We start from the raw sequence: 60948 nt of genomic DNA, 5'->3' as shown, positions 1-60948 counted from the left end.
AGGAAGGGTGGTCCTCTCTGGCCACAGGGGCTTGAGGGGTAGCCAGGGTTTATTTTTCTGTCTCCATTTGCTTAAGCTGGGTTGTCAGGGACAGAGGATCTAAGAGCCTTAACCCTTATCTAGGAGTGAAGTTAAAAGGAGCCAGGTAGGAAGAGACTCAGGGAAGAAACAGTAACAAACTGTAATTGAGCCATGCATACTATTTGCAGAACTGAGACAGGCAGGTCTAGGCCCACCCAAGAGTAAAGGTCTCACCCCTCAACCACTAAGCCCAGGCTGCAGTTAAGTACTAGGGACAACAAAGGAAAAAACAGGAACAGGAATGAGGTCAAAGGTTGAAAACCAGGAAACCAGAAGGGGATGCTGAGCAGAGAAACCCAGACTGCACCCACCATTCCTCAATGGTGTCTTAAGGACTCAGTGGACACTGTCCAGAGGAACTCCACCCGGAAATGTGATTGAACAAGGGAACGGAAATAGGCCCCACAGTTGCAGAGTACCTCCCCTACCCGTCCAGCTTCCTCCTCCTGGAGTGAGGGATGGCCATCTTGGCCAGTACCAGGAGAAGGTGGATAAGGAGGTCCCAGAACTTTGTGGGGCCATACATGGGGAGAGTAAGAATTAGGAGGTTGGGGAAAATTGCAGCCAGAACCTCAGTAAAAAATTCTGGAGGAGCCAGAAGAGGGGCTGCAGCCTGATGCACTTTCTATAGATGTGCACTAGGGTCTCCCTCTTGCTGCAAAAGGGACAGTTTTCAGAGAGTTCATTTACCACACCAACTACATGCCCTTGCTCATGACTCCAAGGAGGAGCTATCAACTAATAACCCCAGCAGGCTGTGGAATCAGAATAGAATACATATTGGCCCACCAGGGTGCCTCAGCCTCTGCAGGTTGCAACAAGTCCCACCACTTGGTGTTGGGATGGGACAAAACCATGAAGAAATGGATTGTATGAAGCATGAGCATGTACAGATGTTTTCAGGGCATGGTGTGGAGGCCTACCAACTGGATGTCATTCAGCCAGCTCAGGTGGCATGTGCGAGCTTGGCCAGGGAGGCTCACAGGGCAGAAGCCTGATGTTGCGTTCCAGAGGGCCAGAGATGAGAGGTGGGAAGTGAGCACCCCTTGCAGGACCTGCACAAGGAAAATGAGAGAAGTAGGAGGCAAGGAGCACACGACAGGGGATGTGCACGGTGGCAGCCCCATGAACTGACCAAGCATTGTGGGGCCAAGAGGTCTCTGAGTCTGGTGATAACAGCCAGTGTCATCACTGAGTGCACCAACGGGGATTCACTACCTTCACATGAAGATGGGGGTTGTGTAGCCGGGGTTCTTGAGGAGGTTCTCCCCCTCAGACACCACTACAGACCTGGTTGCTGAAATGAGCTTCCAGATTTTGAGGAGGTCCTGGTAAAGCTCAGCAGCTTGGAGAAAAAAGAGCTGCCTGTTGTATCGGAGCCCTTAGAGGCAGTGGAGGAAGTCCATGCTGGACTACATGTACTGTAATGGAGTTTCTGCAGGGCCTGAAGGTGGAAGGTGTGGCCCTGGCTGCAGATGCAGATCAGGCCTTGTCCACCCTCCCCCATGGGAAGGATCAGTACACCTGCAGAGACCCAGTGCAGCCCCAGCCAGAAAAATTCCAGGATCTTCTTCTGGAGGCTGGCCAGGTTCCTGGGGGTGAGGTCAAGGTGTTGAACTGGTGCCAGAGCATGGATGGGACAAGCTGGTTGATCATCAGCACCCCTCCCTGAAGGGAAATCAAACAGTGCATAGCTGCTGTTTATAATGGGCCCAGGTTCCCCTACCATCCACAGGTAAACTGGTGTAAAACCCAAGATGGGGACAGTCCTTATTTTGGAGCCCAAACAAAGAGCCAAATTGAAAGGACCCAGAGTTGAGGCTGAAGACTCTAGCAAGGGCAAACAGAATGTTAGTTACTGGACTCTTTAATACCCCTTAATGCCAAGCCACTGAAGACCCACCAAGGTTTACAGGCAGCCTGCCGTGGGCACTTGGGACAAGAAAAGAACTGCAGTACCACAGCCAGTCACTAGCAGGTGTTCAAGAAGTGAGTGACCCCCATTACAGTAGGACAAGAAGTAATGGGCTTAATCTGCAGAAAGGGAGATTTAGGTTAGATATTAGGAAAAACTTTCGCACTATAAAAGTAGTTAAGCTCTGGAAGAGGTTTCCAAGGGAGGTGCATTTTTGCAGGTTTTTAAGAACAGGTTGGACAAACATCTGTCGGGGATGGTCTAGGTTTATTTTGTCCTGCTTCAGCATAGGGGGCTGGACTTGATGACTTCTCAAGGTCCCTTCCAGCCCTATATGAGTCTGTGTTAATTAAGGGGTGAGCTATAATGAAGACTACTTTGCGAACATAACTATAGTGGTCATTACCAGCACAAATGGTCTAGTACATGTTAGTAAATTAATTGGTACATTCTACAGTAGTGTTACTAATTGGTAACAAAATATTTCATTAGGGAGAAAAAGTTTATTTTATTACTGCTTTTTATATATAGCATAAAACACAGGTGGACAGATAGATGAATAACCATCTAATGACTTACATTTTAACTGTTATTGATAGATCTCAGTTGTGGCTTAGACTGTTCAGATCAATCTCTCCAAATACATATTCAATGCTCTTCAGTGCATGTTCCTTATTAGATGAGCCATGAACTGCATTATGCAAAATATCTTGTGCAAATTGAGCTCTAAGAGAATCAGGAGAAGATTTTTTTGCCACGTCTGGATCTGTTGGACCCATTAATTGCCTCCAGTCCTCCACAGCATTTTCTTTAGTTAGGATCATTATCACTGATGGACCCCTGGAACATCAAGATATACAAATATCATATGTATTACTAGAGCTTTGCAACTATAGAACATACATTAACACTAAACTCTTTACTGAATAGTTAGCAAAATTTAACTCCTGGGGAAAAAGTGTTCCTTATTTATTTCAGGAAGAGAGTATGTCTGGCTTTAGAGATGGATGAAAATTAGTTCTGAGAGTGAGGGGATAGATACCGTCAAAAGTCTCCAAAGTATAATGTGACAGGTTTAACAAAACAGTCACATTACCCTCATATACCCCTCTGGGTCGGCATTTGAAAGCCACCTGGAGAAATGTATGGTGAAAGACTGGGCATGCAGAAAGAGTGAAGATAGAGATGTGGTTTTCTATTGGAAGAGGCACATATTTAAAATGAAATTTGGATTCTTAATACCCTTTGAACAGAAAAAGTCTCATTTATTGTTTATCCAAGTGGAAAACAATGGCCTTAAACAATTCATTCCTTAACAACTTCAGCGTTTAGACGGTTAACCTATTTTCCCACTCCTCGTCGTTTGCAAAAAAAAAAAAAGGTGGGGAGACATAAGTAGTTGCCCAGGATTTTCTATTTTTGAGGAACAAATCCAAAAAGGTGGTCATAATTCAGTTCAGTGTAGTTCACAGGTTCTGTAAGCGAAACCCACTGCCTAATAAAGGAAAGACACTGTATTCTAAAAAGGTCATAAATATTTAAGTTCTTTTTATAAAAATTCTAAAAATACCCTACACTTTACACAGAAAATGACAAAGTGCAGAATTCCAAGAGTCTTCCAATGTTCAACAAAAACGTTTTGCCTGCTCTATAAATTCAGAGTTATAACTGCTACATTTACATAGCACAATACTGTAAAATCAGACACTTACTCAGACATATAATTCACTAACTGGTCAAAAAAGGGTTTTCCTTCATGAGCCTTATAAAACTGTGTTGCCATTTCATGGGTGAAATTTGTTTCTTTCATCTGTGATACAATAAAGCCAGCATTTGTAACCTTCTGCATAATGTCATCTAGGAGAAAAAAAATACATTGGTCTTAATTTTTAACATTATTTTAAACACATGTAGAAATGATAACCTTGAAAAATCCCCAAAATTGCTAGATTTGTTTTCTGTCAAATTTATGTAATTATGTCTATTAACATGCTATTTATAATACAGAACAATCAGAAGTGAGACCTTGAACATAAAAAGTGACATAAAACGTATGAATTACTATTAACGATTAAAAAAAATCATCCTATTATCTCTTATTGGATAGTTGGAATGAGAGCTGGCCTGGTAAGATCAAACTGCATAGTTCCAAGAAGGGAAAAGTGAGATTCACAGAAACGAATGGGGACATATAAAAATCAATATAACCACTAGAGCTGTTACTATAAAACAGAGAATGTTTCTAATAATGGGGGGGTCTAGATAAAGAGGTAAAAACAATGGCAGTAGCAAGTTTAGGAAGATAACTCCATTTTTGCATTCTATGACTAAAAGAGGTTTTATCTTTTCTTCGATACAGCTTCCTCTTTCTTTCTATATATCTCATAGTAAAACATTAATTCATCAGCACCTCTGTGGCCTGTGAGAGGAAGGAACCATAGGCAATTTCGCTAATGAAATGTCAGTAGTGGGGTGGCAGCAAGAATTACTTCATGCCTATAAGGTTTTTAAATGTTGAAAATGCATTTAGGAAAGACAAAGAATTGATCTGATATCACTTATTGCAAATTTTATATTGCTAATATTTTATAGGAATGAGATCCATAGTTATTTTGGAATGAGATCCACAGGATTGGTATGCATGTTCTAGAATGTTTACCTTTATGTTCCTTAAGAGCAGTGGGTTTGATAACTGCCAAAGTGTGTTCCACAGGAAAGAAGAATTCTAGTTCCTTCTCAGCTTCACCAGGTGAAGCACTGCCATGCAGCTGATTGAGAGATACACTGTCTACTGCATACTCTGAACGTAAACTAACAATTATTAAAACAACAAGGTAGTTCAGTGACATGACATTTTCATGCATAAGTATCAGAATCCCTATGAATCTCCTAAATTAATGTTAATTCTGAGGGTCGAGATGGTGGACGCTGGAGACACAAAGGATACTTACAAACCTTTTGAAATGAATAGATATATTCTAAACTAATCATTTTGGCTTTCAGTGGGATTTGTGAGCCTAAGTCACTTAAGTGCTTTTGAAAATTCCATTCTTGCCTGCTGCCACCAGTGAATGTTCAACTACTTCAGAATGTTCCTGTGTCCTGTTTATCTATGTGATACTAATGCTATGTCTAGATTATGAACTAGGGATTTGATTTTCTGCTCATGTACACATACTTGGGCTAGTTCTCATCAAGCTAGCATAAATATAAATAGCAGCATAGCACGGGTAGCATAGCAGAGCCATGCCAAGTACAAACCCTCCTGAAACTGGTTTGTATTTGGCACAGCTCAGCCATGCCTCTGCTGCTACTACCCATGTTACTACAGCTACGCTGCTATTTATACTCGTGCTAGCTTGAGGAGAACTAGTGTGAATATGTGAACACAAACAGGGAATCACACCCCTAACTTGTAGCACAGATGTTAACCTAAGACACTGGACTTGGAAGGTTAATTGCAGTTTTACCTACTTTTAGCTATAAATAATCCTTAGTGCAATTTTTAAACTATTCACTAATTCCCAATATGAATACGAATAATAGGTCTTACTAAATCATAAACAGTACCACTGCTATAGATGACAGACCCTGTGAGTGAATGTCTTAATACCACAACAGTTACTGAAAACAATGTTACAAACACTATCTTAAGTACCTAACATAATTATTGATGAGATATTTACAAGAAATTATTGGATCAGAAAAGGAAATTGAGCCATAAATAAAACACTATACTTACACAAAGGCACCCAAATTTCATTTAGCTAAGACATAGGACACTTTTCAAAGAGGAGAATAAGTAAAACAGAAAACAATTTCAAGCAGATATATCATCCAGAGTAATATATAATCAATTAACAGTTGAAAATAGAAAATAATTAGCTGTCAGCTGTGTCAATCACAGAAATAAATCAAACTGATCATTATGACTCAAGGAGATCCCTCTCTTCTTTTCAAAGTCTTGCAAACAATGTTCTTTTTTAATTTGAACTTTCAGCTATGTTTACTAGCCATGTGTTGTTTTTTATAAATCCAGTTGACGCTGTATGTGCTACACTATTATAATCAAGAAAATCATAAAAACTTTCAGAAACATATATCACTTTTCAGATGACAGCATTATAGTTACATTGGTTACAATGTGGTCTAAATGTATATGTAGATTATGGACGTATACTGCAGATTACGAATCATGTATAGCTATTACAAATACTACCTGGCTGGACTTTTCTCCTTAGCCTCTTCAAGAGTCTTTGGGCCTAGTAAATCTCTCCAGTGTTGTACAGCATTTTCTCGTATTAAAGCAAGTGCAAGGGTTGGACCACTGTTAAATGAGATGACTAGTATTAAAAAAGCAATTGAAAAATACCCCTAAAATATCTCAAAATAATTAGATTAAATTCAGTGTAGCCAGGGAAAAGATGCCTTGATATTGGAGAGATTTAAAATCCAATATACATTTAAAAAGCTGAAGTTCCGGTGAATTTTTTATATTTTTGGGCAGGGGTGGGGGGTATTGGGTGAAGGTAATTTAAATGAAGAAACTACTGAACAGTGCCATTAGATGCAGGGGATGTCATCGACTTATATATCTGGGGTGAAATCTTGGCCTCATTGAAGTCAATTGGAGTTTTGCCACTAACTTCTATGGAGCCAGGATTTTCCCCCAGATCACCAGACCAGGATCATAGAGAATGTTGTGAAGATGTTGGGGAGAAGAGTCTTGGACAAACTCTTTAGAAATTGTATTTGTTTCTGCCTGAAATGACGGTTGTCACTTTGCTTGAGGGAAAATTTTCACTGCAGTGACAGCCACACTCACTTACCACACTCTGTTGACAACAGCGGAGGATGAGTGATATTTGTCAGATGTTTTGGGGGGGGACGACATAAAAGTGAGTAGAGGAGGGTTAATGTGCTGAATTACAACAATCATTATTATTGTTTTTATATACTGTTCATAAAAACACTTTTGATTTTTCAAATACTGTTTTTGCCATGACTTACTTTCTTGGGATCTAATTATTCCCCAGAGCTATAGTGAAATTCAGAAACCTAACTATTCTTAAAATCTGGAGATAGTCAGCTACAGTGGGTGGGGCCATTCCTTGAGTGAATTCTATCACTAGGTAGCTAGCTTCTGGATAGTATGTCTGATGTACCTGTGAATGTTCTTATTATTCATAAAACTCATTTCACTCATACTGAACTCCTGGACTCAATTGTATCTTGTGGCAATGAGTTATACAGGTTAATTATGCATTGTGAAAAATATTGCTTCCATTTGTAAGTTCAAACTTGTTGCCTTTCAATTAATGTACCTTGTCATGTGTTCTAGAAGGGTTGGGAAAAAATCTTCATTTTCATGTTCCTTGTAAAACTGACGTGCTTGTTCTTCTGTCAGAACTATTTCTCTCTGCATTGCTATTGTAAAGCCATCATCCTTAATCCTTTTCAGAATAGAATCTACATAAAAAACATTGAAATTGTGCTACATTGTCATAATTTAGTTCATTTTATATTTGTTATATTTCCATATTATAGTTTTTCCAGTCATTTCATTATAAAGTTTTCCAAAAGAGTTAACTTGTTCATTTTGGAATGAGAAAACTATAATTCGTAACGACTGCTATAGGGGTCCAATAATCATTGCTTGGATGCTCAGCGAGAAGTTTTTTGCCTTTTTAAAATCAAGGAAGGAAGGAATGTCAGAGAAGTCACATTTAATTTGATTTAGCTCTCTGTCTTTGAAAGTTCTGAAGATGTCACTGACTAATATGTAGGAAAGGTAGACTGCTTATGCATATGTAGCATGCAATTACACTTTCTTAAAAACCCTTCTACAGACATTCCTTCTCGAGAGCAAAACCTAACCAACAAGCAGCATGACCCAATTCATCATGAGGTCATCAAAGTCATGAATTTGAAGAATGTGGATTTAGGTACCTAACTTTAGACATTAAAGTTTGATAGCTGCTGCTAACTAGCTGTTTTTTTTTAAAAGCAAATAATATTTTGAAATCATGGATTTCGCAATTATAACTGATTTTCATTTATTGTTGTTGTTTGTTTTTCACTGAACCTCTTTTTTTTACCTGCAGCTGTTTTGGTGAATGGCAGAGATGGTGGGGCACAGCGCAGCTCAAAGTACGCCTGATAACACTGTCCTAGATCAGAATGATTGTTCACTGCTACAGTATAAAAGTCATCCTTATCGGAGAAACACTCATATTGGGCTTCAAATTCTCAAATACCACTGGCTGATAATATGTCCATAAGTAAGTTACAAATATCACTTATAGAAACTTTATCCAGTCAAATAAGCGTTAGTCACTTGGAGTTTCAATGAGTTTGTTGATGGAAATACAAATGTTAATACTATAGCAGTGATCATTCCAGCTGACCTCCACTCAATCAGAAAATCACAAAAATACACAGAATACATTGGGAAAAATTGGGTTTGGGCTGTGGATCTGCCAAGTCAATAAACTTGAGGAACTATAATTCAGTGTCAAGTACCCATTTTTTCTACTCAAGAAATGTCAATACAGATTCTCATTCTGAAATATTAATGAGCATTACAGCCCCCACAACGGACGGCCCAGAAGTTCTAATAGAAGGCATAATTATGACTGTGTTCTGTGACTATTCTCGCAAGTAAGCACTATTTGACATGAGCACAGGTGGCAGAATCAGGCCCTATATAAGGACGGCAAAACTGCTCTCCCAGTTGCATGAGAACTAGATGTCAAATCAAGAAAGTAATGCCATGTAAATGTCAGAAGAGTGCTCAAAGTAGTACTCTTTCAAATCTCAGAGTAGCAGCCGTGCTAGTCTGTATCCGCAAAAAGGACAGGAGTACATTGAATCTATCTCCCCTTGTAAGTATTCTCACACTTCTTATCAAACTGTCTGTACTGGGCTATCTTGATTATCACTTCAAAAAAATTTTTCCTCTTACTTAATTAGCCTCTCAGAGTTGGTAAGACAACTCCCACCTGTTCATGCTCTCTGTATGTGTGTATATATATCTCCTCTATATATGTTCCACTCTATATGCATCCGAAGAAGTGGGCTGTAGCCCACGAAAGCTTATGCTCTAATAAATTTGTTAGTCTCTACGGTGCCACAAGTACTCCTGTTCTTTCAAATCTATGTAACAGACATTATTCAAGCTAGCCATAGAAGCTGCCTTGGACCTGGCAGAGAATGCTCAACCACTCAAAGACAATGATACTAGCTAAACTGTTTTAGCAGAAAGCATTACTCATTTAAATATATTTTAAATGCAATTAGTCTCTCTTACTGATTTTTCTAGAAACCACAATTATATCCCAGAAAGGGGATCTCTAGAGGCAATTTTTGAAGAATTGATCTAGGAAATAAAATGATATTCACACAAAAGTATGTAAAGACAGACTAGAATGAACAAATTGTATTTTTCTGATATACAGTTCTGTCAACTTAATGCTGAGCACAGAAAATAATTTGAAGACAGCATGGTCTAGTGTGTAGAACACTGGACTGGAGGCCTGGATTCTGTTCCTGGCTCTACTACTGGCCTGCTGGGTGACCTGGGACAAAATCAGTTCAGCTCTCTCAGTTTCTTCATCTGTCAAATGGGGATAATTATATTGACCTACTTTGCAAAGCACTTTGACATTTATTGGAGAAAAGTGCTATACAAAAACTAGGTATTATTTATTAAAAGATACCAGGATTTTTGAAATCTAAAATATAAGGCCTTCTTTGTGTACTGCAGGTGAAAAATGTAGTTACGATCACTTACTTCGTCTTTCCTTTAATAGAGAAGGTCTAATTAAGGCCAATGTTTTTTCAGCATTTTGGCTGGTCTTCTTTTTACCAAAATCTGGGAAAAAGAAGGCAAGTTGCCTGCTAGCATCTTCTACACTGTCTTCCACATCACATAAATTTAACATATTCTCGGATTCCAAAACTTCTTGCAAGCTAATAAGAGACAAATAATACATCTAAATTAATGTATCCTTTATATTCATTTACTATTTTACACAAATGTATCAATTAATGACTTGCTGAAAAAATGTATTTTAATACTTTAGTAAAATATATAAGAATATAATGCCAGTTACTTTTATTATGATTCTGCATTCCAACAAAAAACAGCAGTTCTAAGGAATGAAGATATTGTCCAGTCCTAACAGAGTATTAGTTAATTGCTGTATCATACATAAGTACTTTGAAAGAGAAATCTCAGTCATGCAATGTTTCTACTTGTCTACCTTTGAATAGCCTCTGTGCATTTCACTGAACAAAATTAACACTGACAATGACAGTTTCTAAAGAAGGATTGATGAGGGGATCATGCTTTATACACCTAAAGCATCATCTCTGAAAACAGAGCACTAGAGAAATTCTTTGAAAAAGAAATACTTTTTATCGTGGCATGTTTATAATTGTGAGGATCACCTATATGTGATCACTCTAATATTATCATGTCAGACAAAATTTATCCAGGGAAGGCTACTGCAGCTGTAAATCAAAAAGACAAAAGAATAATGACTGGCTCTTTCTAACAATATCTTTACATTCATGTCAGTACAGGGTCATATAAATAGACTGAATTGGGTCAGTGCAGGTACATACAATTAGACTGTGATAAGACTGTGCAGGTGCATCACCCTTTAGTGTGCCTAGCCCACTCTGCAGGGCAATTTGGGGGGGAAGGAGGCAATCTATGGCCCATTGTTGTCCTCTTCCTCAGGAATGCGTTATTGGGACAGTTCCTGCACTTTCACAAGTGCTGGGACTGCAGTTGTGATGGGCGGTTGTGTGGCCCACACATGGTTAAGGAGACTTGCTTACTTTCTGCATCTGCACAGCTGTGCAAAGAAGAGCATGTGACAATATGGCTCTTAATATTTTTTTATTATTTCTCATGTAAATTCATAAAACATAAGTGTCATTTGAATTTTTCCAGTTACCTGTTTGGCTTTTCAGGCTGAGGCTTTGCAGGTATACACTCATCTGATCTACCTAGTTCTTTCCATTGAGGAACAGTATCAGTTACTTCCTTTGGTTTAGAAACTATCAGAATATGGGATGGTCCACCAGTCATGAATGTAACAAAATCTTCAAAATCAGGCTAAAAAACACAATTTCTCACCTATATACTACAAAGAGAACTGTTTGATCTTATACCAGAAATCAAACTATACATGTGCTGTATAACTTGCTCCCATCCCACTATTGTATTTACAATCACCATATAAAATTCTATATGAAATATATTATAAGATCTTGTGATAAGTCCATTTTAGTTCAAGTGAGAAAACAGTATTATAAAATATGCCCCAGCCTTTACAGTAAATATAAGATCTTGAGATAACTGAAATGATAGTGCTGCATACAACTTGTGTGCCACATGTTCTCCCAACCTAATATACCAATAACTCAGAGATAAGATCAAATGTGATGTTTACAGTATATTGGACTTAGGCACATGATGTAAAGCAACGAAATATACTACATTTCCTGACATGATTTTTAAAGTTCTGTAAATTAGGCAAGTAGTCTATGACTGCATTCCTGATTTTCAGAATATTCTCAGGCACTTACTTCCTTGTCTGTTCTTTTCTCCCCTTTAGTCTTGGCCTTCATCCACACAGAGATACATTCATGGGAAGCAACCTCCTTCTTCATAACTTGGAGTCACTTTTCCACCAGTGCTGGAATTCTCTTCATTCCCTCTAAGCCCCTCATTTACTTCATTGCAAATCTTTCTTTAAACCCTTTCTCTTTGTTTTAACATATGATTGAGTCTTTCCCCTGCCAACATCTCCCACCACTTAACTTACATAATATATTTCTCCTTTCACTAACAGGATAGTAAACAAGAATATTTATTTGTATTTTACTGTTTTTAATGTGTAGTTTTTCTTTTTTCATATTCTGATTAATTTCTATACATTATTTAACCTTTCAGATTTTATGAACATATTGTAAGGACACTCAATTCTACAGTTATTCTTCTCTTGGTGTAAAGCATTTTGGAATATGGTAGTTTGCATGATAGACATATAAAAATAAATTAAATGAAAGTGAATAGAAAAATATATTTGGTACTGTACAATACATAAAGTGTGTCTCTACACTGAAAAGTGATTGCAAAAAAATCTCAGTGATTTCAAGAGTAAATTTGCTCCATCAACAAATAATTAGAAGTTTTATCTAACTGCCAGTCCTACAAATATAGCCTGGTATCTGAAAGTCAAGCTGTGTTCTTTCTGATTCACTCAAAATCCCCATTATAAAGGGCTAAAATGTGCTCTCAACTACACCGCAGCAACTCTATTGTCTTCAAATTCTGTCTTCAGTTGCACTTATGTAATCTCATCATTTTCAATAGGATTTCACAGTTGTAAATGAGGGCACTATTTGGCCTGTAGAATAGACAGAATTCTACATTCTGAAACAGTTAAAGTACACACAGTGTAAATAAGTGCTAATTTTACACACTCATTTTTCGGAGTAAAATCACACTTTGAGAATAACAAGGAAATAACTGATTTCCCACAGTTCACAGCCCCCTCTGAACTAATATATAAACACTCTAAAAACCAACAACGATATATATCTGTTGCTGTTCAGAGTATTTACCTTATGTTTTTCTGACTATTCTACTGTTGGCTAATGAGTTGGTTGTTAGGGAAAATGCCCCTCTATTGCTTCAGTATGTACCAAGGATTGTATGTTATTCCATTGTTATTTAAACGCAATGTTGGAACACCAAACAACCATAGGCATTGTACAGGAGCTGGACTGGAAAACCAATCAAAGAAGATTTTATTTTATTTTATTTTCTCTCTGTGTCATAAATAATTTTAATTAACTGGAATCAATTACATTTTATACATGTTTTACAAGCCATATAGATGATATTATTATCAATATAGCCACCTATATTTGTGTAACCTTTTTACCTGTTCTATATTACGACTGTAGAAATCTCTAACTTGCTCTTCAGTTAATGTCTTCTCCTCTTCTGCCGCAATGCCAAAGCCAGCTTCTGTAATCTTCAATTACAGAGCAGCCACCAGGTTCAGCAGCATTTGAGGGAGACATATAGCAAATCAGCAATATTAGTTTGTTTACATATTTTTGCCATGATTCTAAAAACTGACTGATTTTTGTGCAGAATTTTAAATGAGGTAATATGAAATATCACAAATATAGTAACTTCTTCATTCTGCCCAACTAAATTTCCAGCTTTTCAAAGTACTGCACTGCGTTCAAGTGTGACACCCATTAAAATAAAGAAGCCTTTGGTTACACATTATGTACCTCAATATACAGATTTTATTGAAAATCTCTACTATTTGTAAAACATGTTTTACCATTATTGATTCCAGTAGTGCAAATAAAACAAAGCTATGGGAAGGCAGCACATAATCATTCCTAATGACTGACAGTAAAATCTTTATTATGCAGCAGTCAGTCATGTACCTGTAAAGTATTTGTACATACCTAGGAGAGATTGGATATTAACTTTTTATTATAGTGTACTCGCTTTTTGGTTTTAGTATGCAGAAATAACATGAGTATCTATTTTTTTTTTTTAATTCCCACTAGCATGGTAGAAATATGTATACGTGGAGTAGGCATGCATTGATATGATCTATATCACTATGTGTACTCACTGCACGGCATACACTATATGTGTGTATGTCCACAATTCAGCATTTCTGGAACTGAAATGAGCATTCCTCCAGTACTATGTTCTGGAGGCAGAAATGATGTCTCCTTAACCAAATGTTGTGTCTGCCTATGCATCTAAATTGTTACCAGTGTATATCCTGTGACTTTACTTTCCCATAAGCATGAGTTTATGCATGTCTGCAGACATTCACACACGTATGTAAAGGACTGGCTAATCTGAGCTGGTTTGTTTGTATGTCTAGAATTTTGAAAGATACTGCTGTGGCAAAGAAAATATTTTCCACACTTGTAAAATTATTTTCTGTGACTCATCTGCACTGTCCCAGAATTGATGGTTAACTCTCACTCCTACCATCAAATGCAGAAAGAATAAGAAACTGTTGGGAGGTTATGCAAGCAATTTATCACGCTTCAGCTGGAATACTTGTGTGACAATCAATGATCTGCATAATATACTTCAGTACATACCTCTTCTAGTAACATAAAATATGTTAAAGAGCATCAACTTGAAAATCATATTGCTCCAGCCACAACCATTTTACGTTTGTCAGTTTTACAGGATAAATATTAGCAGATCTGGCTGTACAGTTTTGTCCTAAATTAATATCCAATTATACTCCCATTTCCCTGTCTTGGAACTTAACCAAACACGATGGTTGGGGTTTTTTAAAAATGTTGTCTACCTTTTGTTTAATTTCTTCTACTCTTCCATCTGCAATGGCATCAGGTTTTATAATTGCAACAGTGTATATGACTCCTTCTATAGGAAAAGGAAGAATACATATGCATATTTATAAATATATTTACTGAAATATATACACAGGCTAATTTACTTTCTGTACTTACAACCTGAGCTCTCCATAGTCTTTCTTTTAATAGATTACTAATTTTGGATTCTGCTCACCAAGACATAGGGTCCTGGAAACCAATAGCAGAAGAGGTTCAAATGTGGATTATAAACCTCTGTACATGAATCACAACACTGACATGCAATTCCTTTTCCCAACTGCTCAAACATTAATGCTACAACTTTGAAAGCAGAGATAAGGGAGGGTGAGTGTATATATATATGAAGTAGATCCATTAAGAGAAAGGAAAGCTACTTATTTATAAGTGGAGTTCTCCTTGTATATACAGATCTGCCTCAGCAGACTCACATACCTCAGTATTGCAAATCCTGGAATCATTTACAACTATAAATGCTGGGGCAGCACTAACACTTGCTTGTGGAATTCAACATTCAAAACAAGATTATAAAGGGCTGAGTTTCATTCTGTTATCTGTAAGGGAAAAGACTCTGAAAAAAGCCAGGAAAGAGGGCAGGTAAGTGAGAATCTGCAGAGGAAAGATACTTGCATAACACCATTTAGAGGTAAATAGACTTAAAAAAAGTAAGTCTTAATTTTATGCTTGAGGTTAACAGCTGACCCACAGTTGGCACTTGGGAAAGTCTCTGACCACTGGACATTTGATCTTCAGCATTGCTATATCGTGACATAGTCAATATGGTTCTGCATCATACTTTCAGGTGACTTCCACGCATATAAACAGCAAGAGAATTCTAAAGAGTAATAACATGACTGGTATGTTCACAGTGGTCAGACTTCTTATTAAAAGGTTATCCCCATGATCAAATATTATAAAAGATGATGATGGCAGAGCCCTCACTGAGGGCGATGATATTAAATGTAGGTGGAGAGATTAATGTGTCCATATGTAGTCTCAGCAGAGAATACAGGATGACAGAAAAGGGTATAAAGCTGGAGCCAGAGCCATCAATCCTGCAAGAGGAAGTGGTGCATACTATTATGAAAATGAAGACTGTGAAAGCACCAGAGATAGATAACATGCTTGAAGAATTGTTAAAACAATTGGCAAATGTGGTACTGATCTTATGTGGAAAACTTATAATGATGTATGGATGACTAGAAATTGGCCGGAGGACTGAATGTAGGGAATCTTTCTGTCCTTACCAAATAAGGAAGACATAATACAGTGTAAAGTATCAGAGGGGTAGCCATGTTAGTCTGAATCTGTAAAAAGCAACAGAGGGTCCTGTGGCACCTTTAAGACTGACAGAAGTATTGGGAGCATAAGCTTTCGTGGGTAAGAACCTCACTTCTTGCATCTGAAGAAGTGAGGTTCTTACCCACAAAAGCTTATGCTCCCAATACTTCTGTTAGTCTTAAAGGTGCCACAGGACCCTCTGTTATAATAGAGTGTACTAACTATCATATCATCTCCCTGACATAGCACACAAGCAAAGTTCTACTCTACATAATCTAGGATCGCATGAAAGGAAGGACAGAAGCAGAACTATTACCCCAACAAGCTGGTTTCAAAGAGGCACAAGTAACCAAATCATGAACATCCATCACATCATTGAAAAATGCATAGAGTACAATCACTCATAGATCACGTGCTTCACTGACGACTCAAAAGCTTTTGATATGGTCTGACATGACTATCTTTTGGAAGATATTAGCAGACAAGAGGATTCCGAAGCATCTTATTGAGCTAATTGCAGGTCTCTACCACCACCAATAGACCACCGTGCAAACAGTAGTAGGCAACAGTGAGTGGTTTTCCACTGGGCAGGGTGTTATTTTATCCCCAAGCCTCTTTAACATATGCACAGAATTTATTATGAGACAAGCCTTGGAAGGTTTTAGCAAAGTGGAGGGGCTAGGATTTGCATTCGTGGACCTCTCTTAATCAACCTCAGATCTCGTGATGACACAACACTCTTTGCTACATCCACCAATGCAGTGGAAAAAACGTTTGGGTCTGCAAAAACAACTAATGAGGAATACAGATTATTCCTGCATACAATGGAAACAAAACGCATGAACGTTAAACACAGCTAATAAAACCAGGATGCAAGAGGGCATCACAATTAACAGACAAGTTGTAGAGGCAGCAGATGAATTTAATTATTTAGGATCATATATATCCAACCAAGGAGGCTGTTCCAGCGAAACTGGAAGAAAAACTAGGGATGGCTTTGAGAAAAACTGTGGCATCTTGAAATGTACAAAGATGCAACTGGTGAAAAGCTTTTTTTTTTTCCATAGTGGTTTATGGATGTGAATGGTGGGAAGATAATATCGCTGACAAGAAGAGAAGAGGAGGTTACTCACCCTGTGCAGTAACTGACGTTCTTCGAGATGAGTGTCCCTGTGGGTGCTCCACTCTAGGTGTTGGTGCGTCCCTGCGCCTTCACTCGGAGACTTTTCGTAGCAGTACTCGTACTGGCCACACATGCGCAGAGGCTGCCCCCCGCAGTGAGTCTAGGATAATAGTGCGCATGCGTGGCCAATCTCCTCAGTTCCTTCTCTACAACGGAGGCTACCCCAACTCCGAAGTAGAGGGGAGGAGGGTGGGTAGTGGAGCACCCACAGGGACACTCATTTCGAAGAACGTCAGTTACTGCACAGGGTGAGTAACCTCCTCTTCTTCTTCGAGAGATGTCCCTGTGGGTGCTCCACTCTAGGTGACCTAAAAGCCGTGTATCTTAAGGAGGTAGGGACTTCGGATCTGATAGGAACGCCGTTGATAGTACAGCCCTGCCCAAACGTATATCAGATAGAGGGCCTCGAGTAAGGGCATAGTGTTTAACAAAAGTGTGCTCAGAGGACCAGGTAGCTGCTTTACAGATATCAGCCAGGGGAACTTTGCGTAAGAATGCTACAGAGGCAGCCATAGATCTAGTGGAGTGTGTTCTGATGCCGTCTGGAGGTGTAACTTTCTTCATCTGATAGCACAACCGGATGCACTAAGAAATCCAGTTCGAAAGTCTCTGGGTAGAAATAGGTGTACCTCTGGAACGCTCCGCGATGGAAACAAAAAGTCTGGAAGAATTTCTAAAAGGTTTGGTTCTATCCAAATAGAAGGACAAGGCCCTGCGTACATCTAGTGTATGCATTGAGGCTTCAAACGAGTTCACATGTGGCTTCGGGAAAAAGGTTGGTAAGTGAATCGGCTCATTAATGTGGAACGAGGAGTGTACTTTAGGAAGAAAATTGGGGTGTAACCTGAGGGTAACCTTGTCTTTGAAAAATATCGTATATGGTGGGTCTGCCATAAGAGCTGCTATTTCTCCTGCCCGTCTGGCGGAGGTAATTGCCACTAAAAATGCTGTTTTCATCGAAAGGTGTAAAAGGGAACACGTGGCTAGGGGTTCAAATGGTTGTTGGGTTAGGCAAGAGAGAACTAGATGAAGGTCCCACGGGGTGGTGGGTGGTTTTATGTCTGGGTATAGGGTTTGGAGTCCCTTGAGGAAGCGCTTGGTGAGCAAATACGGAAGTACCCTCAATTTTGTCATGAAAAGTTGTAATAGCAGCTAAATGGACCCTGATGGAACTGGAAGAAAGGCCGGATTGCTTAAGGTCCAATAGGTAGTCAAGTATGAGCGGAAGAGGTGCTGACGTGGGACTAAGTTGTTTAGTTGAACACCAGTGTGTGAATCGTTTCCACTTACATAGATAGGTGGTGCGAGTAGATTGTGTTCTGCTATGCAGGAGCACTCTTTGAACTTGTTCAGAACAATCTAGTTCATTTTGGGAGAACCATGTAGGAACCATGCTTTGAGGTGGAGCATGGATAAGTTGGGGTGGAGAAAACGGCCGTGTTGTTGTGATAGGAGGTTCGGAATGAGAGGCAAGGGGATTGGTGGTCGAATGGACATTTTGGTGAGAAACGGAAACCAGGGCTGTCTGGGCCATGATGGGGCAATTAGGATCACTTTGGCTCCATCTGTTCGTATTTTTATCAGGACCCTGTTCAGAACCGGTATCGGGGGAAACGCATACAGTAAGTTTTGGTGCCATGGGATCATGAATGCGTCTCCCAGGGAATGTTTGCCTAGCCCTGCTCTGGAGCAAAAATTGGGACATTTCTTGTTTTTTGCAGTTGCAAAGAGGTCTATTACTGGGTAGCCCCAAATGCGGAATATGTCGCGAATGATGTGCTCGTTTAATTCCCATTCGTGATCCCACGGGAAACGTCTGCTTAGTTCGTCCGCTGTGGTATTCATCACTCCAGGAAGGTAGGCCGCTGATACCCGGATGTTGTTCGCAATGCACCAGTTCCAGAGTTTCATAGCCTCTGTGCACAGGGACTGGGATCGAGCTCCCCCCTGCCTGTTCACGTAGAACATGCATGCAATATGGTCTGTCATTATGCGTACGTGTTGGTTCTTGATCAGTGGTAGGAATTGACGGCACGCATTGCGAATGGCTCGAAGTTCTAGGACATTTATATGGAGAGAGGTCTCGGTTGAAGACCAAAGTCCCTGGGCTGTGTGGTGAGACATGTGTGCACCCCATCCTGTCAGAGATGCATCGGTCGTCAGTATGAGGGATGGAGCCTGCTGAAGAAAGGGGACTCCACAGCAGAGGTTGTAGTGAATTGTCCACCACTGCAGAGAATCTTTGACTCGGGCAGGTATGGAGAGAGTCTTGTTTAGAGGGTGCACATTCGGTCTGTACACCGTGGCCAACCACGCTTGGAAGCACCTCATATATAGACGTGCATTTTGAACGACGGAGGTGCACGAGGCCATGTGACCTAGTATTTGTAGGCAGTCCCGGACAGTCACCTGGGGACTGTTGCGAATCCTTGTGGCTAGTTGACTTATAGAATTGAAGCGAGCTGGTGGGAGAGATGCCAACCCCGTCCGGGAGTCGAGGTATGCCCCCATGAACTCCAGATGTTGGGTGGGGTATAATGTGGATTTGTTTTTGTTTATTTGCAGGCCTAAAGATAGGAAACAATCGATGGTAAGCCGTATGGATCGGAGAGCTTCGTCGAACGTTGAAGCTTTGAGGAGGCAATCATCTAGGTAAGGAAATATTACGAACCCTTGTTTTCTGAGGTAGGCTGTAACTATGGCTAGGATCTTGGAAAAAACACGGGGGGCCGTGGACAGTCCGAAAGGGAGAACCCTGTATTGGAAATGTGTGGAGCCGAGAGTAAAGCGTAGGAATCGTCTGTGGGATGGGTGTATAGTCACATGAAAATAGGCATCCTGTAGGTCGAGGGCTGAAAACCAGTCGCCCTGCTCCAGCGCTGGGATCATAGTGGTGAGAGTGACCATCTTGAACTTTTGCTTTTTGACAAATTTGTTGAGCCGCCTGAGGTCGAGGATTGGTCGCCATCCCCCATTTTTCTTCTCTGTTAAGAAATAATGGGAGTAAAAACCCTTCCCTCTGTGTCGTTCTGGCACAGTTTCTACTGCTCCCAGTTGAAGGAGATGCTGCACTTCTTGGAAGAGTAGTTGCTCGTGAGATGGGTCCCTGAAGAGGGACGGGGAGGGTGGGTTGGAGAGGAAGGGGATGGCATATCCAATTGTAATTACCTCTATGACCCATTTGTCGGATGTAATTTTCTGCCATTGATGAGAGAATGATCGTAGGCAGTGTCCAAAGATAGGTGTGCCGGCTGAAGTGGGAACGCTGTTTTCTAAACCCTCGACCAATGCTTCAAATCTGCCTATTAGTTGGAGGGGGTTGCAGCGCCCCTGTAGAATTAGGACGACGACGCTGGAATCTTGGTCTTTGGCGTCGTTGTTGCTGTTGTTGTTCCTGTGGTCTATAGGAGTGTTGTGAAAATGTGGGGTAGCGTGGTCGGTGATAAGGTTGATATCTATATTGTCGTCTTCTGGTCGCAGGTGACTGGAGGCCTAGGGACCGGAGGGTTGCTCTTGCGTCCTTCATCGAATGCAGCATGTCGTTTGTGGTGGAGGCAAAAAGTTTTTCCCCATCGAAGGGAAGATCTTCAATGGTGCTCTGGACCTCTCGAGGGAAGAAGGAGGAAGAGAGCCATGAACCTCGTTGCATGACCACTGCTGTGGCGGTCAACCTTGCTGCAGTGTTAGCTACATCGAGGGCCGCTTGGAGAGCGGTGCATGATATGGTTTGTCCCTCGGAAACCAGAGCTGTGAATTGTTGTTTCTTCTGTTCTGGGATGTGATCAATAAAATCCATGAATTTATTATAGTTTTTGTGGTCATATTTTGCAAGGACTGCGGTATAATTAGCTATGCGAAATTGTAGCGTCGAGGATGCATATACTTTAGGGCCGAAGAGGTCCAGGCGTTTACTGTCCTTGTTGGCTGGGGTGGAGCGGGCGTACTGTTGTTTGGCCCTCTGGTTTGCTGCGTCCACTACCAATGAGTTTGGCGCTGGATGGGTAAAAAGAAATTCAGAGCCCTTTGAAGGAATGAAGTACTTCCTGTCCGCTTGTTTACAGGTAGGTAGGCTAGTGGCTGGATTCTGCCAGATGGATTTAGAGGGTTCCAAAAGGGCTATGTTGATTGGTAATGCCACTCTAGAGGAAGAAGAGGGCTGCAAAATGTCTGTTAGTTCAGTGACTTCCTCTAAGTTAATTTTCAAGTCACCTGCAGCTCTTTTAAAGAGGTCTTGGAATTTGGCATAGTCATCCGACGGAGTTGGAGGAAGGGGAAGTAAGGCTTCCTCAAGCGTTACGTCGGACTCTGCTGGAATAGGAGCAGGACTCAGTTGATCCTGGGAGTGTGACGGTGCTGCCTGGTATCTTATGTCACTGGCAGGTCCGTCACGAGGCAGTGCTAAACCAGTGTTGTGCCTGGTCGAAGTGCCGTAGCGCATGTGTTCTCGGGGGTACGATGCCCATGGTGCCCAACATTGCCAAGGTGGTGGGTAGGGCATAGGTGTTGCCATCCAAGGATTCACTCCCCATGGGGCAGGATACTGAGGACAGGCTGAGGTAGTTTTTTTGTAACCCCTGTTGATCTGGGTCTGGGAGTCTTGAGAAGGAGAAAAAACTGCCTGTGGATCAGTTTCCTCCTCACTGGAGGAAGGTTGTTCTGATCCTGAATCCAGCATTGGAGAAAAACAGGCATTTATCAGGGGAGACTGCAGAATAGGTGAGACCAATAGATCTGCTGTCTGAGTGAATTGAAAAGGTGAGGCTCCTGCATGAGGTGAAAGCTGCGGAGGAGGAAGTTGCCCTGAGGGAACATTCCTCCAAGCAGGGGTTTTTCCTTTGATCTCCCTGTCAGCCTGTGCTGCGATTGCCGGTGCCGTGGTAGGTGCCGGGGGGACATCAGCCCGCACAGGGTCAGGCAAGGCTGGAAATGTCGGCACCGTGTTCGTCTCGGTGCCGAACGGTGCCATAAACGAGGCAGGCAACTGAAAGCCTGAAGCCTCGGCACCGGAGCTTCGCGCCGCCGCCGCAGCCTGAGGCGGCTTTCGTGCGGTGCCTGAGGAGCCCGGCTCTTCAAAAGTGCTGAGGCGAGGAAACACAGGCAGGGAAACTGTTGACCTGCCTGAGGCACTTTTGTGCCTCACCAACTTCTTTGCTGGAGAGGGCTGCCCCTTTTTTGTAGCTTTCTTCAGTTTTTTTGAAGCAGGGGGGCTGTGGCGGGCAGTAGAGCTGGAGTCGGCTCCTGGGGCTGAAACTGACCCGATAGACTTCTGCAGGAGGAGCAGTTTCAGTTTAAGCTCCCTGTCCTTTCGTGCCCTGGAACTGAGTTTGGTATAGTGGGCACATTTTGGGGGAATGTGTGTTTCCCCCAGGCATTTTATACAATGAGAGTGGCCATCAGAGAGCGGAATAGCATCCTTACACGTAGAGCAGCGCTTAAAGCCTGTGGAGCCAGGCATGGTAGAAGCGGCTGCGGCTGAGAGAAATTTTTTTTTCTTTTTTTTTTTTTAACAGCTAAAAGAACTAATGAGCTACACTAACAAGAACTGACAACAAACTAACTACTAGAACAGGTAAAGTAACAAAGTGAGGGATTTCCTAACGAGTCTGCTGAGCTCCGTCTCAGGCCGGGGACGGTAGAGAAGGAACTGAGGAGATTGGCCACGCATGCGCACTATTATCCTAGACTCACTGCGGGGGGCAGCCTCTGCACATGTGTGGCCAGTACGAGTACTGCTACGAAAAGTCTCCGAGTGAAGGCGCAGGGACGCACCAACACCTAGAGTGGAGCACCCACAGGGACATCTCTCGAAGAAGAACTGAAGCTTTGGAAATGTGGTGCTGGTGAAGATTCTTGTACATCTCTTAGGCATTTGCCTTTTGTCTATGTTAGAAATATTAGTGAAGAGAAGCAGACCCTGATGTCAGAAATCAAGAGATGTAAACTTATGTACTTTGGTCACATTAGGCACAGTGATGTTATGAAAGTTGTTATGGAAGGAATGGTGGAGGGTCTTTGTAGTATGGAATGACTAGCAAGGAGAGATGCAAGGATGGTGTGTGGCAGATCACTAAAGGTTACATGCTGACTGCTCGAAGTTAGCGAGGGAAGAACGTGACAGCTTCCAAAACTTCTGCTATGTTGTCACGGATATTCAGATATGAATAAATGGATTTACTTAGCCTTCTTTCTTCTTTGAGATTTGCCTTTGCAGAATCCTATTTTGGGGAGAATGACAAGCATTTACAGCCCGAGGAGCTAGGGCTAAGGAATGATAAATTTAACAGAGATTGAAAAGAACTACGTTCCTGAAACAAGCAACTGCCCTAATTCTTGCATGAAAGCGCTGAAGTCGCATTTCAATAGTGTTGTTTCAATGAAGAAGAGCTGGATAGACGTGCTAAAGGGCTGGAAATACTGTATCACTGTTACCCTGCAAATCGCCTTTTTCCCTGGGCCTGTTTTGCTTTTTGCCGATACTGCAGACCTCCCAGATAGTTGGCCTACAACTGCTTGGATTGTAGATGGTGTCTAACTTGACTTTCCTCCTTTCCTCTTTTAAATCTTGTAAATCCAGGGATCTGGTAGTTTTACTCATCTCTTAATTTCTCCATTGGGTGACTAGTTCTACTAGGCGTTAAAACAAGCCTGTGCTCTAAAATGCATGAGCAGTCATTCTGGCTTGCACTTCTTGTGGTAGGCCAGATGTAAAAGGCCACATGTGAATATCTCAGAAAAAACAGTGTAGCTACAGATCTTGCAATTGCTGCACTCATAGCATATTTGCTGACATTTTGTCCTTCACATGTACCACTAACAAAATTAGACTCGGTTCTGTGAGACTCTGGAGAATACTGTATGTGAAAGGGGGCTCTCATTTGTATCCCAACAAAATTCATACTCTTAGGCCTTTACAAGATGCACAGCTTTTAGGTGCCATGTTGTTCTTAGTCACCATTTTTTACCATAACTTTTCTGTCATGGATGCTATATTAAGTTAGAAGACAATTCAAAGTTCAAATTAAACCCTTTGCTACAGGCATTGAGAGCTCCATCATGTTAAATCTTCATAGAGTTGGATCCAGATCTCAGACATTATAGAAATAATAATTAATAATAACAACATAAGCATATCTGATTATTTTGACCATTTTACAACATTTATATGCACCTGCGTGTGATAATTTGACTCCTTCCACAATAATCTCTCAAGTTACCAAATGAATCAAAGGAAAATTTTATCACTGGACATACCAAATAACTAACAAGATACCTGTTTGAGTTTTTTCTTTGTACTAATAACTGTAAAATAATTAAAATATAATTTACCTTCAAGTTGGCTTTCTTCACTATATACTTCTGCTGTTTTCTCTTCTAAAAACACAAGCTCTTGTACCTAAGAAAATAGCAGTTTTCATGTTGTTGTTATTCTGATAAAATTATAGTGTCAGTATGAAGTTAATATTGAGGAAGTATGGGCCAGTGTATAGCCCACTGGGAATCATGAGACCTGGGTGCCATTCCTGGCTCTGCCAGCGATGTTGAGCAAGTCACTCCTTCGTTCTTTCTCTGCTTCCCCTCTCTGAAAAACTCCCTGCAACATTAACTTAGTGCAAGATAATACCAACATCAACATTTAAGCTGCTTCTTTTTCTGCTTCTAAACTTTTTTTTTTGCAGATTTTGTGGAACCTTGTGCCAGCCCAGACGTGCAAGTCTTCTCTTAAATTAGGGGGAAATCCTAACACTTTTATACCTTACAATATGAGAGACTCCTCATTACATTAATTTTAAAGAAACATAAAGATGGACATAACCGTGGAAATTTCCAACCTATTTCTCTGCTAAATGTAGAATATAAAGTAAACACCAAAATTCTAGCAACACAACTAAATTATTTAATCTCAATTATTCACAAAGTTCAAGTGGGTTTTGAAATAGGCAGGCTTGCTGCCGCTAACACAAGCAAAATAATTTAAGTCACCAAGCTCAGCTACCAGTTATCTCTTCAGCAGTTTTATCCCGAGAAGCTAATAATATATTTGATAGGGTATAATGTTATCTCATACAGTACTATGAGAATTTAGGTTTGTTCTGATTTTTCTTAACTGAGTTGTAGTCCATTACAATTTCTCTTTTGCATCTATACAGATAAATGGAATTCTTTCACCTGCATTTCAGTAGGAAAGAGGAATTAGGTAAGAACTGTCCCCTTTCCCGTATTCTCTCGAGCCCATAGTAAAATAGGTAAGAAAAATGTCCAGCATTGAAAGTATAAAAATAAATAAAGAAATAAATACAAAGTTAGTTTTTATGCTGGTGATATTTTTGTTAGTGAAGAATCTCTCCTCTGCATACAGATCAGTTTGTAAAATTACCAGTATCATTTGGATAAGTACCACTTAATGGAAGTTTCTAAAAGATGAGATACATGCTAGTTCATGGTAAAGATAGTGGTATTCACAAAAATAAAAATGAAATATGAACAGTAAAAGAAATAAAAACAGCACCACAAGCATAGAAAGAGACCATGCAAATGTAATAAAAATATTCATTTATATTTAAACTTGATAAGAAAACAGTTATCTAGTGAGTACCTCAGGGCGTTCTATTTCCCCTGCTAAAATTTTCCTCTCTTCTTCTAATAGCTTTATTACTGTCTTACTGAGAAGTGGTGCATTTGTGCCTCGCACCATTGCTATAATTTTGCCATCCTGTAAAAAATAAATGATAAAATAACACTCTCAGTAAGATCTACTAATTTAGTTTTGCACATTTAATTGACTTCTAACACAACCTATTTTTCACCAGCAATAGACAGTTACCATGATACTGTGTTCTAAAACTAGAAGTTGTAGCAATGTATCACTGCAGATAGACTGATTTGCAAAACAGGTGATGAATCAAAAACACAGGGCTAAAATCAGTGATATCAAAGAAAACTGACTGTTATTCCCATTATTTGTTATTCTGTTATTGCTTAACATAAGTCTTATCTCAAAAGTTTCAGAGGGTTTACATTTTAGAACCTGGCATTTCCTAATGTCTAATTCAACGGATGCGTAATGGGCTACAGAGCATTTCATCATCAACATTTCAAATATAGCCTGGTTGGCCTAAAATTATCATCCAACTGCTCAACAGTGTCCTACATGAAATAAGTTGGTGGTCTCAGTCAAGTTCCTATTGAGCAGTTGTCTACTTAGCACAGACCATGGTCACAATTGGCAATGACTGGACTGTTACCTCTGTTAGTAGCTCTGCTGAAAGGTCAGCAATTGAATGGGTATAGAGCAGTGGTCCCCAAACTGTGGGGCGCAGTGGAACGTTCAGGGGGGCACGCAGCAAAACCCGGGCTAGCCCCCAGCCGCAGCTCTACTCCACCCCCTGCTCTGCTCCCAATTGCAGCTCCACTCCACCCCATGCCGCAGCTCTCCTCTGTCCCCAGCCACAGCTCCACCTCTAGCCACAGGTCCTCCCCCATCCCAGTTCTGCCCCCAGCTTCTCCTCTGCAGAGCCAACTGTGTGGTAATGGGGAGAGGGCAGGCATGCAGACAGATTCCGTTATAGGTGTGTGTGTGGGGTGCTACAGGAAAATGTTGGGCACCACGGGTATAGAGAATGAACTTCCTTCTGACCCAGTACTTAATTTGTGCCAGGACTTAGCCTTACCACCTCTAGGCTTAGGTTCACAGCGCTGGCACCTCTGGGCTTGCTGCATCAGTTATGAATGTAAAAAAATTGCTTGAGCCCCGGCACCTCTTCCATTACAAATTAAGCCCTGCTTTTACCCTTAGAAGTTCTTCCTCCAGGTTGAATATGTGGCAGGATAGGGATGCTACTACTATTGATGCCCAAGCTGTATTTGTTCTGTAATTGCCAAAATTTGCTATCCTTATTTGAGCAAAATTCCTATTGGAGATTATAAGAGTTTTGCTCAATTAAGGACTGCCAAATCTGGTCCTCAATAAATAGTGCAACAAAATGTCCAGGACTAGCAATCAGACACCTTGCACAAATTCACTTACAATTAATTTGCTTAAAATTCAAAAGAAATTTGAAGGAAAGAATTTAGAAAGCCTGATTCTCATTTACACTAAATTCCCTTTACACTGGTCTAGCTATATAAAGAGGCCTTAAGGCATGTGTAAACATAATTTATATCCACAATTAGGACCGTTTGCATTGATAGAATGGTGTAAAGGGACATTAGTATTAATGAGAATCAGGCCTAAATTTTCCTTCTCTTACTGTTCTCTGTCCTTGTTTCCATCTCTTCCCATTTTCCCCTCCCCATTTTTGACTATTCTTGCTTTTTGGTTACTCTCTTCCTCCTTTGGGATCTGACCCTGTGCCCACTAAAGTTAATCACAAAGTTTCCATTTACTTCACTGGTACAGAATTAGACCTTTCTTGCTTTCACTTCCTATCCTCCTTGTTTCCAGGTTTCCTCCCTCCACTATTTGTCTCTCCTCATCTCAGTTCTAGTTCCTCCATTTTCCAACAGCTTCCTTCACTACTCTCCCTTCTGTGCTTCACTCTTCTGCTCATTGCTGCACCATATACACCTCTACTCCGATATAACACGACCCGATATAACACAAATTCAGATATAATGTGTTAGGGATAGCTCAGTGGTTTGAGCATTGGCCTACTAATCCCAGGGTCATGGGTTCAATCCTTGAGAGGGCCACTTGGGGATCTGGGGCAAAATCAGTACTTGGTCCTGCTATTGAAGGCAGGGGGCTGGATTTGATGACCTTTCAAGGTCCCTTCCAGTTCTAGAAGATGGGATATTTAAAAGAGTGCTCCAGGGGGGATGGGGCTGCGCACTCTGGTGGATCAAAGCAAGTTTGATATAACACGGTAAGATTTTTTCGCTCCTGAGGACAGCGTTATATCGAGGTAGAGATGTATATGCATGAGCAGCACAGTGAAACTGGCTAGCTTTTGGTGAGATCAGAGAAGCTGATAATTTCACGTGGCTGCATTTATATAGAGTGGAGTATCCTTAATGCACCCTGGTTATTAGCCTCTAGCTGCTGGAATCCAAATCTCAAAACTTCCAAGTACAATAAAACACTTGCCTACGGAGTTAGCAACCAGGCCTGGCATAATATACTGTAGTATAATGGAGAATTTTCTTCTCCTGTTAGCAGAAGTACTATGCTAATACCCCTTCTTCTGTGCATGCCAAGAACATATAAAATATGATTCACTGTTAAAATGACTGGAATGTACAATATGCAACAATATCCTATACACTAAAATTGTAAAGATGTAATTCACATTTGTACAGCTTTACATTTATTTTCAATATACTGAAAAAAATAACAAAAATAGGCAGCACAAACTTACAACACAAAAGAGAAAAACAGGTTCACATTTGTCTCTAAATGTCTGCAGGGTCACAATGCTGTCAGCCTCTGCCTAAAATAAGGGCAAATAGATTATGATAGATAGATAGATAGATTAGATAGATATTTGAGAACTTTTACAGAATTATTCTCAAACCGTGGTTCTGTGGATCAATAGTAGTCCTTAAAACACTTGCTGGTGGTCAACATTGCTGGTCACATGGGGCAGGCTTTACTTCTTGTTTACAGCTGCTAAATCACATTAAAAGTACTGTGTCCTAATATTGCTTTTTGAGGTAAGTAATGGCTGTAATTGCCATTGGAATGTCATAGGATCACACATGGGAAAGTCCCATGACATTTCAATGGGAGGGAAAGTGGTCTATTGTATTAACTCTCTGTTAAGATGTGATCCACACTATATAAAGATTTGAGAATCCCATGAATTACATTTATTAACAGTTACTTCTTGTTTTATAAATGTATTTTACATACACAAATACACACAAATCCAAAAACTGTTTGAACTAACACTGATGAATTATACTTGGCAAGGTTTTAACATAGTATTTATTTTAAAATAACTAGATCACAAGCACTATATAATATTGTTGTTCCATTTATCAATGATAGAGGTACTAATTGAAGGGAGACCTGAATGGAAATGAACGGTTTACACTTCTGGGCCACCAGAGTCCTGAATTAATACAGTCATTCTGGGTGAAAGGTATGATGTTAATGATACAGTATAACAACCCCAAATAATAATATTGCAGATGTAAAAATTTACATATGCTGGCAGGAATAAATTACGGATATAAAGTAAGTGCAGATGAAGGGACAGCAGCTAGATGTATGAAAACAGATGGAATGAACAGGCTTGATCTCTTATTTTAAAAGCCATGCGGGGTTGCAAATAGCCTGGATAGTAGAGGTATGGCTGAAAACCTGGGGTCTGATTCTGATTTCACGATGGTTTTGCATTAGTATAACCTCATTGACTTCAGTGGTATGAGATTACAATTCGTTGTTTGGTGTTTTGGGCTTGTTACTCTATGTTTTGTATGTACACATATACACACCTATGTGTGTATGACTTTTTTAAAAAAGCTTTAAATATTTGATATATATGGGGTTGGATTTTTAGAATCCGAGTTTAATAGGAGGAGATCTGTGTAAAAGATCTGTAGGATAAAAACCTTGTGGACTTGTCTGTTGACTTAATGGTAGTGATCCACATTTGTAGGTCAGACCTACAATGATCTCCATTAAAAGAGCATTTGCCAACGGTCACTACATAGTGGTATCTGCAATTATACAGTTTTGCTCTGTGTTTACAGATGAAGATATCAGTGGTAACTCTATTGGTAATGGTTAGCGCATGATGCTTTTTATGGCTATTGCCATAGGCAAGACAGGTTGCTTCTGTCATCTTGCTCTCTGGGGCTTCAGAGAATGCAACAAAAACAATTGGCAGCCATACGGACAAGTATTATAAACTTGATAGTTCAATATCTGGATGGGAACTCAGAATGAACCTGTGAAACACATATATCTTTAGTGCATTAGATTGTAGCTGCCATTTTATCTTGCTCTTCTGGATGAACTTTTTCTCGAAAACATTTTAAATCTATTTGTTTTTCAGCTTCCCTCTCTTTGTTCCTTTTTAAATATAACATAGGAAATTATACGGAAAAGCAAGAAAAACAAAAGGAAGTTACTGACCTGATTTTCAGAAGTGATGAGCACCCACAACTTCTATGGTCTTCAGAGGAAGTTTCAGCACTTCTGAAAGTCAGGCTATATGGTTATGCAATGTTAAGACTTGGATTTTTAAACATGGAAGTTGGTATATTCAGAGATATGGTTCCCCCAGTAATCTCAACTCTATCTCATAGTATGTATGCATTATAAGAATGTTCTTCATTACACTATTGTCTAGTATGTCTTTTCCATAATTAACTTGTATGATTCTAGCTTATCCCTTATCTTATTATAGATCCTTCCCTATCCATTATATACTTTGATCGTCCTCTTTTAAGAAGTCATTCAGAAAAAGAGACAAGCAAGCCAAATTCACCAATGACTCCACTGGTACTCAGATACTATGGTGATAGGTACTCTATAAATAGATAGATACAGAAATACATTTGACACTGAAGCTCTAAATAGAATTTACATCCTTACCACAGCAAAATGCAAAAGGTCATCTTCACCATGCTCATTTTTTAGTTTTCTGAATAAATTTACCACCGCTTTGCAAGGCCCACACCAAGCCTGATAAACATCTATTACTGAAAGTATAAAAAATTAGAATGAAACTCACCTGTTTCATATAGTTTATAAAATAAAATGTTTTTGTAAATTTATAGGGTTAGTCCTGCAGTGGCATTGGCATACATGTATTTCTAAGTCTATTTCTGGTCTCTTTTTCTTCTGAAAAACATTAAGTTTTGGTATTATCTCTTACACAAATTAGGTTTCAACTTAAATGTCTTAGTCTGTAAGAGTAGTTATTTATTTATATATTTTGTGGTGGGGAATGCAGTTATATTAATGTCTCCTTCCCCTATTCCTTTGTCTTGGTTGACCTTCCTTTCCTGTGCCCACTGTTAGTTGTCTCTCCCTCCTTTGGCCCTATTATCAGTTGTCTCTTTCCATGCCCTGCCGCTCCTTTTTGGGCTGTTTCCCTCCTTCCTAAGATCATGTATGTTGTCTCTCTCTCTCAACCTTACTCACAACCCATTGGTTTTCTCTCTTGCTCCCCTGATCACTTCACCCACGATCTGTTCTCCCTCTTTAGATAGCATTCCTAATAAATTTAACAGATATTGATGCTAAGCTTACATACAAACTGAGGGGAGTGAAGAAAATACATACTATGTACACTCTTGAAAGCACACAATTTATAACACAATTGCTTTTGTCTTATGCCAGATACAATTGTGCACGAATAGGAACATAAAACTCATTCTGCTGATTAGTTCGATTTTACTGAGTAATTGAAAATATTGACCTATCAGGACTTTCACCCACCACTTCCCAGACATGAAGTCTTTTCAGAACTTTTTTTTTTTTTAAAACACCCATGCATGATATCCAGTATGGTTTAAATTCACTGCTTTGCAAAGGAGTATGTGACAATCACTCATCACTACAGAACCCTTTTGTGTTTGAATTGCAGGCAGACACAATGCATTGGTTTTTGTATCTTTCGTGTGATTGGATTGATATTGTGACAGTTCCAAAATGGCCAATGCAAGAGGCACAGTTGGGTGTTATATGGAGGAGTCATGAGATCTGAGTTCACATGGATTAATTTGCCAGGAACTCCTATCATACTATAGGTGGCATGGAGAGCCAGTGACCATACAGCCAGCCTTCAGGCTGGTGAAGCAGCTGTGGAGTGGCTGCAGTGCAGACCTGTGTTTTGCCCCCAGTTTAGGAGTGTGAATTTCAAATCCTTTGAGTCTTCATGTAAAATAGCTAGAACAGAGCATATTTACTTAGGCTTTATGGAGGTTTCTAGAACTCTTTGCTTTGAGGGGCAAGCCACAGGAAGTGGCAGTTTGACGAAGTGTGTGCACAGTGAGAAGTAACTGGGCAGGAAGGGGTCACAAAAATAAAATGATTGATAAAAATGCACACACATTTCATTATGTGAGATTAATAGAAAAAATAATAGTACCTGTTACACCTTTAGTCAGCAACATTTCATCCCATTGACTTTGATTGGTTATTACTACCTGAGATAAAACAAACCCAGAATTTAATATCTCTAAAAATGTCAACAATTTTATTGAACTCTTGAATTATTCAAGTAACAAACAAGATTTATACCTGTAGTTGAACTTCTTTCTTCTTTCCTGCCATTTTCCTGTGATTACATGAAACACAGCAAAACATAAAACACTTCTAAAATATACTATTGTTGCTCCATACGTTTAGCTCCATATAAATTGTGGCTTGGGGAACTGATTTACACAAAATGCCTTTTCCACACAGTAGTATTCTATGGGCGAGATCCTCAGCTGATTAAGATCAGCATAGCTCCACTAAAGTCAATGTGGCTATGTCGATTTACATCAGCTGAGGATCTATCCCTAAATATAGCTGACTTCACTAGAGCTAAACTGATTGGCACTAGCTAAGGATCTCATCTTGAAATTCACTATTTATTTACAGATTAAGACATAGCACAGGAAACCACATTACAAAGTTCACATTTTCAACATATTGGGGTCTTCAGGACATTTCAGTCTCCATGTCGTTCTATCTCCCATTGCGCTGATGAGACTGCCTACACGGACACTGGGTGGAATGGAAGTTGCTGTGACATGAACATATTTCCACAAAGTATTGGAGTAAGAGCTTCAACTCAAAGGGCATCAATTCAAAATTTGTCATTCATGATCTGAGATATATTTAGCCTAATGACCTGCACATAACTCATTATAAGGTTAAGATTTTTGTCACGGTTATTTTGAGTAAAAGTTACGGACAGCTCACGGGCAATAAACAAAAATTCACAGAAGCCCACAATCTAAACTATCCAGACCAGGCCTTTCCCTCATTCTAATGTTAATATGTATCCTTGTTCTTTGCAGATGATTTTCTACAGATATCTGAATAGGGTTTTGTAGAAAAGCTAACTTGGTTTATTTATTGGTAAGTTTTTTAGTTAAGTTTCAGTTTATTTTCAATTAATAGATGAGATCCTTTCCCAGTCCATGATGTACTATACCATTTTTGTTTCTTTTACAACTGAAATAAAATTTTTAAGTAAAAAGCCACTGATTTGAGTGGGAAAATACACATCTATCTATATTTGAACTCCAGTTTTACAACTAAAGAGGAATGAATATCTCACTGGACAGTAGTGGGATACAAAACATTTCACTTTCAGGAACTGATTCAAATCAGTTGTTTCTGTCTAATGGCTGTTGGGAGACCAACATAAAATGAATTGGTGGCCTCAGTCCATTTCCTAGTGCACAAAAGTTCACTTAACAAAATCACCACCATGACTCATTCTTGATGACAATATCACCAGAGAAGTCAAACAGTGAATGTATATGCACACTGAATTGTCCTGTCAATTCTATAGTTGGTCCCTTCAGACTAGGGTTGAGGCATATTGGCTAATGAGAGAAATCTTGTCCTGCTGCCTGCTTGTGTACCTGTTCTGTGGAAAAGAGAACTTCACTTTCTATGTGTGTCAGCCTGACACCTTCCATCAAAAAATAAAATAAAACTTAAAAGTACAGGTTTATTTAAAAAACTTCAATTCGGGCAGTGGGCCTGCACCATTGGCATGTGGCAATATATCTGTATCTAGGCATTTTATCTCCCTCCTTACACTATCCCAAATAGCTTAGGGGAGATGGTGCATAAAAAACTGCCAGGTCATGACATTTATGAATTTACCAATATTAGTAACTGGTATTCAGCAGATTTGGTCTTTTCCTGCTTGTTAGCCACTGTTACGGAGAGATCAGGAGAATCACACTCTTACAACACAATCATTAATAGCCCCATAACACATACAACATAGCACCAGGCATGCATATACTTCCCAACTGACATGCACATAGTCCCCAACGTGCTGACACATATTCCCAGATTGCAATGCACACACACAATATGCTACCACACACAAATACATACACACTGACTGGCACATTATGCACAGATACACAATGCTGAGATGACATATGAATACACAATTTCCTTCACACATGCAGATGCACAAAATGCTAAGTCACAAACTGGCACAACAGGTTCCCACACTAATACATCCTGACAAAACATACAGTGTGACAAACAAATGCCCCCTCTGACTGAGACACGCCCAGCCTGGAGACCCACAATACCCTGAAATTCAATCATTATCCTAGGTACATTGCTGTACATATCTTCTCACCAACACACACAGATAGCATATCAGCACACACATATGCTCAATATCTCATGCATATTGACAAATTCACATGCAGACCACACTGACACATAATAATGCATACACATGCATGCGCTGATTGACAAATCACCACATACCCATACACATCCACCCACACACATCCATTCACATGCATACACACAGGGGACTCTGACACACACAACTTTAACACATACCTGCACACAAAACACACATAAGCAGACTTAAGGCCCCAAGAAGCTCCAGGTGCTCCCAGTTTAATATTGCCCCCGGCCCCAAATACCACTCATCTTATCTAACATGGTTTCTTTAACAGTGTGTTAACATTGTTGGGATATTTTTTGGTTTGTGGAAATAATGCAATTAGTGTTGTAGAGGGTGGCTGACGGGTAACGGGGGTCCGAAATAGTCCTCCTTATAGGCCCCAATAGGGTAGCATTACCTGTGTGTGCACAAGACACCCTTTGCACACACCTAGTCCTCTGACACACATCTGCACACACGTGACACTGGCACACACCAGTACACAGACAGAAACATGAAACTGACACCTGCATACACATGCAACAGACACACATTTGCGACACTGGTGCATGTTTGCACACATGTGCACACACACGACACTGGCACACACCTGCACACATACATGCAACAGACACACACACCCAACACCGACACACACCTGCACGCAGACGAGCGACAGTCACTCATGCCACTGACATACACGCCCAACACGAACACACACCATTGCACACACGGGCGGCACCGACACCCCGTGCACACACAGGGCTCACACTCGTGCACACACCCTGAGCGCTCTGGCACACGCTACGCGCACGCCCCAGCCTGCAGAAGACTGTTACGGCGACGGCAGCAGCAGCACGCGGCTAGCGGCGGATAACGGCCCCCCCAGCCTGCGCCCGACAGGCCCAACCAGAGAGAGCGAGAACGTTCCAAAACCGTTGGTCCCGCTCCCTCGTCACTGCTCCGCCCACTTCTCCACCCGCCCTCGCTCATCAAGGATGGGTGCGGCTCACGGAGAGCAACGCGCATGCGCGACGCTGATAAATTCCACGGGTGCGCTGCCTCAGGGGAAGGGGTGGGTGATTCGCTGCAGCGCACGCGCACGGGGTTGTAGTATGGTGGGGTCTCCCGGCTTCTCTTCTTTTTGCTCACTGAGGGAGGGGGACTAATACGAATTCGCTCTCCTGCTCCTTGCTGAGTGTCTAGACTCTATCTGGTGCCGCATTGCGGGCTGGAAGGGGGAAGGTTGGCGGGGCAAGGATTTTGGCGGGAAGGAGCTTTTGCTTATGGGGGTTGAGTGGGTGGGGGAAAGCAGCCCACTCATTGGACACCTCCCAGGATGTTGGAAGCTTTAGATTAGTTATCTAGTCATAGGCCGTGCAGAGATGGTAGATTTCTAGTTCTCCTTATGCAACCCATGGCATTAACAGGGATCCCAGTGTTATCTACAACTTGGAAAAATCTTTAGGTGTTGAGTTCATCTTGCTCCTTATCCTTTTCTGTGATATCTGAGGTTTAATTGGGAAAGACACCATTCCTATATCTGCTGTGCTAAGTAAAATACTTCTGGGAAAGGGTAGTAAGTGATGCAACTATGAAAAGCATTTGTAGGTCCACATCTGAGTGACCACTAAACACGTGAAGAGTATTTTTCTTTTACATGTATTAATCACTTACATTGTAATTATGTGTGTAATATGTGATGTAAAGGAAATAGGCAGTCTAGATCATAGGCTGATCCATAAGATGCTTTGGCTTAAGTTGGAGGAAAGTTGTTTGCATAGTATTTCAAAACAAAGAAATTAAAGCAAAACTTAATCCTCTTTCAGTAAAGCTGGAAGCTTTTAGGTTTAAGAGTGACTCTAATTTTGTTATGGAAAAGAAACAAGAATTGATGCACTAGCAATCAGTCTTACAGAATGCACAACCATGTAATGTAAAACTAGTTTAAAACAAAGGGATACCTACATCACAAATCTCATGATTTGAAAACTAGTATCTGACTGGAAGGGAGCTTGAGTCATCTAGTCCAGTTCCCTGCAATCATTGCAGGACTAAATATTATCTAGACCATCCCTGACCGGTGTCTGTCTAACCCAGGGGTTCTCAAACTGGAGGTTGGGACCCCTTGGGGTTGTGAGGTTATTACATGGTGGGTCATGAGCTTGTTGCCTGCCTAAAAAGGCCTCGAGATGGCAAACGGGTCCGTCGCCCGGTGTGCTTGGCACCAATAAAGACACCGAGGGGAGAAAGCAAGCCAAGTTTATTTCAGAGCTCTGAAATGGCACTAGGAGACCAGCATGTCTCAAATCAAGTGCAGCACATACAAATAAAATTTTCCCTTTTATATTCCAAGCAGTTTCTGTGTAAGCCTTTGTCTATTTCACCCTTACCCCTTCCTTCCAGACAACAGTTACAGCAGGTACACAGTGTGCATGTTAGAAACTTTCCCATTCACATGCTTATCTTTTGGCCTTGCAAGGCCTGTTTACAGCAGTCTGAGCAAAACAGCAGCTGTATGCTAGAGAAAAGCTGACCCTTACATTTCTGCTTCAGCATGTAAGCAGTTAGCACAGAAGTAGGTGAGAGTTCACAAAATGGAGTCACTGTGGCTCAGGTAGGCCCAGAGCAGAAGAGCTTCATCGGCACTTTTGTCTTCCACTCTCCCGAGTTACCTGGTAGCTATGCCTAGTGACACCAACAATCCCTCCTTTGAGAACACTCAACAAACCTTTGTCAGAGTTTTCTCATACTCTAAAGACAAAATGCGATTAAGCTCCATACGATTGGGATCATCAATGAGAGAATATAAGGGAACTTCTGGGGTATGGGAGGTACAAATCTTACATATGAGCAAAAGAAAAGGACAAAACATACCACCACACCTGTGAGCAAGATGCGAACAATGCTTCCCCTTATACCCCCTAGTTCCCTTAAACCAGGTATCCAACTCCAAAGGGAATCCAAAATAGTGGGTTCCCCTTTCTGGGCCTTCCACTGAATCGATCCACTAAGACGAGGAGGTACCTGTACCCTTGGGTCCTGGGAAACTCAGTAAAGTCTATTTGCCACACCAATCCTGGGCCTGGGGTAGGTTCCAGGGTGGCTGGTAACACTGCTACTCCTGGTCGAGGGTTGTTCTTTTGGCAGATTAAACATCCAGCCTGTACCTGTGATGCTAGGGGTTTAAGTCTGGAGGTTAGAAAATATTTATTCATAAGCTGGGTAAGAGCCCCTTTGCCTGCGTGTGTGGTCTGATGCAGTTTCTGCAACACCGGTCGAATCAGGCCCTTGGGCAGAAGGATTTTTCCCTCTGTGGAATAAAGCCATCCCTCTTTCTCCTGGAGACCGAGACTGTCAGCCAGGTTTCTGTCCTCTTGGGAGTACTGAGGGGCTGCAAGCTCACCCACTGATGGGATAAGGGCATGCATTTGGGCATTCTCCTCTGTTGGTGACTTCAGGGTAGCAGCTCGCTTAGCTTCCCTGTCTGCTCTGGCATTGCCCTTGGTTACATCTTGATCTTCCCTCTGATGAGCTTTGCAATGTACCACTGCTACTACTGAGGGGAGTTGTACCGCTTCTAACAGCCGGAGAATTTGAGACTCATGCTTAACCGGAGAACCTTGGGCTGTTAGCATTCCCCTTTGCTTCCACAAACCAGCGTGAACATGCAATACCCCAAAAGCATACTTTGAGTCAGTAAAGATATTAACCCGTTTGTCTTTTGCCAGCTCGAGTGCACGAGTCAGGGCCACTAGTTCAGCAAGTTGGGCAGATGTCCGAGCCGGTAAACTTCCAGCTTCCACGGTATCATGAAGAGACACAACAGCATAACCTGCCCTCCTTTGCCCATCCACAACAGTACTACTTCCATCTGTATACCATTCCAAGTCAGCATTTGGGAGTGGCTGATCCTTTAGATCTGGGTGGCTAGAGTACTGAACATCTATGATTTCCAGACAGTCATGTCCCTGTTTTTCTGTCTCTGGTAGTAGTGTAGCTGGATTAAGGGAGGGACAGGTCTGCAGGGTGACTTCAGGATTCTCTAACAACTTCGCCTGGTACCGAGCAACCCGAGCCTGTGTGAGCCAAAGACCACCCTTAGTATCCAGCAGGGCTTGAACTATATGGGGAACATACACCTGCACAGTTCCTCCCTGTGTCAGGTTTTCTGCTTCCCCAAGCACTAGGGCAGTAGCTGCGACCGCCCTCAAACAGGCTGGCCATCCCTTTGAAACTTAATCCAGTTGCTCAGGGTACATCTACACTACAGGGGGGAGTCGATTTAAGATACGCAAATTCAGCTACGTGAATAGCATAGCTGAATTCGACGTATCGCAGCCGACTTACCCCGTTGTGAGGACGGCGGCAAAATCGACTTCTGCGGCTTTCCGTCGGCGGCGCTTACTACCACCTCCGCTGGTGGAGTAAGAGCGCCGATTCGGGGATCGATTGTCGCGTCCTGATGGGACGCGATAAATCGATCCCCGAGAGGTCGATTTCTACCCGCCGATTCAGGCGGGTAGTGTAGACCTAGCCTTAGAGAAGTATGCCACAGGACGTTTCCAGGCACCTGGTAACTGAAATGCCCTGTCCGCTTCTGGGGACCAGTGAAAGGGGTCATGATCCGCTCCCTTAACACATTCGTACAGAGGTTTAGCCCACAGTCCACTACCCTGTATCCTCGGAGTCCAATAAAATTCAAGAGACAGTAGTTCTGAGACAAGGGATTAGACCCACAGCAGCAATTAGCAAATCATCTACCTATTGCAGAAGGAGGGCTTTGTCCGAATTATCCCACTCCTCCAAGTCTCTGGCCAAAGCCTGTCCGAACAGAGTGGGGAAATTTTAAATCCCTGGGCCAATACTATCCAGCAAAGCTGCTTCTTAACCCTTCCGTTGTCCTCCTTATGCCTTGCAGTATTTTGCAGATCTCATAGTTGCTTGGGCACATTCAGGCCCCCCTTTCTCTTGGTTGTCAGCCAAGTCTTGGCTGTGAACAATGTCCTTGGACTGAGCCTGCTAGCTGTATTTTTCTCTCAGTTAACTCACTCTGTGCTCTTTCCTTCTCTCTTTCTTGGCTTCTTCTAACTTCCAAAAGAACCTTCCACTCTTCACTCATACACCTTTTCTCCAACCATTAACACATACACATTGCCATTATACATCCTTTCAGTAACATAACTTCTGTACAGAGCTTTGAAGCAACAAACCAGGACGATCACACTCACTTCTGAGGATTCCACTCGGTACAACCTCTGGTATCCAATAGCTTTCCCTTTCAAACTTTAAATGCCTTCTCTGTCTTCATCCCTAGCCTTAGCTATAATCTGATTCCGCTCCACTTCAGACAACAAGGTTCTCATAAGTATATTGCAGTCATCCCAGTCAGGCTTATGGCTAGCGAGACACCCTTCAAAGACTGAAATAAACCTGCTTGGATTCGTCGAGAACTCCCCTGCCTCTGCCTGAAAGCAGCTAGACGTACAGGGTTAAAAGCAACATGAGAATACACTGACACTATCTGGGCTGCACGATCCTGGGTTCCTGGACAGACTACCACACTCTCAGTAATCAACGGATACAATCCCACCAAGGGGGGGCGGGTACTCTCTGGAGCCTGTGGGGGTGGAGGAGCCGAAGGGGACACCAATTCTGCCATTACAACTATCATAACTATAAAGGGAAGGGTAACAGCTGTCCTGTGTACAGTACTATAAAATCCCTCCTGGCCAGAGACTCCAAAATCCTTTTCCCTGTAAAGGGTTAAGAAGCTCAGGTAACCTGGCTGGCATCTGACCTAAAGGACCAATAAGGGGACAAGATACTTTCAAATCTTGGGGGGGGAAGGTTTTTGTTTGTGTTCTTTGTTTGGGAGTGTGTTCGTTCTTGGGACTGAGAGGGACCAGACATCAATCCAGGTTCTCCACATCTTTCTAAACAAGTCTCTCCTATTTCAAACTTGTAAGTAAATAGCCAGGCAAGGCGTGTTAGTTTTCCTTTGTTTTTCTCAACTTGTAAATGTACCTTTTACTAGAGTGTTTATCTTTGTTTGCTGTACTTTGAACCTGAGACTAGAGGGGAGTCCTCTGAGCTCTTTAAGTTTGATTACCCTGTAAGGTTAATTTCCATACTGATTTTACAGAGATGATTTTTACTTTTTTTCTTTAATTAAAAGCCTTCTTTTTAAGAACCTGATTGATTTTTCCTTGTTTTTAAGATCCAAGGGGTTTGGATCTTGATTCACCAGGAGTTGGTGGGAGGAAGGAGAGGGGATGGTTAAGTTCTCCTTGTTTTAGATCCCAAGGGGATTAGATCTGTGTTCACCAGGAGTTGGTGGGAGGAAGGAGGGGGGATGGTTAATTTCTCCTTGTTTTAAGATCCAAGGGGTTTGGATCTGTACTCACCAGGGAATTGGTGAAAGGTTTCTCAGGGCTTCCCAGGGAGGGAAAAATTGGGAAATGGTGGGAGCGGAACCAGAGCTAAGCTGGTAGTTAAGCTTACAAGTTTTCATGCAGGCCCCTACATTTGTACCCTAAAGTTCAAAGTGGGGATCCAGCCTTGACAACAACAGTGGGAGGGTTCTGGGGTTTAGCTGCCGTTACTACCGAGCCTGTCGGAGTCAAATGGCAGTTATGCAAAAGATCAGTCCTATCTCTTAACACCATAAACGTATAGGCATAGAGATGTTCTTCCCATTTACCTGTTCTCTGACAAAACAAAAGCAATTGAAGGATCATGTTGTAATTGAGTGATCCTTCCGGTGGCCACCTTTCTCGGCACTCTAGCTGATACTGAGGCCAATCAACTGTACAGAACCTCTTTAATTTACTTTTAATCAACTGGTCAGATCCAAACACTTCCCAGTTCCCGAGAATGCATTCTAAGGGTGTACACTGTACCCTGCCGGCTGTACTCTGTTCCTGCCCCATAGGGAGACTCTGGGCTTCCCCAGGTCAAAACAGGTAGACACTGGGCGTCCCCAAGTCAAGACAGATAAAGTCCCCACTGGACTGTTCCTACCTTATCCAAGGGTCTGGTTCTGCACCGTCGCCCTATCCACAGGACCGGTTCCCCACCGTCGCCCGCAGCTGCTTCTCCACTGTCTAAGTGCGTTGCACCGTTGTGCCCTCCGGGGTCGAGCAAACCACGTCTCCGCCGAGGCCCCCGATGAAGTCATCGGTGCGCGCTGGGCGTCGGTCGTCGCTGTAATCCGTCGGCCGCCAGGAAGGATCCGGGCAAGGCTAAATTTCAGCCTCGAGCCCCACGTTGGGCGCCAAAACTGTTGCCTGCCTAAAAAAGGCCTCGAGATGGCAAACGGGTCCGTCGCCCGGTGTGCTTGGCACCAATAAAGACACCGAGGGGAGAAAGCAAGCCAAGTTTATTTCAGAGCTCTGAAATGGCACTAGGAGACCAGCATGTCTCAAATCAAGTGCAGCACATACAAATAAAATTTTCCCTTTTATATTCCAAGCAGTTTCTGTGTAAGCCTTTGTCTATTTCACCCTTACCCCTCCCTTCCAGACAACAGTTACAGCAGGTACACAGGGTGCATGTTAGAAACTTTCCCATTCACATGCTTATCTTTTGGCCTTGCAAGGCCTGTTTACAGCAGTCTGAGCAAAACAGCAGCTGTATGCTAGAGAAAAGCTGACCCTTACATTTCTGCTTCAGCATGTAAGCAGTTAGCACAGAAGTAGGTGAGAGTTCACAAAATGGAGTCACTGTGGCTCAGGTAGGCCCAGAGCAGAAGAGCTTCATCGGCACTTTTGGCCTTCCACTCGCCCGAGTTACCTGGTAGCTATGCCTAGTGACACCAACAAGCTGTCTACCTCCACCCTAAACCCCACTTTTCCTCCAGCATTTATAATGTTGTTCAACATATAAAAAAGTGTTTTTAATTTATAATGAGTGGCACTCAGAGACTTGCTATATGAAAGGGGTCACCAGTAAAAAAGTTTGAGAGCCACTGTGTCACCTCCTCTTAAAAATTTCCAATGATGGAGATTCCACAATCTCTTTAGGCAATTTATTCCAGTGCTTAACTACCCTGACAGGAAGTTTTTCCTCATGTCGGACCTTAACTGCCCTTGCTGCAATTTAAGTCCATTGCTTCTTGTCCTATCCTCAGAGGTTAAGGAGAACAATTTACCTCCCTCTTCCTCATAACAACCTTTTATGTACTTGAAAACTGTTATCATGCCTCCCTTAGTCTTTGCTTCTCCAGACTAAACAAACCCAATTGTTTCAATCTTCCCTCATAGGTCATGTTTTCTAGACTTTTAATCATTTTTGTTGCTCTTTTCTGGAGTTTCCCTAATTTGTTCACATCTTTCCTGAAATGTGGTGTCCAGAACTGGACGTAATACTCAAGTTGAGGCCTAATCAGCACAGAGTAGAGCAGAAGAATTATTTCTTGTCTTGCTACAACACTCCTAATACATTCCAGAATGATGATTGCTTTTTTTGCAACCATGTTACACTGTTGACTCTCATTTAGCTTGTGATCCACTATTACTCCCAGATCCTTTTCTGCAGTACTCCTTCCTCAGCAGTCATTTCCCATTTTGTATGTGTACAAGGATTGTTCCTTCCTAAGTGGAGTATTTTACATTTGTTCTTATTGAATTTCATCCTATTTTCCTCAGACCATTTCTCCAGTTTGTCCAGATCATTTTGAATTTTAATCCTATCCTCCAAAGCACTTGCAACCCCTCCCAGCCTGGTATCATCTGCAAACTTTAAGTGTACCGTATTTTCCGGCGTATAAGACGACTGGGCGTATAAGACGACCCCCAACTTTTCCAGTTAAAATATAGAGTTTGGGATATACTCGCCGTATAAGACTACCCCTCTTCCAATGCACACCAAATAAAAATTAAAAAAACATCAGATTTGATTTCAATATGGTAATTTTAATTCAAATGCTTATGACATGCAGGTACTTAGCAGGAAAACTGTCACTTATAAACATAAGGCTGTTTGTCATCAAACATGTAAACATAAAACAGTGCAAGTGGATTAAACTTCCTAATTCACTCTAAAGCTGAAAGGAAGGATAAGACAATAAACCCATGGGAGCTGCCATGCTGTTTGTTTTCTAAGCTGTCAACCAAACTGGAACTGATGATGATAGGAGGAAGATAACAAACAATAGAGAGAGCAAGTGCCGGGCAAGTCCCTGGCGAGTTAGCAACGCCCATCATAACTGCAAGCTACGGTATTTTTACAGGGTATGCTGGCGTGACAGTTTCCCTTTAAAAGCCTTCAAAATCCTCCTGTTCGTCATCTGATATCATAAGTACATCAATGACATCTTGTGATACATTTGTAAGGCAGTCATCGTATGGATCGAATTCCGTATCAGATGGTGTGGTCTCAGCTTCGGCTTCCTCTTCATCTTGCCACAAGTAGTCGTCCTCCATACCATCTAATGAATTTGATATGCCACACTTCTTGAAAGACTTGATTACTGTTTCTGCATCAATATCATTCCAGGCTTTTATGACAAACTTGCACAAAACATCCAACTGTGGAGCACGCATGTTTCCTCCTTTTGTGAATGACTTTTCGCCGCTAACCATCCAGTCACTCCACTGTTCTCGAATGCGATCTTTAAATGGCTTGTTTAGGCACACATCCAGTGGCTGTACCAACGATGTCAATCCTGCAGGAATAACTGCCACATCTGTGTTTAGTCTTGCAAGCCTTTGCTTGGTGCTGGGAGTTAAATGAGCCCTGAACATATCCCACACCAGTAGACTACATTTTTGAATAAGTCCACCTGGTCGCCTGCTCCATACATTATCAAGCCATAGCTTTACCCCTTCTTCATCCATCCAGCCTTTTTCATTCACATGTACAAAACAACCAACAGGGAACTTGAGTTTCGGCATTGTTTTTCTTTTAAAAATAATCATTGGTCTCAGTTTGCCGCCATCAGCTGTGCATCCTAGTACCACTGTAAAACTGGACTTCTCATGTCCTGTTGTTGTAATTAAAATTGTTTTTTCACCTTTTTGATGGACAGTTTTATTTCCAACCATATCAAAATTCATTGGAGTTTCATCCATATTTCCAATACTACTTAACGCATAGCCATGTTTAGTGCGCTGTTTTATTATGTATCGATGGAAACTATTTACTTTGCTATCAAGATCTGCAGGTAATTTTTGGGCAATTTTCGTCTTTTGCCTCAGTACCATATTATGCCTTTCCATGAATCTAGTACACCAGGATACAGTGGCCTTAAATCTCTTGCTGTGATCTGGGTTAGATTTGGCCCACTGAAGTGCAAACAAATGTATTTTATTTCATGTCACTACATAACCATTTTGGCGATGCTCATTCACCATGTCTGCTACATGTTTTTCGAGTTCTGGCCAATGTGGGGTGCCTCTTCTTAATGCACACTTACCCCTTGGCATACTCTTTAATGCTTTTTCATTTGCTTTCCAGTCCCGAACCATCTTTTCTGTTACTCCATATTGTCTTGCAGCAGCGTAGTTATTATGTTCCATGGCAAAGTTTACAACTTTAAGTTTGAAACTGGCTTCATATTTCTTTCTTCTTGCTGGTGGAGCCATGATGGGGTTTTGACTGTTGGACATTTGTATATTGTACTGTATGTACTGGTGCTATACTGTATGAACAGGTACAGATACTGGTGCTGTACTGTATGAACAGGTACAGATACTGGTGCTGTACTGTATGTGGTACCCAGTATACAACAACCAGCCAATCACGGCAAGCGATGTACCTTAACGGCGATTGGCTGGTTGTTGTATAGAAAGCCTGCTTGGATTGGTCAGCATTGCATCCCCTTCCTGTCAGTTCTTTCTCTGCTTCCACACAGCTCTCCCTGCCTGCCCAGCCCTCCCTGTCTCCAAGACAATCAGAGCGGTAGTGCAAACACGCCTCTTTCACCCGTCTGGCCCGCCCTTGTATCCTATTACCTCCTTCTCTGCCTCTCAGATCTCGCACATGCGCGCCAGGAGCGAGATCTGAGAGGCAGAGAAGGAGGTAATAGGATACAAGGGCGGGCCAGACGGGTGAAAGAGGCGTGTTTTTCTGGGCACAGCACTGATCTCTCTCTTGCTTGCTCCGCCCTTGCTGCTTTCATGCGGCCGCGGCCGTTTTTGAGCTCCCCCCACCATATGTGGTGACCGCAGATTCTCCAGGGAGGGCAGGCCGGGTGATGGCGGGGGAGGGTGCAGAGGGGCGTGCAACCCCCTTGGAAGGCAGATGCCCGAGGGGTGCTGCGCTGGGGGAGGCGGCTCAGGCTGGGGCTGGCGCCCCGCTGTGGGGGCGATGCTCGATAGGGGATTTTCTCCCACGTGGGATGATCGGCCCCATAATGCACCAGGGGATGCAGGCCGGGAGGGGAGGGGGAGTGCTGGTCTCCTTCCCCCGGCCCGCCGCAGCAAATGACTGCGCCCCCACACTGCTCCTATAAGCGACCCCTTCCCAGGTGTCTCCACTGCCCCCTGCCCCCCACCTTCGCTGCTCGCACGCCCGTGACTGACGCCCACCCCTTCGCCCCTTGTCCCCAGTACGGATTCGTCAATCATGCCCTGGAGCTGCTGGTGATCCGGAATTACGGCCCGGAGATTTGGGAGGACATCAAGTAAGTGCCGCTGCGAGGGGCCCCGGCTCGCTCACTCTCTCTGTCCGGGAGCCATCACCCCTTGGGGCAAGATGCCCTCCCGCCCCCCGCTGTTCGCCCCGATCCGCCCCTGGCCTGCTCCCGTGCGGATCGTGGCTCCCTTCCCCCGTAGGGATCCCCCCGCCCGGGCACTCCGCGGCAGCCGCAGCTGGTTCCCACGCTCCTGTCAGGGCGGGAGGGAGCGGAGGCAGCCGCAGCAGCCCAGGAGACATATGCAGATTCGGCTCGGTTTCAGCACCCGGCGTATAAGACGACCCCCGATTTTTGAGAAGATTTTCCTGGGTTAAAAGGTCGTCTTATACGCCGGAAAATACGGTACTTTCTTTGCCATTATCAAAATCATTGATGAAGTTATTGAACAAAACTGGACCCAGTGTTACCCGCACAAAATTCTCTGTTACTTGCACACTCTAGGGGCACCCACCTTTATCCAGTTCCTAGGGCTTAGGGCATAACCCTCTTAATTTAGATACCCACCCTTACCCAATTCCTAGGGCTCAGGGTGTAACCTTCTGTGAGTTTGCAGAACCTTTTACCAGTGAAAAAGCCTTACAGAGTAATATCTTTATTCTCTATTTATTAACAATTATCAAGCAGAATACACATGCTAATCATACAGTGCCTGTTGGCCTGGCAAGGTCAGTCTTGTTTAAATTCTGGTTGCTGCAGGTCACGGTCATGCAGAGGATTCTTAGCAGCTTTGATCTTAGGCTGTGTCTTAGAGGTGAATTCTGCTTCCTCCAGGTCTTTCCTTCTTATTCTTCAGTTCTTTTCTGCTGGTCTCCTTGGTCATCTTATATAGTGAAACTTGAGTCCTGCTTAGTTATACCTTAATCAATCATTTTGCTAAAATTTTACTAACCAATCCTAACATATTGTAACAAAATTCTCTAACCTAGTTATACTCCACCACCTTAATTTACACCTAGCAAAATTAATTATGTAACAGACAGAAACAGTCAAAGAACCAGACAGAGATCATACAAACAAACAATAGAGAAGTGGGGACCATAAAGATAAAACAATAAAGAAATGAGGATTTCACAACCACAACTATTGATAGCATTCTTTCGGCAAGAAACTGCTTATCAGACTAAGTTTTCTTTAACCATGTTAAGATCTGTTTCTTTATCTGGTGATGCTATTAGGCCAAGACTATAACAGGGTTCAAAAAAGAAAGGACAGTTATCTGTTCCTTAACTGGCATTCTTCGATATGTGTTGCTCCTGTCTATTCCACAGTAGGTGTGCGTGTTTGCCACGTGCACCGGTGCCGGAAGTTTTTCCCTTAGCAGTACCCGTACTGGGGGAGCTCCGCAGTGACCCCTGGCGTGGCGCCTGTATATTGCGCTATAGGGGGAGCCACGGGCTCTCCCCACCCTCGGTTCCTTCTTGCTGGACAACTCCGACAGAGGGGAAGGAGAGTGGGGTGTGGAATAGACAGGAGCAACACATCTCGAAGAACGCCAGTTACAGAACAGGTAACTGTCCTTTCTTCTTCGAGTGATTGCTCATGTGTATTCCACAGTAGGTGATTCCAAGCAATATCTGTTGGAGGTGGGTAGGAGTTCACAATAGTTCGGGATGAAGTACTGCCCTGCCGAACCCAGCGTCATCCCTAGACTGGGAGATGATCGCGTAATGCGAAGTAAATGTGTGAACTATGGCCCACGTGGCCGCCCTACAGATGTCCTGGATGGGGACATGGGCGATGTAGGCAGCTGATGAGGCTTGAGCCTTCATAGAGTGTGCCCTGATGATCGGTGGCGGGGGTATCCCTGCCAGGTCATAGCACGTGCGTATGCGGGAGAGCTGCTGGGTGGAGATAGGCTGCCCATTTGCCCGCTTGGCCGAAGCAATAAAGAATTGGGAGGATTTCCGGAATGGCTTAGTCCGATCCAGATAAAAAGCCACACCCTATACACATCGAGCGTGTGGAGGTGGCGTTCCTCATTAGAGGAGTGGGGCTTAGGACAGAGCACGGGGAGAAAGATGCTCTGCTCCATATGGAAGGCGGAGACCACCTTCGGGAGGAACGCCGGGTGTGGGCGGAACTGGACTTTATCCCTATGGAAAACAGTATAGGGGGGTTCTGAGGTGAAGGCCCTGAGTTCCGAGCGGGCCAACGTGATCGCCACGAGGAAGGCCACCTTCCACGAAAGGTGCGACAGGAATACGTTGCCAGGGTTTAGAAGGGGGGCCCCATGAGACGGGACAAAACCAGGTTGAGGTCCCTTTGCGGCACGGGGGGCCTAGCATAGAGGAATGAATGGTCAAGGCCCTTCAGGAAACGGAAGGTCATCGAGTGGGAGAAGACCGATTGCCCCGGTGGGTGAAAGGCCGATATGGCTGTGAGGTTCCCCCCCCAACTGAGGCAGATGCCAGACCCTGGGCCCTAAGGGATAAAAGGTAGTCCAGGACAAACTGGAGAGGTGCGGCGGAGGGGGAGACTCCTCGCTCACTCGCCCACCTGGCGAATCTGGACCACTTCACCACGTACGTCCAATGCGTGGATGGCTTCCTGCTTTCCAGGAGGACTCACCTTAACCTGCTCCGAACACCTGTTCTCCTCATTCAACCACGGAGCAGCCACGCTGTCAGGTGCAGCGTGGCCAGATTGGGATGGAGGAGACACTGGCAGCACCCTCGGGGGGGGGCCGCCAAGAGGCGTAGGAGGGACCTATACCAGTGCTGCCAATCGTATCGCCCTGAGTTCCTTGACATTTATGTGCAGGAACAAGTCCAGGGTCGACCACGTTCCCTGGGTTTGCATGTCTCCTATGTGGGCTCCCCAGCCGAGGTCCGAAGCATCGGACGTCAGGGCTGTGGACGGGTTGGCCTCCCTGAAGGGAACCCCTCGCAGCATATTGCTCAGGCAGGACCACCATAGAAGGGAACCCAGTATTGGGGATGGAACCGTGAGCACTTTGTCCAGACCACCCCGAGCTTGGGAGAATTGGGAGGCCAGCCATATCTGGAGGTGCCTCATACGGAGTCTGGCATGGCGGACCACGTAAGTGCACGCCGCCATGTGTCCCAGAATCTGAAGACACGCCCTCTGGCTAAAACAATGGCCTTCACACCTTATCTTTTCCTGATGCATACATTCCTCATTCACATAAACAGATTGAAAATACAAACAGTAGTATTTTATATTGAGCAAAATGGCATTGCAAATTAAACCTTGCTAAGTTTTACCATCAATAACCAAGACAATTTACATTGAGACCCAGGCCTTCAATGTTCCTCTAATCTACTTAACATAGACCCAATAGAGAATCCTGTCTCTTACTTACTAAAACCTTAAAACAAAGAAATGTATATTTAACTAGAGTGCCTAATTTGTAATACATATAGGAAACCATAGTAAACATTATAACTTATCCTAAAACAAAAGGGTGACCATAATCAGTCATAAGGATTGTTCTGGTCTGTCATTCCTTTTTGCTATTTCAAAAGAGTGGCTGACAGGATGAAATCAAATCATACATTAATTCTCATAGTACATTATAAAATCCAGCTCCTACACCCCCCTGCAAATAGTCAAAACCGTCTCTTTTCCTGCCTCTTGCCTTTAGAGAGTTCAGGCTGCGGGGCAGAGCGGGACTGCCGCTGAGACCGACACTTCTGGTCTCTGGGTCTTTAATATGGGGGCTCATATCTGCTCCTCGCAGGTTGAACCGCCGGAAGCGATTTGGCCTTGTCCATAGCCGGAGGGATGTAGAGGCCCAAGGTCTGCAAGGTGGTGCGGGAATCTTTCATCCCATGCAGCCTGACGTCTGTCTGGTCCACAAAGAGTGCCTTGCCATCAAACAGGAGGTCCTGCATCAGGGATTGGGCCTCCGTTGACAGTCCCGACAACAGGAGCCATGACGCCCTGCACATGGAGATCGCGGAAGCCATCGAGTGGGCCGCCGTGTCAGCAGCATCCGACGCCGCTTGCAGGGCTGCGTTAGCCGCCGCTGACCCCTGTTCCACCAGAGACTTGAAGTCCTTCCTGTCCCGGTCCAGGAGGAGGGGCTCAAACTTAGGCAGAGACTCCCACAGGTTAAAGTCATACCTGCTCAGTAAGGCCTGGTGGTTGGCTAACTGAAGCTGGAAAGTAGCTGACGAATAAAATTTTCTGCCAAAGGAGTCCAGTCTCCTGGCATCTTTGTTTTTGGGGGTGGGCGCAGGCTGGCCCTGACGCTCTCTGTGGTTTACTGATTCCACCACGAGCGAATTGGGTGCTGGGTGGAAATAGAGGTATTCATGGTCCTTCACCGGCACAAAGTACTTCCTCTCAGCCTTATGGAGATTGGGGCCAGGAGGCAGGAGTTTGCCACAGGGAGTTCGAGATGTTGGCAATACCCTGGTGCAGAGGCAGGGCCACGTGGCTTGGTGCCGAGGGAGACAGGACGTTAAAGAGGGAATCAGATGGACCCTCCGTCTCCTCAGCCTGCAGCTGGAGGTTGGATGCCACCTGCTTTAGCAGGTCTTGGTGCGCCTTGAAGTCCTTCTGTGGGACCAATGGCGGAGGCGCCGCTATGGTGTCGTCCGGTGCCGGGGAGAGGGCCCACAGGGAGCCTGGTGCCTCGGCCGGTGCCGGGGCGTCGAGTCCCAGATCAGAGTCTGGGCGCGGGTCCGCCGACTCGTGACCCACCGACTTGTCCCGTGGGCGGCCGGACGAGGCCAATGGAGCCTGGGATGCTCCGGTGACCGAACGGGCCCCCGTCTGGGCTGACACCGGTGGCCACGGTGCCCATTGGCACCACTGTCCTTGCCACTGGGTCCCCTGCCATTGGCCAGGCTGAGTGCCCGATGACAGTATGTGTCCCGGCAGAATGGCATGGACCGAGGATGGGTGGACGGGTGCTGAGGCCGAGGTCGCCGAAGAACGCTGGGTGCCCGGGGAGCGGTAGGAACGGTGCCTGTGACGACATCTCCTTCGGGACCTGGACCTCGACATTGAGGACCAGTACCCACGTGACAAACTGCTTCAGTACCCGTGATGGCGACACGAAGTCCGGTGCCCTGACACCGAGGTGCCCCGGGGGGAGCCTCTGGCGTGATGTCTAGTCAAGCGGGAGCTGGAACGGGAACGACGACGTCTGTCCCATCGAGAGTGGCTCCGGTACCCAAGCCTCGCAGGTGAGCATTCCCAGTGCCTCTCTTGGTGCCTACGGTAGCTGGCAGGCGACGTAGAGGGTCCCCGGAACTCCTGTCCTGACGGCAGCTCAGACAGTCTGGCCAGCGTCGAGGGTGGCTGGGAGCTGCCAGAAGAGCGGCCGCTGCGCGCCGAGCGGTGTGGGCAGCGATCCTTGGAGCGGGAACTGCGGCTGGCCGGAGAGGTCTGGTGGGCACCCAAAGGAGGCTTGCCTTGAGACCTATGGCCCGTACCCAGTTGCGAGCTCGGGACAGGCAGGGACATGATGTCCTTCACAGCCTGCACCGCCTCTGGCGTCGACGGCATCTGTACCGGTGGGGATGCCTGGGCCGACGGTACCGGGCTGCTCCGCTCCCCGCAATAGTTGGAGGTCTTGAGCCCAGGGGGGACCGAGGGCGCCCAGCGTGGGACCAGCCTCCCCTTTATCCTTATTGCGGCGGCGTTGCGAGGCCGGGCCCTTCCCTTGCTTTCTGGAGGGAGAGCAGTGCCAACTGGTCGAAGGGGCCTTGCTATGTACCGACGATGCGGCGGCTGGCGCCGAGTCCGATCTGTGTACCGGCATTGGGGCCAGCGCCGACTCCATCAGGAGAGCTCAAAGTCTAAAGTCTCTCTCCTTCTTGGTCCTTGGCTTGAATGACCTGCAGATCTTGCAACGGTTGCTAATGTGAGTCTCACCCAGGCAGCGAAGATACTCAGCGTGAGGATCGCTTCTGGGCATAGAACGGCGACAAGAGTCGCACGACTTGAAGCCTGGGGCACGGGGCATGGCCCAAGCCCACTCTAACAACTGAAGAACGATCCATGAAAGGTACCACTAAGGTCGAGAAGAAGAGCTGCAGCACAAAGTTCCGACTACCTCACTGGCAGCAAGAAGGAACTGAGGGTGGGGGGAGCCTGTGGCTCCCCTTATAGCGCGAGATACAGGCGCCACTCCAGGGGTCGCCGCAGTGCTCCCCCAGTACCGGTACTGCTAAGGGAAAAGCTTCCAGCACCGGTGCACGTGGTAAGCACGCAAACCTACTGTGGAATATACAGGAGCAATCACTCGAAGAAGAACTAGATACATTCATAGAGGATAGGTCCATCAATAGCTATTAGCCAGAATGGGCAGGGATGGTGTCCCTAGGCTCTGTTTGCCACTTGATGATTACCTGTAGTCTTGCTACCTGTTCTGTCCCTCCGGGGCACTTGGCATTGGCTCCTGTTGGAAAACAGGATATTGGGCTAGATGGACCTTGGTCTGACCCAGTATGGCCATTCTTATGTTCTTATGACCTAACAGAATAGAAGCACAAATAAGGTGCTTTGCACATTCTTATCTTTTTTATGATTGTTTCTTTTACTTTTTTGATAAAAGTGGTTGTACAACAATCCTGAAGTAAATTTAAAAATGCTTTGACATAATAGAAGTCCAAATAATAATGAAAAAACATATCTGCAAATTGTTCCATTTTTTAAATTTCAGAAACAGACAAAAAAAATCAATCCAATCCAGTAATAATAATATTAACAACAAACAATCTTATTATTTTGTATGTTAGAAATACAGTATGATGATAAAAGTTCTGGGTTTTACCACATCCATTGTGTGGATCAGATTACTTGCACAATCTCAGCAGCTTTTTGAAAGGAAAGTCTGCAGGATCTCGGGTCTCCTGTGACATTAGAAGAGAAGCTTCAAGGTTGGCATCAGTGAGGTGGTTTCGGTACTTGTTTTTCAGGAAATGAAGTGCACTGAATGCTCTGTCACAAACACAGTAGTAGAAAACAGGGACAAGAAAAGCAAAGAAACTTTAGCTAGGGACTTGTAGGTGTCCTCAAACAGGTACACGTTACTCCAGAACTCCTGTACTGTAACAGCAGGCTGACAGAAATATGTTTTCATTCTTGAATCATTGCACATTTTCAGAATGAGTAATTTGAGATTCCTTAAATCCAAAGGGTCAAAGGAAGCTAATCTGTCCTTTTTTTTTTAAATCTATTTATTAAAGGAGTTTAAATAAAAGGATTTTGCCTGGTTGGGAAAGATTCCTTTGCAGGACCAATTGCAGGACCAATGCCTACAGAAGTGTTTAGAGGAGAAGTTGGTGCCTATGGGCTGAATCATGGGTGCTGATGGAATTGTTGATGCGGGCATTGGAGGATTAGAGAATGTGTGTCTGTTGCAATGGATGGCAAGCTTACTGGAACAGCAGGAGGAACCTTCCTCTGCAATAATCCTATCAGCTCAAAAGTTGTAGTGTTAATAACTCGTAATTGCCATTGTTGCTTTGATTGCCATCATATCATTTTGAAGATCCTTTATAGCTCTTTCAAGTGACCTATTATCTTTGGTTGGGAGATTCGCTAGACGATCATGGGTCCTTTGCAACAGGTCTTTACCTTCATCTGGCCCGTCTCGTAACTTGGATCGTCTGCGGCGGTCTGAGCTGCATCTACTGCTTCTGGATCCAGATTCTCCAATATCTCATCCATGGTGTGATCTGCTAGCTCAGGGGTGTCAAACTCAATTGCACAGGGGGCCAAAACTCAAAACTCGCGGGCCGAACAGTATAACCATTTATTTAACAGACTATGTTTTTTAACCATTAATATGAACCAAAATACAGGATATCATTCCAAAATAAATACATTTCAACTTAAAATATTTTGCTCTTCATAAAAAAATATCCTGTCAATACAATACATTCAAAATCTGTACATGCTGGAATATTAAAAAATCTGAAAATATAAATAAAAAATTGAATTTAAAGCAAAAGTATAATCATAACAAATCATAACATTCCATTTTCTTGTCCTATTTAGTCAGAGCCTGATACTTGGAGTCTTTTCTTTGCAACAAGTTCGTTTATGTTTGGGGTTAGGTTCTGTGTTGTGAAGATTCTCAGGATCGATTGCAGGTGTTCATCAGTGAGGCGACTCCTGTGTGACGTTTTGTTAATTTTCATCACAGAGAACAGCTGCTCGCACAGATATGTGCTGCCAAACATGGACAGGATTCGAGCCGCATGTTGGCGGAGCTGCGGCATCGCTTCAGGAATGAAGCGAATGAACTGTGCTGGCCCTGCAGTGTCGTACTTTGCCTTCAGTGTCCCGTTACATTGCAGTTCTATCAGCTCCATCTGCATTTCTACAGGTTCGGTTTCCACATCGACTGCAAATGGGTTGCGAAGCAGCTCGAAGTTACTTTTCTGTGCCTCAAAGTCACTGAAGCGCCGTGCGAACTCAGTGCGCAGCGCGCTGAGTTTTTCAGCAAAGGTGGCATTTGGGAAAACTGTGGCACTTTCTTGGTTCCGTATTACTTGGCAACAGGGAAAGTGAGACAGGTTGCATTGGTGCATTTGTGTCTCCCATAAGCGCAGCTTCACTTGAAATGCCTTCACTGCATCATGCATATCAGTTATTATGTGCTCCCGTCCCTGGAGTTGAAGGTTTAAAGCGCTAAGATGCGACGTTATGTCAGCCAGGAACGCCAACTCACATTTCCACTTTTCATCCCGCAGAACTGTGCAGTCTTTCCCCTTACTGTCCATGAACTGGCAGATTTCCTCTCGCAGCTCAAAGTGTCTTTTGAGAACTTTTCCCCGACTTAGCCACCGGACCTCCGTATGATATGGCATATCGCCAAACTCGCTATCTATTTCCCGCAGAAAAGACTGGAATTGGCGGTGATTTAAACCGTGGGCTCTGATAAAGTTGACGGTTTGTGTTACAGTGTTCATCACATGATCCATTTTTAGGACTTTAGCACTCAGCGATTCCTGGTGTATGATGCAGTGATACACTGTCAACTCACCGGCACAGTTCTCCTCCCGCATCTTTGAGCGCATCCTTCCCACCAGTCCATTTTTTTCACCACACATAGCAGGTGCGCCATCTGTTGTAAGTCCAACGAGTTTTTCCCACGGCAGTTTCATGTCGGTTACACTTTGAAATACATTTCCAAAGATGTCTTCTCCTTTCGTTGTCCCGTGCATCGATTTACTGTCCAGTATTTCCTCTGTTACGCACGAATTGGAATCCACACCACGGATAAATATCGCCAGCTGTGCAGTGTCAGTCGCGTCAGTAGTTTCATCCACGGCAAGGGAGTATGCAACAAAATCTTTTGCTCTTTCAATCAACTGTGTTTTCAAATCAGTCGCCATCTCACAAACCCGATTAGCAACAGTGTTTCTGCTGAGGCTTACATTTGCAAACGCTCGCGTTTTATCTGGACAAAGGACGTCGCACACTTTCATCATACAATTCTTTACGAATTCCCCCTCGGTAAACGGCCGTCCTGATTTGGCGATCTCTTCGGCCACAATGAAACTTGCTTTCACAGCAGCTTCACTTTGTGATTTTGCTTTGGTGAAAAACGTCTGCTGGGATGTCAAATTCTTCTTCAACTCCTCTACCTTTTGTAGCTTCTGTCCTGCGCTCAGGTTTTTGAATTTGTTCTCATGTTTCGTCTCGTAGTGCCGTCTTAGGTTATACTCCTTCATTACAGCGATATTACTCCCGCAAAGGAGACACACTGGTTTACCTGCAATTTCAGTAAACATATACTCATTCTCCCACCGGCTTTGAAAGCCTCGGTTTTCAGAATCAATTTTTCTCTTGGCCATTGTTGGGGTCTAGCTTTGATTTGATATTAGCGTTGTATACATCAACAGACCGCGAACTTGAACCGCGGCTTGCCGTTGGCGGCAATTGCACTGCATCATGGGATTTGTAGTGTGTGTTATTGGGGCGTCATATCACAGGGCCATTAAAAACAGATATATAAAACGATTTCGCGGGCCGGATATAATTGTATGGCGGGCCGGATGTGGCCCGCGGGCCTTGAGTTTGACACATGTGTGCTAGCTTGTCCATCGGTCGGTGCATTTGTGTCATCTGTAGTCTTGCTGCTTCCTGTTCTGATTGTCTTCTCCTCCGAGTTCCCTCCTGTATGGATGCTTGTGATGCGTGTTGTGACTTCGGACCCTTTGCTAATTGTAGTGCTTCTTGTATGCTCGCCATGATTCAACCTACGAAGTAGTTCGACCAAACACTTGAAACACGTGTCCTCTAGCTCAGTGTCCATCTGTGACGGAGTGGACTGGCCCCACACTGAGACTGAGAGGGTTAACCCTTCCCTGCTGGCAGAAGAAGCCACGTCCCTGAGGCTCTGCTGGGCATGCTCCAACCGGGAGTCAAGTGTAAAAGCCTGCAGAGCAGCTGCTCAGTCAAGGCTGGCGGCTGAGGAAGGAGGACACCCAGCGGAGGCTCCAGCCCAGGAGCAGTTGCGACCCTTACTGGAGAGAGCTGAGGAGCCAGGGACCGGGACCGGAGGCCGGTAGCTGTTGGAACCCCAGGGAGCGCCAGGTGCCAAAGAACCTGGAGACCCTGATGCCACAGGGACTGCTATGTTTGGAGAACTGGTAGGAAGTGATCCAGGGAAAGGAAGGGAGTGGTATCTCCCACTACTCTGAGGGCAGCGTTCTGCGGTAGGATTCCCTGCTGACCCATGGTGGATCACACTGTCACTGACAGGGCCCTGGATTAGAGCCCGGTGAAGGCGGGTGGGCCCGGGCTCCCCTACCGGGGGTCTCTAAGCCCCCCCCCTTTTTTTTGGTGACAACATAGTTCATCGACCCCTCTTTTACCTCAAGGAGATAGATAAACTCTGGCTGCTGGGCCGCACTATCCTACGAGGGGAAGAGAGTTTAGAGAGATTCTGGCTATTGGGACAGGCTGCTTTAGGAGCACACTATATGGACTCTGGCTGCGCTATCCCCCGGAGGGAAGAGAGTTTAGAGAGACTCTGGCCATTGGGCCCCACTGCTTTAGAAGTGCACTATAGGGACTCTGTCCACTAGGCCGCGCTATCCCACCAGGGGAAGAGAGTTTAGAGAGACTCTGGCCATTGGGACAGGCTGCTTTAGGAGCGCACTATAGGGACTCCGGCCGCTAGGCTATGTTATCCCACCAGAGGAAAAGCATTTAGAGGGACTCTGGCCATTGGGCCATACAGCCGTGACTACTGGGGAAGTAGTAGAACTGACGTAGACGCAGGGAGGCGGGGTTAGCCTCAGCCCCCCCTTGAATCGAAGGGGTTGACGAGGTACCAAACCCGCCACACCATCTAACATACTTTTTTTAATGTTTGTTTGCGGCTAACAAAGCTGAACCAGAATTGTTGAATGGGTCAGTCACAAAGGTGCACTGATGGAAAAAGTTTTCCTCACTGAAACGATTTTCAAGATCCTCCGCGAGGATACTCAGGTATTCGGTTACAGCTGAGCCAACTTTTTGCTGCACATTCTCATCCTGACAGCTGAGAAACTGACTAAGCTCCTAAAAAACTGAAAAGTCCTGTTCCTCTTGTAGGTGCTGGACTATGTCAGTGATTGTCATTCTAAATGTATTAATTATTTCAATATTAAATATTGTTAGCTGAGATTTCTGAAGCTTCAGGTTCAAGGAAGCAAGCTTTGGTAAAAACTCTTTCAAAAAGAGCAGGCAACCATGTATTTCTGGATCTTGTCGTTTTTGGACAATTTTGGTGAAACTTTATTCAGAACCTCAACAAGCTCTTTCGAGAGCTCAAACAGCCTCTGTACACTGTCATTAAAACTAAGCCAGTGGACTGGTTTGTAATTCAGCAGCACCCTTGTGTCTCACAGACCACTTCACACAGAGCTGTAAATTTCCCTTTATTGACACTGCTGGTGTTGACAGCGTTGATGCATTTTTTCACTATGGATTTAACCTCATCCGTACTTCTTGGTGGGCAAAACAGTGAAACAAAAGAAGTTTGAGTGCACCTTTCTTGGAAGCAGTTCAGCACTCCTACTCATGCACTTTGCATAGCTGCTGCCCCATCAGCTATCAAACCGCAGAGATTGTCAAAGCTAACATGGCACTCCTGCATTCTCGCCTGAACGCATTCAAAAATGTATTTGCCAGTAGGCCTACGTCTAAGGCTCACCTGATATAAAACACCTTCAGAAAAACAATGGCAATCACAGTCCAAAAAGCGAACGTATATGATTACCTTCGGATTCATCTTGACATCAAGGCTCTCATCCAAGCACAGACTATAGAAAGGGCTTGCTGTGACTTTTCCAGCTATTTCATTTTGTAGAAAATTCGCCAGATCTCTTGTGGTCCTCTGTAATGTGTCATTGCTCAGTAGTATCTCTCTGAAAAGCTTACTTTCTGGTTCTACAGCCAGAACAATTTTTTTCAGTTCTCCATCGCTGAATGGTTTCCTGGCTTGCCCCAAAAGTAGTGCAACTTTAAAAGTAGCCACTCGAATCTAATCCTCTTTATTGAAAAAATCTTTGAGCCGCCACTGTTGTCTTTCAGACTTGGTTTTTGCATCATGTAACAGCTTGCGCCTCTGAAACTCAATGTGGTAATTCTTTTCAAGTACCCTTGCATGAGGGCTATAGTGATGTTACATTGCATAAATTTTGATTTGATGAATTTCTCTCTTACAAACAGCGCACACTGCAACTTGCTCAGAAATGGAATCAGATGGCTTCAGAAACACAAGAAACTGCATTTCCCACTGGTCTTGAAATGTTCATTTTTCTTCCTTTCATGTTCTGCTTTTCTTAGCAGGAGGTGGCTCCTGTGGGACCATCCCTGTATCACATTCATGGGCATAGGCGTGCGTAGCACATTTCATTAGGGTGTGGACCCAGGGAACCCCACCCTAGCCCCACCCCCGCCCTGCCCTAGCCCCGCCCCCATCCACTCCCTCCTACTTCCCGCCTCTGACTACCCCCCTCAGCATCCCCAACCCCCCCCTGCTGCTTGTCCCCTCCTGCCCCCTCCTGAGACCCCCCACACTGTAACTTCCTTCCTAGGATCCTCCCCCTACCTGTCCCCTGACTGCCCCGACCCTTAACCACACCCCTGCCCCCAGACAGACCCCCAGGACTCCCATGCCTATCCAACCGCTCCCCATCCCCTGACTGCCCCCAAGACCTTCTGGCCCATATCCAACCCGCCCGGCCCAGCCCCCTTACCACGCCGCAGCTCAGAACAGAGTCCCCACCAAATCCCACCCCCTGGACATCCCCTTGACCAATGGCGTGATGGCACTTACAGGGCGGGCACAGAGAGCGCCAACCAAGGTGGAGCGCAGTGGTGGAAGAGCGCTATGACTGATGTAAGTCAACAAAGGTCATGTGTAGCGCTGGGGAGGCAGTGATTGGCTGGGCGAAGGTAAGAGGGTTCTGTGTGGGGCAGTCTGGGTGCAGGCAGCTCAGTGGGGGATCTGGATGTACAGGGAGATTCCAGGTGCAGGGGTAATGGGAGTCTGCAGGGGGGACCAAGTGAAAGTGGTTGGAACTTAGCGGGGGGGGGGGTCTGGGTGCAGGGGAGGTGGGGTTCATTTGGGTGGGGGTCTGGGTGTAGGTGGTTGTGGCTCAGTGGGGAGGGTGTCTAGGGGGGCTCATTAGGGTGGTACAGATGCAGGGGAGGTGGGGTTGGTCAGAGTGAGGGTTTGAGGGGCCTGCTTAACAGGGGAGCCCCAGCTGCTGCCAAGGAGATCTGCATGCTGGGCCCCCACTTCCCCTATCCCCTTCTCTTCCCCATCCCATGCCCCTTCCCCACCACTCCATCTCCTTCCCATCCCACCCTCTTCTTTCCCCCCTGCCTCTTTTCCCCTGCCCTGCCCCACCCCACAACTCACTGTTGTACAAAATGAAGGATGGCTCCCAGCACACAGAAGGGAGCTCAACCAGCCCTAGGACGCAGAAGGTGGTGTCCAGCTGCAAAGTCCAGGAAGCTGAGCAGCACCTTCTTTTTTCAGTGGGGCTGCAGCAACTCTGTGTTCACAGAAATGGGGGAGGGGCCAGTGGCGTGACCTTGCATCCCATGTGGCCCCCCAACCCTCACCTCTATTTGTGGGGTAATGCCCCCAAACTATGCCATGAACATTCCCAATCACACACCCCTGTTTCTCCTTCATTTTCTGCAGGGAAGCAAAGAACGCTGCAGGAGGGGGACCTGGGCTGTTTTCATTCCCTCTGGGGCCCAGGAGTACCCCACACAGACCCCCACTGCCCAGCACCATCCCTAGAGACCCAGCGCCCCTGCCTGCCTGCCCCCCATCCACACTCACCGGCCTGCTGGGCGGGGGCTATTTGCCTTGCCTGGGCTGAGCCAGTGTCACAGCTGGGGTTGGTGGGGGAATCAGAGTGGGAGGGGGCCTGCCCCCCTCATAACCTCCTTGCCTGGGGCCCAGACAAGCCCCCCCCCCCATGCTGGCTGAGAATGACCCGGCCCCTGCACTGGTCCCAGGCGGCTCAGCCCCAGGAGGCGGGGCAGGCTGAGCAAGCGGAGCTGGAGCAGCTCCCTCCCACCCCCTGCTGGGGAGGCGCAGTCAGGGAGCTCTAGCACCGCCCCCCCCCCACAGCTCCCATTGGCTGGGGTTCCTGGCCAATGGGCTGGGAACCAGGTCAGCGCTGGGAGGGAGGCAGCAGGCAGCGTTGCCTCTGCTGAGACTCTCCCTGCACGCAGGGACGCTGGGGAGCGGGGAGCTAGGGTGACCAGACGTCCCGATTTTATCGGGACTGTCCCGATATTTGCTTGTTTGTCCCACGTCCTGACCGATGTTAGGTCGGGACACTGGACAAACAAGCAAATATTCCGGAGTCTGGAAGTGCTCGTGCCCATCACCTGCCCTGACTCCGCCCCCTACTTCCCCCAAATCCCCGCCTCTTGGCTCCCTCCCCAAATCCCCGCCTCTTCCCCAGGCTCACCATTCCTCCTCCCTCCACAAGTGCTGGAGGGAGGCCCTGGAGACGCAGGGGGAGCGGGGTGCCGTGAGTGAGAGTCCGGCCTGGCCCCGAGCAGGCAGGACTCAGTCGGGCGGTAGGGAGAGTAGGGGGGCAGCCCACGGGGCCAGGCTGCGGCTCTTCTCCCCCCCGGGCAGTGGGACTCGGGAGCAGCC

The 60948-nt window shown here is 44.3% G+C and overlaps 2 protein-coding genes and 1 pseudogene across 6 annotated transcripts; all 3 read right to left on the bottom strand.

The window, feature by feature from the left end:
- Positions 1-2493: 2493 nt before the first annotated feature.
- On the bottom strand, positions 2494-35193 carry NME8 (NME/NM23 family member 8). 5 transcript variants are annotated; one of them, XM_034761218.1, is made up of 17 exons: positions 34986-35193; positions 33667-33719; positions 32080-32116; positions 31928-31985; positions 30427-30533; positions 28241-28312; positions 25480-25596; positions 24213-24279; positions 14380-14456; positions 12961-13053; positions 10963-11123; positions 9789-9967; positions 7321-7465; positions 6216-6323; positions 4656-4807; positions 3709-3853; positions 2494-2836 (listed from the first exon to the last, which is right to left on the bottom strand). In XM_034761218.1, exons 3-17 carry the CDS (start codon positions 32110-32112, stop codon positions 2599-2601), a joined length of 1752 nt encoding a protein of 583 aa, XP_034617109.1. In that variant the 5' UTR covers positions 32113-32116; positions 33667-33719; positions 34986-35193; the 3' UTR covers positions 2494-2598. The 5 variants fall into 5 exon arrangements, with proteins under 5 accessions (XP_034617109.1, XP_034617110.1, XP_034617111.1 ...); XM_034761219.1 differs by lacking the exons at positions 30427-30533; positions 33667-33719; positions 34986-35193 and adding an exon at positions 29965-30027 and having other exon boundaries at positions 32080-32108; XM_034761220.1 differs by lacking the exons at positions 28241-28312; positions 30427-30533; positions 33667-33719; positions 34986-35193 and adding an exon at positions 29965-30027 and having other exon boundaries at positions 32080-32108.
- An 18398-nt stretch (positions 35194-53591) lies between these two features.
- On the bottom strand, positions 53592-55858 carry LOC117872585 (general transcription factor II-I repeat domain-containing protein 2A-like). The gene is made up of 2 exons (XM_034761217.1): positions 54429-55858; positions 53592-54330 (listed from the first exon to the last, which is right to left on the bottom strand). Exons 1-2 carry the CDS (start codon positions 55619-55621, stop codon positions 54261-54263), a joined length of 1263 nt encoding a protein of 420 aa, XP_034617108.1. The 5' UTR covers positions 55622-55858; the 3' UTR covers positions 53592-54260.
- Positions 55859-57137: 1279 nt separating this feature from the next.
- Positions 57138-60948, bottom strand: part of LOC117871720 — a 4366-nt pseudogene continuing 555 nt past the window's right edge.

The sequence above is a fragment of the Trachemys scripta genome, chromosome 2 (genome assembly GCF_013100865.1).
Source record: "Trachemys scripta elegans isolate TJP31775 chromosome 2, CAS_Tse_1.0, whole genome shotgun sequence".
In the NCBI taxonomy this organism is placed as follows: domain Eukaryota; kingdom Metazoa; phylum Chordata; order Testudines; family Emydidae; genus Trachemys; species Trachemys scripta.
Note: the sequence above shows the minus strand (reverse complement) of the source record. Positions and strands in the feature narration are given on the sequence as shown.

Bases quoted from the DNA above. Each gene is read 5' to 3' on its own strand.
- NME8 (XM_034761218.1), bottom strand. From the start codon at position 32,112: ATGGCAGGAAAGAAGAAAGAAGTTCAACTACAG. The intron at 14,457-24,212 runs GTAAATTATATT...CTTTTCCTATAG, and splicing joins TGAAGAAAGCCAACTTGAAG to AAGGAGTCATATACACTGTT. The intron at 11,124-12,960 runs GTAAAAAGGTTA...TGTGTTTTTTAG, and splicing joins ACAGTCGTAATATAGAACAG to CCTGATTTTGAAGATTTTGT.
- LOC117872585 (XM_034761217.1), bottom strand. From the start codon at position 55,621: ATGGCCAAGAGAAAAATTGATTCTGAAAACCGAGGCTTTCAAAGCCGG. The intron at 54,331-54,428 runs ACGGGAGCACAT...GCAACCTGTCTC, and splicing joins TTAAACCTTCAACTCCAGGG to ACTTTCCCTGTTGCCAAGTA.